Source organism: Entelurus aequoreus, linkage group LG12 (assembly GCF_033978785.1).
Source record: "Entelurus aequoreus isolate RoL-2023_Sb linkage group LG12, RoL_Eaeq_v1.1, whole genome shotgun sequence".
In the NCBI taxonomy this organism is placed as follows: Eukaryota; Metazoa; Chordata; class Actinopteri; order Syngnathiformes; family Syngnathidae; genus Entelurus; species Entelurus aequoreus.
In genome coordinates this window covers 28,937,347-29,006,591 of record NC_084742.1, presented here as the reverse complement: position 1 = coordinate 29,006,591, position 69,245 = coordinate 28,937,347, and the positions used below count along the sequence as shown (strand labels likewise).

Sequence of the window (69,245 nt, the reverse complement as noted above, 5' to 3'; positions counted from 1 at the left end):
GTTGTTTTTTTTTCAAACATAATCTGTTTATGCAATCAAAGTTGCTCAAATTTGATGATCTTGTTAAATATAATACATCATTAATCTTATATCAAGCATTTAACAAATTCTTGCCACCTAATCTACAATGTTTTTTTATAAGACGAGTGCAGGCTCATAACTTGAGAGGCTTTGGATATTTCTCATTGCCGAGAGCTCAAACCACGCATAAACATTAATTGATTAACGTGGAACCCGACTTAAACAAGTTGAAAAACGTATTCGGGTGTTACCATTTAGTGGTCAATTGTACGGAATATGTACTGTACTGTGCAATCTACTAATAAAAGTGTCATGTTTTTGTGTGTCTGTATGCGGAGTAAAACTATGGAACAAACTGGACTTACAACACAAGCAATGCCGAACTATTAATCGATTTAAACTATTATACAAACATTGGGTCTGGTTCAAATATAGAGGCCAGGGTCTTTAATTTGACCTGCTGTTGTACTCTGTTTGAAAATGTTAACATGTGCTCAATGTTTCCTTACCATTATTGCTATGTTGTCTATTACCATTGTTGGCATGTTCTCTATTACCATTGTTGGCATGCTGTCTATTACCATTGTTGGTATTTTGTCTATTACCATTGTTGGTATTTTGTCTATTACCATTGTTGGTATTTTGTCTATTACCATTGTTGGTATATTTCTTCTTCCTACATTGTTGATACAAATTATTGTTACAGTGTAATAATTATTGTTACCTGTGGTAATGCCACTATGATACGACATTTGTATAATCCTTAAAGTAACAGTGAAACTCAATGTATTAATCACTGAATTGAGAACTGGGGGTGGGATTAAATCAATTATCTTCTTCCCACTCCCTTTAAGGCAAAACTGGACCATCATGCTTCATGCTTACATACTGTACATTACCTTTTGCATTTTATTATTTTATATTATTACGTGTTGTCAACCTCGTACTTTTTTTTTTTTATGTCATTGCCTGAAATAAATGAGGAAATTAAATGAAAATTAATGAAATGAAGGGTGGTGGTATTAGTGTCATATGTGTGGCTTTTCGATTTGAGGAATAATTTGGTTACTTTTAGGAAAGAACAAATAGTGGTGATCCTTTCAACAATCTTGCTAGCAAAGCATTTATTGTAACATTTAGTGACATAGGTCGTATTTTTTTTTAGCTACAAAGGATAAATATTCACCGTGTCGTACATGTACTGTATCTTTATGTATCTGTAAATGGGTACCACTTTTGTTGCAGAAACTTGTGTGTAAATTTGTTGCTACTTCGAAGGTCATTCAGGAGATTTTGGACAAATAAGGTAAAAATCTCTTCAAGCGTGTACAGTTCATTGTAAATTGATATTCAAATGTATGCAACAAGGTACTAATAACATGTTCTTGTATGTAATAGGGCAAAAAAGCAACTGCAGTTATTTTATTTGATTGTGTCATACCAAAGTTAAATATAATTTACTTCTGATAGTTTAAGAACATAAGGTGTTTTGTTTAAAGGAAACATCTGCTTTGTAACTTGTGAGAATACCCAGACCTAAACCTTTTATTATTTCATTTATTTAGGATTCAACTACCAAAATTTACCTTTCAGAATAAATTCAATTCAATTCAATTCAAACAACTTTATTAATCCCTCAAGGGGCAATTCAATTTGAGCAGCAGGTTGTCGTGGTTCACAAAGCCTACATGGCTCACAATATATAAAAAGTCAAATACATAAACAATACAACACTCCGAAAAATTTAAAAGTTTAAGAGTCTGAGCGCAGAGGGGAATGATTTGGAAAAGCGATTTGTTTTACACAATGGAAGGGCATAACATCGCCCTGAAGGCAACAGAGAGAATTCCCCCGCAAGGACATGGCTCGGGGAGGCTAAAATGCTCTTTGCTTTTCGGTGGATTTGCTGGTTGCAGAAGAAGTTTAAGTCTCTTAGTTTTACTCCGCTAATCTTAGAGCAAGACTTAACGGTAGGTTGGAGTTCAAATCCCAAATGGGACCCATTACCTCCCTGCTTGGCACTCAGCATCAAGGGTTGGAGTTGGGGTTTAAATCACCAAAATGATTCCCGGGCGCGGCGCCGCTGCTGCCCACTGCTCCCCAAGGGGATGGGTCAAATGCAGAGGACAAATTTCACCACATCTAGTGTGTGTGTGACAATCATTGGTACTTTAATCTTTAATCTTAAAACAATACTAGTCAGGCTGTTTCGGTCTTTAACTGAAAGACAGTGAAACCAACAAGTAAAAGAATAACACATAAGACTCTCAATAAACGTTTGATAAAAACGACAGAGTATAACAGGCCTGACAGAGAAATAATTTTAATTTCCCGAGAAGATGAATTCTCTGTTGTGCTCGCTTCACTATAAAATCGGTGTTCACATCAAACTTGAGCTGGTTGTCAAATTAGGTCCCCAAATATTTATATGATGAAACGAGGTAAACTTTTTTGTTATGTATGATGCACTCCGTAGAATAAACCCACAAGTAGTTTTGTTTCCTGTGCTTGATAACAATTTGGCCGGGCAACATTATTTAAAATTATAATGTCATTATGTTTGAGTTTTTCTTTGCACTGGTCATTGTGTTGATTGTTGCGGCGTAATGTGTGTTGTTGTAGCATTTAGTGTGGTTCAGTGCGTCCCCGAGGTGAACATCCTTAGGATTAGAGGGTAGGTTTCTGAAGAACCCTCCAAAATATTGTAAGCGTAGATATTATTTATCATATCTATTTATAACTAATTTGATTGACAATTGTAAAAAGAAGCACTTTATAAAGTCCTTGTATACTGTTTGTGGTCCTCATGGACATTGAGGACCTCTGTTTCAGAGCTCCTTTTCAAGTTGTGCTAAATGAATGATTGCTTTTTTAAACTGAACAAAGAACTTAGAGAGGGCAGATGTCTGCCAGTCCCAAAATGTAGTCCTTTTTCCTATTTGCGATACTTTCTTAAAGGTATTAAAATCTGCCGATAACTTCTTGAGCTATTTATAGCAGAATGAAAGAAACGCAGTGAAGCTTCTTGTCAGTCATCCACTGTCTTTTTTTCTGTGGTAGGAGGCGGGGACACTCGCACACACACACAGAAGCTTATACTCATAGCACGAATGTAAGGAAACGTAGTAGAAATGATCCAGATCAGCCCCATTTTGGACATTCCTTAAAAGGTCGATAAAAATCAGAACGTAACTTATTTTCAAAAACGGAGTGAACTCTCTTGTCTTTACTTATTTGTTTATTTGTGTGCACACAAACGCATACTATACAATGTAAATTAAAACACATGTGTAGGAAAAGTTAAGATGACCCTAGGTCTTGTAAAGCCACCTCCACCAAAACATCACAATTTATCACAGCAACAAGAATAAAGTCAAATGCAATACATATGCAATACACATACTCATCATAGATCACTCAAGACCAACATAGCCTTCAATTGTTTGTTTTTTTCAATATTAAAACACAGTTGTGGATTGAAGAGCTGGTTTGCTTAGAATATATTCTACTTAAGTCACAACAGTGTCTTGTTGAGTAATTATGTATATCAGAAGAATTTTTAAGAAGTCTTTAAAAATATGGAAAATTGATTGACAAGTAGCACGCCAAAAACTATTAATACATTATGTGTATGTATTCAACTATAATGTAATGTCAACATACAAGAATGATTAATAAAATAACAACCTTTATTCAAAATACCTATAGAATAATAATTTCATCATCTTGCCTTATACAATTTCAGTATGTTGTTTCCAAGTTAATTTTCATCAGCAATAACCAGGCTAATTTTGATGCCATCAAACGAATAATTATATGTATTTTTTATTATATCTTTTGTTTTTCATACTAAAAATCATAGTTATTTTTGTAATATTAAGTGACATTTTATGAAATTTAAACCATTTAGAATGCAGCTGAGATAGACTCCAGCACCCACCGCGACCCTGAAAGGGACAAGCTGTAGAAATGGATGGATAGAAATAATAGAGTTCTTCATTTGCTTCTCTTTTCAAGCAAGCAAGACTGGAATGTGATATTAAAAGACAGGTATCGCCTGAAGGCAGGAGAGGCAGTACATTCTTACAAATCTATGAGCACAAACTGATGAGCGGCGAAATATCTTCCAAGACAAACCAAGCAGTCCATTTGCGACTGATTGAACACCCTGAGATGACAACGACCTGGATGAATGACAACCTTCATAGCTATATTCTATTGTATGGTTTTTCATACAATATTTCTCATCCAAAAGGTTGTTGTTCTTTTAAAAGACATGTTACATATTAAAATTGTGCTGTTTTGGAGGGTTAGCAATGATTACATTTTTTAAAATTCCTTTCAATGAGCCACGAGACGAATACAGAGTCACAGAATGAATGGAACTCGTATCCAGAGGTACCACTGTATTCCATTTCAGACAAGAGGAATAAACAGGAATTCACTGCCAAGCGAAGAAACCATGGAAACACACACAGCTTTGTTGGACGTCCTCTGATGTATTCTGTAACTAAATAATGTGACACACGCATACACACACACGCACACACACAACACACACACACGCAAGCGAAGTGTTGCTCTGAAGGTTTAGTGCACATTTGTCTCAGATGTGTAAATGCTTTGTACAATCAGCAAGCTGGAGAGTGGGCTTCAGAGCAGAGAGCCAATGACCACTTGACACACACACACAACCACACACAGTCACACGCACGCACACACACACACACACTTGCAGACTTAATAAAAAAGCTGCTTTGCATGTGCTTGTAGACAGTAACGTATAATTAAAAAGCTGCTTTGCATATGTGTTGCACACACACAAACACACACAAGCCTACTATACTAAAGGTTTGTGTCTGTAAAATGAGCTAAATAGAGAGTGCAATCCATTTAGTGTGTTTGTTATATGCTGAATATATGTTGATTATATACGGCGTGGCCATAGGTGGATTAATGACCGGGCCTACCGGGCCCAGGCCCAGGGGGCCAGAGGCCCCAAGGGGCCAGGCCAACTTGGCCCCGCGGCCGCGACCCAAGCAAAACTACTTTTGCAAAAATAATAATCTTAAGCCCCAAGGGGCCAGGCCAACTTGGCCCCGCGGCCATGATCCATAGAGGGTAAGAGGCCCCAAGGGGCCAGGTCAACTTGGCCCCGCGGCCGCGACCCACAGAGGGCCAGAGGCCCCAAGGGGCCAGGCCAACATGGCCCCGCGGCCATGATCCATAGACGGTCAGAGGCCCCAAGGGGCCAGGCCAACTTGGCCCCGCGGCCACGATCCATAGAGGGTCAGAGGCCCCAGGGGGCCAGGTCAACTTGGCCCCGCGGCCACGATCCATAGACGGTCAGAGGCCCCAAGGGGCCAGGCCAACTTGGCCCCGCGGCCACGACCCACAGAAGGCCAGAGGCCCCAAAGGGCCAGGCCAACTTGGCCCCGCGGCCGCGAGCCACAGAAGGCCAGAGGCCCCAAGGGGCCAGGTCAACTTGGCCCCGCGGCCACGATCCATAGAGGGTAAGAGGCCCCAAGGGGCCAGGTCAACTTGGCCCCGCGGCCGCGACCCACAGAGGGCCTGAGGTCCTAAGGGGTCAGGCCAACTTGGCCCCGCGGCCATGATCCATAGAGGGCCAGAGGCCCCGAGGGGTCAGGCCAACTTGGCCCCGATCCATAGAGGGTCAGAGGCCCCAAGGGGCCAGGCCAACTTGGCCCCGCGGCCACGACCCACAGAGGCCCCAAGGGGCCAGGCAAAATTGGCCCCGCGGCCATGATCCACAGAGGGCCAGAGGCTCTCAATCATTATTATCAAAGCTAATTCTCAAATTGGATGGATCACACAACCTCACTCACATATTCTTTATCAATTATTAAAGGTTGTTTCTGAATTTTGATCACAGAACTTAATGCAAATATTCTTGATTGATTGACAAAGCTCATTCTCAAATTTTGATTACACAACCTTACTCTGACAAATTATCATTATCAAAAAGCTCTATCTCGAATTTGGATCACAGAATCTCACTCAAGTATTCTTAGCTGTGCCCCTCCCCCATCAAGTCTTTCATAAACCGGTCTGTTCTTTTAGAATCTCCTCATTTGGTATTTTGAACTCGTGAGAGACTGCTCAAAATTTGGTTTCCTTTCCCTCAGTTCAGACTCAGAGATAATTTGAAATCATTCAACAAGAAGTTTAACGCGCGCACACACACACACACACACACTTGAGTTGAGCATTACTTGGAAATTCTTATATTTTCCATTTTGCTGTTATTATCAGCATCTTCCCATTTTGTCCTTTTCTTTCGAGAAAGTTTACAGTCTGACATTTGTCACTGCTGTCAGTTAATAACTTTTTGGTCTTTGACCCATTTTGTCATTTTCTCGATTCGATCGTCACTGACCACTCTCTCCTGTCTGGCAGACATCGTTGCTGCCATCATAGCTAGCAAGCTGCCTGCAGCGGGTCATCCCTATGTTCCCCGTCCCTATGTTACCCGGGTCCTATGTTCCCCTCTACCGGGGAACTAAGGACCCTTTTTAAAAAAAAGGGTTCTATGTTCCCCGCTGCGGGGAACGTACAACACTTTTTCCAGAAAAGGGTTCTATGTTCCCCGCTGCTTCCAATGCGCGACTAAGTAAGACGCACGCAGACACGCATGACAGAGACGCGTTTAAGTTGTCGAAGGAAGGAAGTTCGCGTTTGAGTTGCTCTATCTGCTGCCGCACGCCCTGTGACAGGTTAGGTTTAGGGATGGTTTTGGTCAGGGCACAATTTCGCCAAAAAAGTGCTCCACAACGCCCTGTGACAGGTTAGGTTTAGGGATAGTTTTGGTCAGGGCACAATTTCGCCAAAAAAAAGTGCTCCACAACGCCCTGTGACAGGTTAGGTTTAGGGATGGTTTTGGTCAGGGCACAATTTCGCAATTTCGCCAGATACAATGCAGGGAACATAGGACCCTTTTTTAGAAAAAGGGTCCTAAGTTCCCCGGTCGCATACAAAGACCCAGGAACAACCGGGGAACATAGGACCCGGGGAACATAGGACCCGGGGAACATAGGCACGCTCCCGCCTGCAGATAGCAACATTTTGGTGTCCTTTGGGAAAATATTTAGAAAGAAGACAAAAGTACACACAGTTGTACAACTATTATCTTTATGATCTTTTTTTTGTTAGTTTCTCTGTTACTGTGTGTGGCCAATTAAGCGACTTTTGGCCATACCTGGCTGGTGACATTTAGCGACTTTCTGGTTGATGTTAAGATTAATAATAGCAACAGTTCTCTTCATCTTAATGCAATTTATTGTGTCTGTCTCTCCACATTTTGCCATTAGGTACTTTGAGCTCTTGTTGGTCAGTCACTCTAAGGTACATTGTTGCTGCCATCATAGCTAGCAAGCTGCCTGCAGATAGCGACATTTTGGTGTCCTTTGAGAAATATTAAGAAAGAAGACAAAAGTACAAGACATTGTACGATTACTATCTTTTTAAAATTATTTGTTTCACTGTGTGATTGACCGACTTTGCCGCTAGATTTCGCGTCTTTTGGCCATACCTGGCTAGCGACTAAAAACATCATTTAGCGACTTTTTGGTTGTGAAGATAAGTGGTAAAAGCAGATCTTCCTGTTGGTCTTCCCACATTTTGCCATTTGGTACTTTGCACTCTTCTTGGTCACTCCAAGGCATTTGTCCCTGCCTTCAGCTAGTCACTTGGCTCTTTTGGAATATATTTCACTGTAATTGGCTCTCTCTCTCTCTTTCTCCTCAGTACAAATCAGCCTGTTCCCTTGCCATTCATCACTGACCACTCTGCTCTCCTGTCTGTCAGACATTATTGCTGCTTGCAGATAGCTTGGGGTCCTTAGAGAAAATATCAGAAGAGAAAAGTACACAATTATCTTAATTATCTTTTTTATTCAGTCAGTCCTTCAGTGAGTCCCAGTGTGTTGGCGATTAAGCAACGTTGGCATTCAATTAGCGACTTTTGGCCATACATGGCTGGCGACTCAAAAAACTAGAAAAAAAGTACAAAAAGTTGTACAATTAATATCTTTATTATCCTTAATTCCCCTGAATCCTAGAGTGTGTTGCAATTAAGCAACTTTGCTGCTAGGTTTAGCGACTCTTGTTTTGGGCATACCTGGCTAGCGACTACAAACATTATTCAGCAACTTTTTGGCTGTTAAGATTAACGTTAATAAATTAAATCCTAATACAATTTATTGTGTTGGGCTCGCCATCTTGCTATTAGGTACTTTGAATTCTTGTTGGTCTCTGCTAAGGTATCTGGCTGTTGTCTTTGCCTTCAGTTAGTCACTTGGCTCTGGAATATATTTAACTGTACTTGGCTCTCTCTTTCTCCTCAGTACAAATCAGTCTGTTCCCTTGCCATTTAGACATTTTCTTGATTGGATCATCACTGACCACTCTGCTCTCCTGCTGTCTATCAGACATTGTTGCTCCCATCATAGCTAGCAAGCTGCCTTGGTGTCCTTTGTGAAAATATTTAGATAGAAGACTAAAGTGCACAAAGGTGTACAATTATTATCTTTTCAAAATATTTGTTTCACTGTCAGTGTGATTGACCGACTTTGCCGCTAGATTTCGCGTCTTTTGGCCATACCTGGCTAGCGACTGAAAACATCATTTAGCAACTTTTTGGTTGTGAAGATAAGAGGTAAAAGCAGATCTGCCTGTTGGTCTTTCCACATTTTGCCATTTGGTACTTTGCACTCTTGTTGGTCACTCCAAGGCATTTGTCCCTGCCTTCAGCTAGTCACTTGGCTCTTTTGGAATATATTTCACTGTAATTGGCTCTCTCTCTCTTTCTCCTCAGTACAAATCAGTCTGTTCCCTTGCCATTTAGACATTTTCTTGATTCGATCATCACTGACCACTCTGCTCTCCTGCTGTCTATCAGACGAATCAGTTGATTCTCTGCTCTCAATTGTCTATGCTAGTAAGCTGTTATTCTCTGCTTTGGAGTGTTGATGCTGGGTTGCTAGTTTTCTAAATCACCTCACACACTTGAAGGAAGCAGCACCGATCATAAACACACAAACAAACTCACACACACACACACACACACACACACACACACACACACACACACACACACACACACACACACACACACATAGTTGGTTTATCTGTTGTGATAGGCAAAGAGCCAATGTGCAAAGAAAGAAGGGAAATATGGATCATAAACGTTTAAGTGGAGGAGCTAGAAAAAAAATTCAGCAAGAAAAGAAAAAAAAGGAATCAGTTTTACTTGAGAGTGTTCCAAATATCTCCAGCTTCTTCAGTACAAAGACATCTGCTGAAAGCAATTCTATAAATGCTACTGCAAATTCAGCTAAGGTTAGCAATGCACCTGAGCTAGCATGTAGCTCCCAAGATCCTGAGACCACTACAAGTGTAGACACTGAACCAAATGCTTCTGATGCTTATGATTCAACCAATTCAGCAGTAGCCAGTTGCTCGGATGAATGTGAGGTCACTGCACCTCTGGACAGCATAGAAAATGAGCTGAATCTTTCTTCAACACCATCTACAGTGACAACTCTACCTAGTGATCCCGCTAAATGGGCTGAGACCCTCACTGAGTCAATGAAGGAAGTTCTTATTCAAAGAGGTGCAAAATCATTTCACAACCGTCACAGCCATTATCCAGCTTCTGTGAGGAACAGTGGGCTAGGAGGCAAAACCCGATGCCTAAACAATGAACATTTTACTTCACACTTGCCCAATGGACAACGAGTACAAAGAGAGTGGCTGATGTACTCTCCCTCTACTGGTAATGTTTACTGCTTTGCATGCAAACTGTTTTCCCCAAAAACGCATTCTTTTGTGACAGGCTATTGTGATTGGAAACACTCAGAAAGATTTGGTGAACATGAGCGAAGTGCTGAGCACATAACCTGCATGCAAGCAGTCTTGAACCGCGCCAAAGGTGCCACAGTTGATGCAGACCTGTTCAAACAGTTTCAGGCAGAGAGCAGCTATTGGAGGCAGGTGTTACAAAGAGTTGTTGCAGTCATTAAATTCCTTGCAGAAAGGGGCCTTGCATTTAGGGGTAAAAATGAATCGTTAGGGTCTCCTCTCAATGGGAACTACCTTGGTATTCTGGAGGTCCTGGCTGAATTTGATCCCTTTCTAAAGGATCACATCAGAAAGTTTGGGCAGATGGGTCGAGGTAATACCTCATATCTGTCCTCCACCATTTGTGAGGAATTCATTGAATTGATGGGTGCAAAAACCAAACAGGCTATAGCAGATGAACTGCAAGCAAGCAAATACTACTCTATCATTGTGGATTCAACCCCAGATTTATCTCATGTGGACCAATTGACATTCATATTCCGTTTTGTTAGCAAAGAGGGCAGTGTTGTTGAACGCTTTGTGGGTTTTGAGCCCATTACTAGCCATACAGGTGAAAGTTTGGCTAACTGTGTCATGTCTGTGTTGGAAAATCTAGGGTTAGAGCTGTCAAATTGCAGGGGGCAGGCTTATGATAATGCCAGCAACATGTCAGGGAGGTATAATGGGTTGCAGGCTCACTTAAAGAAAAGCAACCCATTAATACACTATATTCCATGTGCAGCTCACTCTTTGAATTTGGTGGGAGTCAACAGCATTGACAGATGTGGAAATGAAGTCTCTAAGTATTTTGACTTGATTCAGTCTATTTACAACTTCACAACTGCATCCACACACCGATGGGACAGGGTATTTGGCAATTCCAACATAGATCTCACACTTAAAGCTTTATCCAACACGCGTTGGAGTTGCCGTGCAGAATCTACCAAAGCACTGTGGCAGAACTACAGTAAAATAAAAGCAGCACTACAGGTTATTTCCACTGATGACACAGAGAAACGAGACACACGAACTGAAGCTGACAGTCTAGTGCGGAAGCTGGATTCACTTGAGATGGCCTTCATGGCAGGCTTTTGGGACACTGTTCTGTCCAGATTTCAGGCCACAAGTCTGCAACTTCAAAAAGCAGACATGGACCTTGGTACAGCAGTTAGATTGCTGGAATCTCTGCGCACCTTTGTTCTCTCCCAAAGAGATCTATTTGATCATTTTGAGCAGAAAGCCTTAAACATGTTGGGTGGCACCCCATCTTACAGGGCTGAACGGACGAGGAAACGTAAAAAGTTTGCTGATGAATCAGCATCCCCAGATGTTGTGCTTGAGGGAAGGCAACTGTTTCAAATAGAGACATTTATTGCCTCTATTGATCAACTGAGTTCAAGCCTTAATCACCGTCTGGAGGCCTACAAACATCTGAACAATTTGTTCAGTGTCCTTTTCTCTTTGGATACAGAGTCCAATGCTTCAGTCCTTCACAAGGCCAAGATTCTCACTGAATCATACCCATCTGACCTCAATGAAAGTCTTGGACAGGAGCTTATACAGTTCAAATCTTTTATACAGCTCAACAACACTGATGAGGAGAGGACCCCTTCAGGACTGCTCAAAACAATAATACATTTTGGACTACAGCCTACGTTTCCTAATACATACATTGCGCTACAGATTTTTCTCACTCTACCGGTCAGTAACTGTGAGGGAGAACGCTCATTCTCTCTTTTGTCAAGAGTAAAAAATGAGCTGCGCACAAGAATGACTCAGAAAAGATTAAATGCGTTATCTCTAATGGCAATTGAGAGTGAGCTGACAAGAGAGTTGGACTTCAATGATGTGGTGGATGATTTTGCAAAATTGAAAGCACGAAAGAAACCCCTTGCTTAAAGGTGCACTGTGTAAGATTTTTAGGTTATTTCCAGAATTCACCCATTCACTAATGTTAGGCTACCTGTTTTCATGAATACTTACCACCACCATAAAATTCTAAGTATCCATTATGACTTGGAGAATTGCACTTTTGCCATTTCTGGGAAGTGTCACCTGGATTGTGAAGATAGGATTGACTTTAGGCAGAAGCTTGGTGCTTTCTCTGGCAAACTGAACCTCAAGCTTCATTCTCTGCAGCTTTGCATTCTTGTGCAGACTTTCATCCACAAGGAACTTTTCAACTTCCCCACTATCGTGAAGGGGCCATCAAAAGATTTCAGTGTGTCCAGCATGTCTAGTCTCTTACTCTCCTTTCTTTGAGCCATCTCTTGTTTCTCATCTGCCCTACTCTCGAATTTTGCCTTCATGAATTTACTCCAGTTGAGTTCAACCTCCCTTTTTGCTTGTGCTGCTGCCTTGAAACCTCTGAAGCTCCTGGCTCTTCTGTAAAATTATTGACCTATTGACTGCGTTCAGTGTGCCCAACTTCTTCAGTTTGTAGTCCACCTTGCCACATTGTCTCTCCATCCCAATGTTGTGCACAGGGGTGCCATCAATGTTACTAGCCTGTTCACTGACAGGGTCCATTGGGAAGGTCTCCTCATCCATCCTCTGCCTGGCCAGGACAGTCTTCAGATGGGGCAGCATGAGATCTGTCAGCTGCTTCACTTCATCCAAGTATTCGGCAGCCACGTCTGACACTGAGTTCAGGACATGTCCAGTGCCTGTCCAGCCACTATAGCATTCTTGGAAATGGGCTATCTTGACCTGCATGCAGCCCTTGTACCATGAACTGGCCTACACCTTTCTTTGTGGTGCTCTCCGATGCATGTTATCATTTTACCTTTCTCCTTCTCCTCAAGCTTAACCACAAATAGATACAGACTTTGAGCCTCAATTTGCTGCACAGCTGCCGTTATGCCAATGTGTTTTCCTAAGATATTATTTTATTTTTAATGATAGAAGGGAGGAAAAGGGGGCAAAAATCATGTCCGATTTAGTTTTTTGGGTGGGTTGGGGGGTTTATTTCATGATAGCTACCAACTTCCAATACATAATATCTCTCAAATGACCCAATGCACCATCACTGAAGTGGGCGTAATCATTTTCAAAAATGTTTATTTTTAGGCCATTTATCCCCTCCCCCTGTGTCTGTGTGAAACCTGTGCTTGTCAGTGTCTGTGTGGTATACCTAATAGTGTGTGTGCAGTATGTGCACTCTTCTGTACAGTACAGTGTGCATGTCTGTTCACAGTATACAGTATTTCTTGCATAGTGCGTGCGTGTGTGTGCGCCCACACGCGCGGGGGGTTGAGGGGCCAAGACCATGTCAGGCCCAGGGGGCCAAAATTTCTTAATCCGCCCCTGGGCGTGGCGAAGTTGGGAGAGTGGCCGTGCCAGCAATCTGAGGGTTACTGGTTCAATCCCCACCTTCTACCATCCTAGTCACGTCCGTTGTGTACTTGAGCAAGATACTTCACCCTTGCTCCTGATGGGCCTGGTTAGCGCCGTGCATGGCAGCTCCCGCCATCAGTGTGTGAATGTGTGTGTGTGAATGGGTGAATGTGGAAAATAGTGTCAAAGCGCTTTGAGTTCCTTAAAAAAGGTAGAAAAGCGCTATACAAGTACAACCCATTTACCATTTACCATTATCAGAACACCCACAATACTAGGAGGGGGAGATGCAAATATAATCATTTAGCACTCTCAATGTGATTTATCAGGACAAAAGCTGTTCTGCGGCCACTGTTTTGTGTCCATTTTTAGCACGTTTGAAATGTGCTCACAAACTCGCACACCTACGCACAAATGGATATGAGAAAGGAGGCTGCAAAGACAGACGGTGAACAGATAATCCTTAGTTTTATATGTGTGTCAACATATTTAATAGGGCTGTGAATCTTTGGGCACCACATGATTCGATTTGATTCGAATCTCGGGGGTAATGATTTGATTCAGAATCGATTCTTGATTCAAAACAATTCTCAATTCAAAATCTATACTTTTTTAATTGCATTGGATGCCAGTTTTATGATTACCTGCACAAATAAGAATCAATCACAATTCTGAAAATCAACTTTTTTTTTGACACCCCTTTTAGAAATAAAATATATTAGACACATTGTCTATTCAGCAATATCTTTTTATAATTTTAGAGTTGTTGGATGACTTAAGCGGATGATCAAATCATATTCAATTGATTCGTTTTGGTGTTTGCTGGCATTTACATTTTTTTATGGCGTTAATTTATTTTCAAATTGGAGTTATGTTATCAATATATTTCCTACATGAAGAAACTTTTTGCAATATGCATTTTCATGGATTCTTGCATAATTTTCTGGGCCATTCCAGGCGTATAATCACAACAGAGAGCGCAAATTTGGCGTGCTAAAATTAGGATCCGTTGTGTTTAGATTACACTTCCACAGAATTTTGCCCAGAAAAGGCAGTGTGTGCTGCATATTCCACAACATAAAACAACACAGGTTGGACCATTGGAGCCTATGACGTTATTAATGTGGAGGGAAATGAGTGTCTCTATGGTGACTGCTGCTCGCACACGCAAAATCCACATTTAAATAGGGCGGTCTGCACTACTTTTGCACTTGTTATCAATTGTACATGTAGTGTTAGTAGATCACCTGCAACACGCCCACTAATAGTACACACAATTTTATAGTTTGCACACGTTATTTAGCATGTTGTATTTGTATCTTAGTAAATGAGACCCACCGTGTTTAACTTGAAGGAAATAAAAATAATGTTCATTATTACAACACTAGGAAGTACAATAAGTGACAGTATTATGATGATTATTGTTATTATCAGCATTACAAAACTCTCAGTAGAAACAAAAATGGACATAATGATGATCAGGACCGTCTGTCAGCCATCTTGTTGCCCTCAAATCATGGTCAATGTTACAGTTTGAGGGCGCTTATGCATGTGTAAGCCTGTCCTAATGCTCACTGCTAACAGCTAGGTGGCGGTGGTTTAAAGGTCGCGGTTGAGCGAGCCTGGCAGCGACAAGGCTAGCTCTTTGGATGTCTCCAAGGTGACGCTTTTAGCGGGCTTGATGTCAGACGTCTTCCCGTCCAGCCAGTAGGTCACCATGTCACCTTTCCCCTGCCGAGGAGACGCTCAGCATTAGAAGACCTCCACCCCCGAGTAGCTAAGAAGACCAGACGTACCTTGACCTGCAGCGTTCCTCTGCATGTCAACACGTAGCCGCCGATCTCCTCCAGCAGGTAAAAGACGCTCACACTGCACTGGACCTTCAGTGCTGCGTAACAAAGACACGCTGGCTCACATACAACGAGGCTGGACCCCCAGAGGTCATGTGACCATGGATACCTTACCCAGGCTGGTGGACTCCATTCGGGACGCCGTGTTGACGGTGTCTCCAAACAGACAGTAGCGAGGCATCTTGGTGCCCACCACCCCCGCCACCACAGGACCTGAGTACACACACACACACACACACTTGTCAAAGCACACACTCTTGTCAGTGCGTGTGCACGTGCCAGCGTACCTGCGTGTATGCCGGCTCGGATCTGGAGTTGTGTGTTGGGCTTGTGAGGAATGTTGAAGGTGCCACACACGCCCACCAGATCCAATGCCATGCTGGCGATCTCGGCGGCGTGAAGGATGCCGTTCTCGCTTGGAACGCCCGACACCACCATGTCTATAATAACAATTTTGTTAATGGATTAAATTTATATAGCACTTTTCTAGACGCGGTCATTGTGGAAACACACTTTTTCTAGGTCCCTCTGACCACCACCAAACCTTCATTCACTTTCATACACCTGTGTGAGTGGCCCTGGGAGCAGGGGTGAAGTGTCTTGCCCAAGGACACAACTGCCGTGACTTGGATGGCAGAAGCTGGAATCAAACCTGGAACCCTCAAGTTGCTGGCACAGCCACTCTACCCCTCCACGTCATGCAACAAATATTTTAGTAATCGAGTAATCTATTGATTTTTTTTTTGTTTAATCGAGTAGTAACTATTTTCCCTTTTCAGGGAAAATACTTTTGACAAACAACAATTTTTCCACTTGCCATAACCTTCATTCTTTTTTCATAAAATGTACATCATCAACGTTGAAATGCCTTTTCAACATGTGTGCGGCACTAGAAATCTATTTTTAAATAAACATTTCTACTGTTCAGATTATGGCACTCTCACATCACCGCTCTCATGTGCACGCTATACTGCAGCGGTTGTGCCGAAACTATTTCTGCATATTTAATGTTCCGGGCACTCCATGCGGTCCAGATTTTATACATTTTTATTACTTACACTCAATAAATGATTAATGGAACAACAGAATAAAAATCGAATCTGTTTTCCTACATCTAATTAATCAATTTAATCGTTACAGTCCATAAGTGTATGTCACTCACAAGCGTCTCCGATGGTTTCCACCTTGTAGACGTCGTAGTTGTCGATGATGTCATCGAAGGTGGTGTAGAGCTTGTTGAGGAAGTCCACCACCTGGTAAGGAGTACTGCTGCTGGACAGCTGTGTAAAGCCCACAATGTCACTGCGCACACACACACACATACACACCCAGTCAACCCACTTCCAGCACACTCACGTGCTGTCCGTCCTACCTGAAGAAGACGGTGGCGCTGACATAGCTCTGAGCCTGCGATTGCTTTCCTTGTCGGAGGTCGTCAGCCACCTGGCGAGGGAGCATACCTGCACTCGCACATTACACATAGCCGATAACCACGGGCGTGTGCTGGTGTGTGCGTGTGTGTGTTTGTGTCTGCTTCGTACTGTAAAGAAGTCTGTCGGTCTTCTGCTTCTCGTGCATCAGATCTTGTGTTCGTTCGGCCACCAGCACCTCCAGATGTTTGCTGTACTTCTCCATCTGAAACACAGAGCATGTGCACTTAAGGCCGCTGCGGGGTCAGGGGTCAGCAAGGGGTGGGCGGGGAATTACCAGGTTCATCATCATGTCCACTGGGCTGACTTTGTTGGGGTTTATGCGATAGACAAACTTCCTGATTTGTTCAAAGGTGGGTCGCTGGGCGGGATTGTGAGCGCCACATCGCCGGATGAGCTGTGTGAACTACACGCGTTAGCGGGCTTATGCTAAAAGCTTGCGCAGAGCCGGCCTCTCACCTCCACATAGTCGGCAGGACACGGACAGGTGTTGTCGGCTTTGCAGGAGATGAGCTCGGGCAGAGGTGGACACCATGAACCCTCCAGACAGGAATCGTCCACCTGGGGGAAAGCACGGGAGCGTGGGCATGGAACACCCTTTTGTGACGCTGCACTACAGGCTGTAATCACATGCACACTTACAGGCACGGGGTCGCTGCGTGTGGCGATCTCTAGCAGGATAATGGAGTAACTGCACACACACACATTTTTTAAATGTGTGGTTGTGTGTGTGTGTGTGTGTGTGTGTGTGTGTGCATGAGCGATTACCTGAACACATCTCCAGCCAAGGTGGGCTCCACGTTGGCATTGGGAAACTCAGGAGGCATGTACACTTCCTGCAGTCTCTGGCGATAGGCGGTGAGAAGCTCCGCCCCATCCTCCCTGCGATACACCCTCAGCCCGTAATCTGGTGACAGTGGCCATGAGCGGGTCAGAGGTCAGCTCTGCGGGGCGAGGTTGAAGGCGGGTGCTGGCGCTCACCGGTGATCTTGCACACCCAGCGGTCGTCCAGGACACAGTTGACAGACCTAAGGCGGCCATGACAGATGCGATGCTGGTGAAGGTATGTCATTCCTTTGGCGATGTCTGTGGCGAAGGAGAACCTGAAACGATGCCATGGCCGTGTGGTGACTTCCTGTGCAGGCGTCAGAGGACGGAGAGAGGTTACCTAAAGCCCCAGTTGAGTGGGATCTCCTCGTTAAGAAGGACGTCGTTAAGGCTTCCTTTGGGGCAGTATTCAGTCACGATGGCGACGTTTGGCACTTCCACGCAGCCGCCGATGAACTTACACAAGTTTGGGTGGTCCAACTCCCTGGACACACACAGTCAACAACCTGGATGGCCATCTTGGCACGCCAACACTTACCTGACTTGTTTGACTTCCTGTCTAATAGTTTTGGACAGAGAGAAGGACTTGCTGTCAATCTTCTTGATGGCCACCATCCTGCCGTCACTGCAACACACCCGTGTTGTTTGTGTGTTTGTTTACAAAGAGAATCTTATTAGGTCAAAGGTGAGCATACTAGATGCCTGTGCAGGTGAAGGTTGTCTTCCTGCTTCCTGCTTGGCCTGCACAGGAAGTGAGGGTCGTCAGACAGCTGGCGTTGCTGTCGCTGTGCGCCACCGCCACGCTCATCATGCTGCCCATGGTCATACGCGCGTCCTGATCTGTGGCGTAAAAAATACGTCGACGGGCATCATGGCGACGTACTTCCTGCTTAGCCCCCGTACCTTGTTTGATGAGGTCAAAGTCGATAATCCAGCTTTCGTCCCACAGCAGCCGACGTTTCTGGTACCTGAGCCACTGAACACACAGCAGACACGCTGAGACGTGCACGTTGGGTCCACACACGCCACAGCCACACGTCTCTCACCATGACGGTCAGGGCGAAGCAGAGGCTCAGCAGACTCAGTGGCAGCCCGATGGCCAGTTTGGTGGACGGCGTCATGGGACATTGGCCGCAATCGGCAGGACAGGTGGAGCAGAGCTCTTCTTCCTGACAGTCTCCATCGCCACAGACTGGAACCAGTGTTAATTTTGTTGACTAATAATTTTCATTTCAGACATTGTCAACAACCTATTTTCCCTTGACTAAAATAAGATGACAACTAATCAAAACAACAGTGCGATGGCAAAATGAACTGACATTTTAGAGAACAAATAAAAATGAGACAAAAATGTTGACAACAACGAAATACAAATATATTCAATTTAGTCTTGTAGATGGGTTCTCAGTTTGGACAGCTTTGCTGGTTTTGCTTTTTAAGTTATTAAAATCACATGATATGTTTTATGAAACTTGGTAGTTTCTCTGACATAGTATATATGTCACGGTTACAGAGGAGCGCAGATGACAAGTGTAGACCACATAGTACAAAGAACAGTAAACAATGCCAATAAATTATATTTTCAATTATTTTGTATGACAACTCAATGCGACTGAACAGCAAATCACTACAACATGGTTACTACAACCTCTGGGGGACATGAAGGAATCAGCAGACTTGGAGTATGTTCATTTACAGACGTGACACACAACTATAGTTGTCAGCCAACTTTTTGGCTTAAATCTTATATCCAACTTTCATATCTTATTCTTAAGAATAAGATATGGAATATTGAAAATCAAACAAACAAAAAAACAATCACAACACATCACTAGTACTTTCTTGCACCACCTCTGTCTTTTATAACAGCTTGCAGTTTCTAAGGCATGGATTAAACGAGTGACAAACATTACTCTTCATCAACCTTGCTTGAACTTTCTCTGATTTTTTCAGATCAGCTTTGTGGGTAAGAATCTTGTCTTCCACCACAGATTTTCTATTTTATTGAGGTTTGGACATGGGACAGGAAATGACATGACATGGATATTATAAATGGTAATATTGGAGACAAAGTGTAGCAAGTGTTGGCACCAGGGCGGGCGACATGTGTCATTACTGTACATACCTGCAGAAGGCAACACCGTGCTCTTGGCCTCCAACGCCACCTGCATGCGACCTACTCGGATGTGAGCGATGAGTGAAGTCAGGCCCGCGTGGAGCAGAACCACCTGACGGACGGCGACACGCCTTCACTACATCGCCTTCGCTCGGCAAGCAGGGCTGCCGCAACGCTCGGCTTACCTTGGCGCTCCAGTTGGTCTGCGTCATCTTGCCCGATGTGGAGATGGTGTGTGTGAAGATCTTCCCGTCGTCAGGAATCCACGGACCGCAGATGCTCTCTGACGTCTAAACGCAATCATTAGAATGTTCCGTGTATTTGACGTGTTTGTGTGCCTACCATGTGTCCCAGCGGGCAGGAGTGGATGTTGGCGTGATGAATGCAGCAGTTTTCACCGTCGGCATCTTTCCAGTTCGCGGGACACTCGTGATATTCACAGAACCACCGAGCGTCGTCGGCGTTGCTGATGGAGCTGAGCACGCGTGCACATGTGCGGTTGGCGGTGATGGACGCAGTGAGCAAGGGGCGTGGTCTTACCTGTGAGGGAAAATGCGGTTGTCGGCGGCCCAGTTGTAGAAGGAGTCGTGGGCGGAGACTGAGTAGATGACGTTGAACACCTGGCCGCTCTTCACCGCCTCCGGAGGCCGCAGCACCCACGCCATTTCCAGACCTGCACGTGGACATGCCATATAGCGGCAGAACAGATGGTGTCATTAAGACACTCACCTCCGCAGCTGATCATGTTGGACTCATTGGGTTGGTCCAGAGGCCAACAGTCGTATTCGCTGTTGTCGAGGTCGTGCCAGCAGGAGGCTGGTGTGACGCAACACACACATGCCTGCATACACACACACACACACACACTGAATAATACCAACTACTTCTACTTATGGTTAAATAACAGACTCTTCTTAATTTATCACTGATTATTAATTAGAGGATGGAAGTTCTTTTTGAAAACATGGAGGTCTCACCCAGATCACCAAGCACACTTTGCTCTTCATGACGGACAAGATGGGACTCGGGACAGAGGACGTCTGCAGCTGCTGAAGGTTTGAGTCCAGACTGATTGAGGAGCAGCAGACTCTCACTTTTACCTCGTTTGAGCGCTAAACTGTTGGACCAACACCGCCTCCTGCTGGAGGACGCTGCTCATATGCCTTTATGTCAGCCACTTTATTAGGTACACATGAACAATCTCATCCACCATCCTGAAAGGTGAACACATCAGTGGCGGGCCGTGCGTTTCCCACCTAGGCCTTCAGTGATGTCTGACTTCAATGATTACCTCTCAAAATACCATAATTGATGTCACCACATGACCATTGCTGGAGAAATACTATACAGGAACACATTTACACCCTGCTGGGCATTGAATCACATCAACCGTATAGAAAACGGGTAATTTTCTGGCGTATTTAAAAATAAGTTAAAATGCATCAGCAATTAAAAAATATACTGTTCATTTATCTGCTTGGCTTATGCAACTTCCAGTCAATAAAGTTTGATTCAGAGTACACACTTCTCAAAGATATATCACCTGCCCTGACCACATGATGGCGACAAATACACACGTAACAATGTTAATTAAATGACAAGCGTGACACACTTTAACAACAAGAGTTTACAACTTTTAGTTGTAATAGAACAGCTGCTGTCAACAACTTGTGATCTGATTGGCTATCGCAAGTGTCTCTCAACTCTATGTGTTCTCAAATTCATCCTCTAACGCAGTGGTCCCCAACCTTTTAGTAACTGCGGACGCTAGGAAATTTGTCCCACGGACCGGGGAGGGGGGGGTGTATGGTTTTTTGTTTTTGTCATAAAAAAATACAATCATGTGTGCTTACGGACTGTATCCCTGCAGACTGTATTGATCTTTATTGATATATAATGTAGGAACCAGAAATATTAATAACAGAAAGAAACAACCCTTTTGTGCGAATGAGTGTGATTAAGTGTAAATGGGGAAGGGAGGTTTTTTGGGTTGGTGCACTAATTGTAAGTGTATCTTGTTTTTTATGATGATTTAATAAAAAAAACATATATATTTCATTTTATTTTATTGTATTTTTTTAATTTCTTGTGCGGCCCACTACCAATCTATCCATGGACCGGTACCGGGCCGCGGCCCGGTGGTTGGGGACCACTGCTCTAACTGTCCCGATGAGTATCCAATCACAGGACACGTAAATGTCACGTTCTACGTGAGGCCATCTCGAAGGCCTTACAGACAACAACTTATGATCTGATTGGCTGTCGCAACTGTCTATTAACTGTATGTCCCCATTCGCTGACAGTGCACGGACGCCCGCATTATTGATTCTGAAGGCGTCTGGCAGATTTAGTACAGCATGGCAACATAAGATAGCTGAATTCTGATTGGATACAAACTAAAACTAAAAACAGCACTGGAACGAGCATAATATGACACGAAGAGAATATGAATAATTTTAGATATTTAGGGAAAGTAAGTAAAAAAATAATTTTATCTTTAATTATGATGATTTCTGGTTATGTTAGGCCAGCAGAGAAGGCCTTGACGCACACCACTGTAACAAATGATGGGTTCATTGCATGAGCAGCCAACAAGGAGACTGACAGCACCATGGGTAACTATAACAAATCAGCACCACTATAAAATATACTGCAAACATTTACTAGGATTTCACAGCATCTAACAGTATGTTTTCAGAGTAAAATGCTGTAACCAAAATTTTATGTGACATTACAACAAATGACTGCAAAAATTATGTTACCCAAAGTACTGTAATTTTTAGCCAGCAAGTTGCTGTAAATTTACAATGAAAATGTTTACAGTGTTATAAAATAGAATAGGATAGACTTTATTACAACGGGGAAATTGTAAGTACAAGAGAGAAACATCAAAGAATACCATTTCCATAAAATACATTAAAAGAGCACAAAGCTGATGCAACCAGCTACCACTTTAACTGTGTCATTTCTACATACAGCTACAAAAGTAAAAAAACAACGAAAAAACAAAAAATGAGTGCTAGATATGTCTATGAATGTTATCATTCATCCAGGTCATTGTCATTTCAGGTCATTCAATCAATCACAACTGGACTGTTTGGTTTGTCTTAGAATATGTTTTGCTGCTCATCCGAGTAGGCTTCATCAGTCTGTGCTCATAGACTTAGATTGGTCAGATCTAGTCTAGCGGTTGGTGCCAAAACCCCTAATATTTATATTCCAAAAGCGGCGAAGCACCTTCGAAGACAAACCAAACAGTTCGAGATCGATTGAATGCCCTCAGTGCTAAATAATACATATTGCACACATATGATTGCACCATGCATGTACAAACAACAAAAATAATACATATTGCACATATACAGGTATGATTGCACCACGCGTACACAAACACCAAAACAGGAACACAATTTAACATCCACATACACCACAGTGGCCTCTGCGGTGCTCTACGCCATTTTATGCCGAAGTCGGGGCAGCACGGCCAAAAACAGGAACAGACCCAAAAAAGCAACCAATAGAGCCAACTCCGTTCCAGGCCTCCCACAAGCTCTCTGCCAATGTACAGCCTGCGCGGATGAGCGGGAATCCGGCCAGGGAGACTGATTTGTTCAATACATATTCATTCAGCCAGGACTCCGTGAAGCTCATCCATCCCGATGCTCACCCCTTTGCTCCGCAGCCCCGCTAAATTTTAAAGAAGGAAACCATGAGGTAACATGTCAGGCACAACATTCTGCACATGCACTTTGTGGACTGTGACTTATGTGAATGTAGTAACATTAGAACTTCCATCCATCCATTTTCTCCTGCCTATCCCTTTTGGGGTCACGGGGGGTGCTGGAGCCTATCTCAGCTGCAATCGGGCGGAAGGTGGCGTACACCCTGGACAAGTCGTCACCTCATCACAGGGCCAACACAGATAGACAGACAACATTCACACACTAGGGCCAATTTAGTCTTGCCAATCAACCTATCCCCAGGTGCATGTTTTTGGCGGTGGGAGGAAGCCGGAGTGCCCAGACGGAACCCACGCAGTCACGGGGAGAACATGCAAACTCCACACAGAAAGATCCCGAGCCCGGAAGGTGTGAATGAATGACGGGGTTTTAAACATGTAAAGCGACTTTGGGTACTTAGAAAAAGCGCTATATAAATCCCAGGTATTATTATTATTATTTTTGAACCCTGGACTACTCAGGACCTTCGTATTGTGAGGATGCACACTTGAGTCAGTAAAAGGAACTCAAGTTTTCCATTGCAGTGATTTTTAATTATTTTCTGTTACGAACCCCCGAGGAAGAAGAAAATATTTTGTGGTCCCCCCACTCCCCGTTGCGACTACAATATAATTTGTCTATAAAATTGTACACTTCAAGTATCCTTGTTAACATTAAAGAAAACAACACACTATTTCTTTCCTTGTCTCCCACTGTAGTCACAGTGAAACCAAGCGCAACATTTTCATATTCGAGTACTGAAAAAAAAAAAAAAAGCATGTTCCCCCAGGCCACACGCGCCACCCATGGCATCGCACCCGCCCCCCAGGGGGTCCTGCACCACTGTTTGAGAAGGACTGCTATACTGGAAGTTTAGCTGGCGCAGCATAGTTTACAACATCAACGCACTTCTGCGAGGGTGAGTGTGTGTTCAGGGAACTTTTATTGTCATATCAGCACACATGGGACACATGTGATGGCAGTTTAGTGTGTGCGTGTACGTGCACATGGGTGAGTGTGCGTGCGTGCGTGCGTGCGTGCGTGCATGTGTGTTATTATAATGCTCAGTCCTGGGCATGACGTTAAAGTGCATCCGGCGGTGGAGGCTCGATCCTCTATGGCATGGGTGTCAAACTCTGGCCCGCGGGCCAAATTTGACCCGCCGTGTAATTTCACTTGGCCCTTGAGGCGATATCAAATTAACACTACAGCTGGCCTGCCACCGCATTCACCACTAATTCTAATACTTGCCAACCCTCCCGGGAGTCTTCCAAACTCCAGCCAGCCAGCCAGTCAGCCAGTCAGCCAGCCAGTGCAGCTTCAGCATGCACACAAAATTGAATGCAACATATAATTCATCAACAGCGATACAGGTTACACTGAGGGTAGCCGAATAAAAAACTTTAACACTGTTAGAAATATACGCCACACTGTGAATCCAAACCAAACAAGAATGACAAACACATTTCGGGAGAACATCCGCACCGTAACACAACATAAACACAACAGAACAAATACCCAGAACCCTTTGCAGCACTAACTCTTCCGGTACGCTACAAGGTGTGTGTGTGTGGGGGGAGGTTTGGTGGTAGCGGGGGTGTATTTTCATTATTGTTATTTTATTTTCAAATTTATTATTAGCCTGTGGAAAAAGATTATTTTGATATTTACCTCAGAAGGCTGCACATAGAAAAGAGGCATTCAATTTTTATTTACATTTTATTTGATATGCCATTGATATTATTTTATTATTATTTGAAACTCGATTTTGCATGTCACTATAAAGTTATATAAGCCTTGCTTGTTCAATATTCAATGCAAAACTTGTTTTGGTCCCTATTAAAAAGGTTAATTTGTTCAACCTTGGCCCACGGCTTGGTTCAGTTTTAAATTTTGGCCCACTCTGTATTTGAGTTTGACACCCCTGCTCTATGGGGTCTTGGGGCACTAGGAGGTTAACCCCTTTACTACTGTTACCCCAGGTGGCCCTTGGCAAAGGCCTAGTACCTGACTGCCCCCTAGCTAGGGATACGGTGAAGACCTCAACGGCGGAGCAGGCGGAAGACGGTAGATTTAAGAACTACCACAACGGCTGCGATGGCGGAAGAAGGCTGCAGCTGAAAAGGGTCCCCAGTCGTCTTGGACTCCATGCCACTGGACCCTGACCCGATTCTGTCAAGGATCATGTGGTGACTGTCTATGCACCAGTCTCCCCACGTTAAACTAAGTCACGTACAGGCATCCTCCATAAAGGGATACACCCCTACCAGGAGGATCGTCATACTCGTTTGAGGGACCGCCGATGAATATTATAATGCTAACCATGCAGACGCGTGCATGTGGTGTTTACGTCATGTTGACTCTTCTTTGAACAGAGAGACATAGTGGACCCTTCTTCCTCCCTCGCTCCCTCCCCGGATGTCAGTCCCATAACACGAGCTAAGAAAATGATTTCCCCCTTGTTGCTAGGAGGAGAATACCCCTGCGCATCCGTTAGCCTATCAGAGGGCAGTGCGCCCTCCGTGAAGCCAACAATCTATGAGTTGCATCTCTACAGATTATTTTTATACTAATAACTGAAGGGACACATAAATACCACCGTTCGATTATTAGTTCACTTCCTGCACGAGTTTATAGTCAAGTTTAAATCAAAGTAAAATGTACTGCTTTTCAAAATAACTCAATTTAAACATTGCTGCGTGGGAACATGACTGGAGATGAGCAATTGGCTCATTTGTCTCATAAGGCAAAATGTTTCAAAGATCATTAAATTCCAGTAGTCTCAGTATCTCAAATCGTATGTTTTTATTCTGAAAGTGCACCGGAAAACAAGGTGGATGCAGCGGCTAGATACGACTGGCTTGACGCGCTACGGCCGCTGATGGCGGCGGGGCTGGCGGAGGGTTTTACCGAGGAGGCGGGGAAGGTCCAAGCTACAGCGAGGAGGCCCCGGTGGTAACCGACGCACCGAATCAGAACCAAAAGTCGACATCGAGGATGGACGGGTGGCGCGGTAACACCTTTTGTTCCCCTTTTATGTGTGTTTGTGTGGGTGATGCGTTCACGGACCACACGCCGTCATGTCATCGTAGTCTGTTTTCCTGCTGCAGCATCGTCACTGTAAAGTGAGCAGAGTGGAACATTTCTTTGAATATATTTGATGCTAACCTGTTAGCTTTCTCTTGTCATGACATGTTTTAGCTGAGGAGGTGATAGTGAGTCAGTTAGGCCTCAGCTGTACAAGCGTAAGCATACAGCCGCCCCTCGCCAGATCGCGCTTTGAATATTGCGCCTCCATTACATCGTAGAATTAAAAAACAAAACATATTAGGTGTTACTTATTTATTGTATGTATTGCAGTGCAGTATATGTCTTATTTTCTATTGTTATGGCATTCGATATAGCTATTTGCCAGGCAGGGTTTGGGTTAAGAATGACAAAATTAATATTGGCGCTATCGTCACCATGACGATCAAGTTGGACAACTTTTGCCTGGACAACTTTTTGGTGCCCTTCATTTTCACCTACTGCACCATCAGTCAGTACGTGTCCATGCACTAAATTAGTCAGATTTCTCCAATAGTTAGGCTCTAAATAAGCATCCTTCAGCCCACGGAAACACCTTATCCGATCGTGTTCGTATTTGAAAAATCAGACGAACACACCTGGATTATGCGATTGAAAACCAGATCACTTGAGTTTGTGTGTGCGACCAAAGGGCACCCTTCATACCGCGCAATCTCAAGGTGCGAGATATAACCCGGATGCAAATACCATAAAAAAAAAACCAAACATAAGCAACAATTGTAATGAAGATGAGACTGTTTATTTGCTTCACAAATTAAAGAACAGAACATTTTGAAGTGCACCGATGGTAGAAAAAAAAAAAACAGATGTATTTTTGAAGGTAGCTAAGGAATTGTAGAATGCCGTCTTAATTCGGACTACCGAACAAACTACCAGGGGCGCCGCTATATAGGGATTTTGGGCCCCATGAAAAGAATCTTTACAGGGCCCCCTGTATTATAATTTCATCATCATTAGGGGCCTCTCTGGGCCCCCCTCCATCATGGGCCCCTAGAATCCGTCTCCTTTACCCCCCCCTTTTCGGCGCCCCTGCAGACTACGAATGTGATGAAAGAGAATGAAGCAAGTATATTAAAGGCAATTATAAAGTTTACACTAACCTCTTCACGCTGCATTTGTGCACTCCAAACTGATTAGCAATAACTAAATTCCTTGCAATAGCTGGTTGAGAAAGGTTTTTCTTAAACTGTTCAACAATTTGCTCACGCATTTGTTGACAAAGTGGTGACCCTCGCCCCATCCTTGTTTGTGAATGACTGAGCATTTCATGGAATCTACTTTTATACCCAATCATGGCACCAACCTTTTCCCACTTTGCCTGTTCACCTGTGGGATGTTCCAAATAAGTGTTTGATGAGCATTCCTCAACTTTATCAGTATTTATTGCCTCCTTTCCCAACTTCTTTGTCATGTGTTGCTGGCATCAAATTAAAAGTGAATGATTATTTGCAAAACAAAGTTTATCAGTTTGAACATCAAATTTGTTTTGTCTTTATAGCATATTCAACTGAATATGGGTTGAAAATGATTTGCAAATCATTGTATTCCGTTTATATTTACATCTAACACAATTTCCCAACTTATATGGAAACGGGGTTTGTAAGATCATTTCTTGAGGCTGTCTGCTATTTAGCATCAGCGTAGCCATAAGAGACGTAACATTTATAATCTGTGCCAGTATTACAGCACATCAGGTACAACAGAGCTAGGCTGTTGACATGTAAGGAGTTGCCGATGCCTTATGTAATGTCATAGGTCAACCGGAAAAGCAATACATTTATCCGGGCTAAAAGGAAATAAGCGTCCCCCAGTGTACGGAAGGCACACAGCGTATGACCAATAGTCGCCATAGAGAAAGTGCATGGACACTGGGACTTCACATGTAGGTGTGAAAATACAAAACAATTATTTGAGAAATCAGTCTAATTTAGTGCATGAGAACATAGTCAATAACACATCTTATTGGTGAGCCTTTGTCATTGTCAATAGGCGAGACGCGAGGCGTTGCGAGACTCGATGGTGGAACTCAGTGCACCACTTAATGCTAACAAGACTGCTATTAGCTCTCAGCAGCTGTTCGGGCAATGCGAACTGGAAATTAACTCTGTTGATGCACTTAATCTTCAACGTCAAAAACACAGATCCACGTGAGATTTTTTAAGCCTTTGGCGTGAGCTACGTGGAATAACAAAGCGGCAACGCTAACAAGATGGCTAATGTTTGCAGATCCTAGATGGGACTGTCAAGTTTGCAGAAGTTATGTGCTGCAATAATTGATGGAGTGCTATTGTGAAATTGTTATTGCATTTGACAATGCAAACATTTCACCATGTTCTGTGTCTTTTCCAGTTTAAAATGATCGCAAAACCTCTGACAGCTTCTGGAGGTTTTTTTGGGTCCTTTGCTGTCTTTTCCTCCTCGTTTTTTGTTTGTCTTTGAGCCATCTCTCAGTCTTTTTGCCGCCACACATTCATTGTGTGAAACGAGTGTAACGTTGACTGGCGTTATTTCATGTTCAGAAGGCTCTGATTATGTTAATAAATGTATTTCAAATGTCATAAACAGTTTTTTATGCTCTAACTATGAAAATATAAATTTTTATCAATAATAATCCTACTTCGGGGGAATTTGTTTACCACGGTCAGGCCTGCAATTAGCAGTAAAAAAAAAGGAGAAACGACTGTACAATGGGTTGGCCCATAGCTGCGATAGTCAGTGTGTCCGCCATATTGGAGGTGGCAGATCTGCCTCATAAACTAATGTAAGGAAATGGATCAAACTTCATAAAGGGCTTTTCTTTGTTGTTTGGAGGCTGGTTGGACTGCGGGAATCCACAGTATTATAAACATGACTTCCTAGTACACACAAACTTCTCCCGCTCATGTCTGCCTCCTCTAGTCAGCTTTACATTCGCCAACGACAAGGTAAAATGGATTTTACTATTTTTAATTTCTATTATTGTACCAATATTGTTGTTAAACTTAAGGATTTTGGTGGTATCAGCTCGTTTGTGAGGCCACCAAAGGTACTCCTTTGTGTATGCCCGTGATGGCAGAGCAGGGCATACAGGATAGTTGAGCTTGTTGTTGTTGTTTTTGGCTTGTTAAGAGATATCATCATCAATCAGAGTTTGTTCCGGACACAAACATGGCCCATAAACCATAATACACTATTACAATAAAGACAGCGGCATGAAAAAAATAACGCACACGAAAAAGACAGTTGATCTATCACCACCTCGTTATCTTTGTTTGATATACAGTACTGCTAGCACTTTAGCACTTTGATTGTTACAATGTTGATTTTATCCTTTGTTGTTTTATCATTATCATTTTAATGATTTTATCTGTATATTGTAAAGTGTCCTTGGGTTTTTCGAAAGGCTCTTATAAATTAAATGTAATATTATTATTGTTATTATTATTACTTTATACTGTGTTCAAAGTGTACAAATCTTCACTAAAATATGGACTTTTGTCGAAGGCTGGAACCCATTATTTATATTTACATAGTTTCTTATGGAGAAATTTGCTTCACCATACAAACTTTTCTATTTGCCAACCCTGGTCAAGAACCAAGGTTCCATAGTATTAGCCAAAAGTCAGAACATTTTGTTTGTAAAATGATGTTACAATGACCAAAAAGAATCAAAAGTATTTTTGTAAAAGATAATCCTCTGAGATCTGGTTTGGACTGTAAATTGGTTGGTGCGATATCATGTAGCACATGACTGAGGCATCTTCTCCGTTCGTGCTTGGCACATTCAATATGGCGGCAATGTCGACTTACGATTTAGCGCTCAAATTTGGCAAAGGACTTCAATGGAGGTTCTGATCCCTTTAAAGTCCAGTGTTGTCATCGAGCTAGATACGTAATTGATTAGTTGCTCTTGTGGCCTTAAGTGAGCTAAGCTAGTGACAACTCTCTGTATGCCTGTATTTTTGCCATCTATTGAATAATTCTTATCTTGTCTCTCTGCAGGTGGGATTGCCTCTCAGGCCTCTATCTTGTCTCCTCTAGCACCAGCAGGACTTAGCCTGTTAGCTCGGTAGGGGAGGTGCCGAACTGAATTTTGGCCCCTGGCGCAGAGTATAAGGTCAGTTGTGTAAAAACATCATCATGTTCTGCCTTGAGGCTACTAGCAGTTAGCAACTAAAAGCTAACTTAGCATTGTGTCTCTGGGAGCAGAATTCTTGTGTCAATCCTAAAACCTAAGAAATGTAGCAACACAGTTTAGCCTGCATGATCAGTGGCTAGCGTGGGCGGGGCAGGGGTGCGATGGAGTACCACTCTGGTGGCAGCCCGCCCCTGCTGGGGAGACCACGCTACTGCCCCGGGTCCAACGCTAACGGAGGTTACCTGTGTGAGACGGGCCACTGCTGCGGCGAGACGGGCTGCTGCACATACTACTACCAGCTGTGGTGTAAGTGGTCCCGCCTACATTTTCACTCTTGTGTTGCTGCCGTGTAACGGTTGAGGTTATGTGACGTGCGTAGGGTTCTGGTTGCTGTGGACCGCCCTCATTGTGTTCAGCTGCTGCTGCACCTACCGCCATCGGCGTGCCAAACAGCAAGTGCTGCAACAGCGACGTCAACAAGAGATCAGTCTTCTGGCCTATCGGGGTGCCGCCTCTTACCCTTCTTCTGTGCTGGACCTCAGTAAGGCCCCTTCCCTTCTCGTGGCGTGCATTAAGGCGTGCACTTACATGTGACTTTGCACACAGGTTTCCTAGCATCTCTGAAGCTGCCGTCATACGAGGAAGTGGCAGCTCAACCCTGCACCCCCCCTCCCCCCTACAGCTCTGTCTTCACGGCGCCACGTTACCCGCAGCCCCGCCGCATAGCCGACCCCCACCTGCTTATGCAGCACCGCCCCCTTAGCGACGGCCCCTCCTCCCTCAGCTCAGACGACAGGTGAGGCGGCATGGTGGTATCGACGGCGCATCACTGTGATGATGTTTCTTTTTCTTTCCTGTAGCTCCAGCTGCTCCTGTGACTCCTGCTGCCCCTCTTCCCCGTGTAGCTCCTCCCTCTCCGCCCCTGTGACCTATGAGACTGACACCAGTCACGCCTCCACGCCTAGTGAGCAAGCGGGCCTCTCTCTTAGCATCGTAGTGCAGGAAGCCTGTGCCTCCTCGCAGGCTCCTTCCTCTCCTGGCCTCGATGCTACATCTCCCATGATGCAACACGCCCTCCCCGCCTTCATTCTCGGTGCCACTTTGCCAGTAACTGAATCTCCCCCAGCAACAGTCCTTGAAATTCTGGAGCCGGCCGGCAGTCCCACAAGCACGCCTCTTGAAGACCCAGATGCGAGAGATGCAGCTTGCCCCGCCCCTTCCGTCTTACCCCCTGACATTACCATCGAACCCGTGGCGGCTGTCCCCCTCTCTCAGCCAGACCCGCCCACACGCGCCTCAGCTTCCTGGTTGTTCCCGCCAAAACAAACGCTCTTCTCGCCATGCGTGGACGTCTTTGAGGCCGAAGAGGAGGCGGAGCATGAGGACGAAGACGACGTGGATGCAGACGAGAGCCAGTACCGACATCGGCGGCTGACCGGCGACTCGGGGATCGAAGTGTGCCGCTGCCAGGTAGAAGACGACCAGGGCCGGGAGGAAGAGGCGGAGCCAGAGAAGAAATCTGGCCTGCATGACAGCGCCGACTGCCCCGCCAGAGGTGTGGCCACACGTAGCGATCCCCCCGAGGACGTCAGCGAGGTGGTTGTTGTCATGGAGACGGCATAATGAGATGATTGACTGGTAACTGAGATGTCCTCAATGAACGCTAGCCTACTTCTCATGGCAGGCCCCGCCCCTGCAGCAATGTCCCACCTTTCTTCTTTAGCTGGTTGGGGTTACTACTTTAGTGTGTAGCCTAAAATCTCTCATTTTTTAAATTTTTACAATTCACAAAAAACACTTTAGTCCGTCAGAACTCAAAAAAAACCGTCAAGCTAATGCTAATCCAACCGCTTGCTAGCCCACTGCTGTCTAACCACAGCATAAGGAATGTTTCTGCTGGACATTATCGTGCCGTTATTAACCGATGAACCTTTGAAGTAAATCTTTGTTTTCAATTTTTGGCTCTTTAGTCAGATGCTGTTGAGTGCTTGTGTTTGATTAGCGCTTCAGTTTATGAAAGCTGATAACCCTTTATTGTGTCAAAATAAGGCAGGGAAGACCTTACGAAGCCGATTGATGTCTACCTGTGCTCAAAATGAAGTTCTACTCAATAAAGTGATCACATGTAAAACACTGTGTTTATTGATAGATGTCAAAACAGTCAACAGTCATTAGCTTGCAGTTGAGCTTTGTTTATATTTAGGTCAATCAATCAAAGATTATTTATATAGCCCTAAATCACGAGTGGTTAGGTAACAATCTTCTCTGGCTAGTTAGCATGACCACAAACTTCCCAGCCCCCCCTGGGTTTGACAGCAACCTTATAAGGTAGTGGCTGCAAAACTACGCCCAGACGTCCCTGCAGGTTCGGAGAGGACACCCCGTCCGGAAGCGTAAAGCTCATTCGCTGGAGCATCGAGGACAGGAAGAGGAAAAGCTCCAGCCTGGCCAGTGATTCGCCCACACAGGTACGCGGTCCCGCCCCAAATGGCAGGAAGCAGGGGGGCGAGACCCGCCGGCCTTGGTTGTCAAGGAAACGATCTGGAGAGCACCGGGTGTCTTTTAGCTTGCTGTTATCGCTACTCTGAGTCACATGAGCGTTACCTGGATCAAACAGGTCTGGTCGGTGCCAGCAGTGGGGGTCGTGATGAATGGACCACATGTTGACCAACACGCGAGTGCCAGGGCGGATGGCGTGACCTCCGATGCTGTGGACAGAATAAAATGTTTGGTGCGGGCGCGCAAAACATACCTTAACCATTAGGAATGTACAGAAACAACTTTATTCAATATCAAGATTCGATAAAGATATTGCAGTTTTGAGTATCGACCATATTTATATAATAATCCGATATCAGCACAAATCACAAGACATACTTGAATTATTTTGTAGTGTGATATGTAAGAAAAGGCTTGATCAAGTGAAATTACTTAAACAAAGAACAATGGTATGAAAAACAACACAAAATACAGGCGGAAGAAACAATAATAGCCATATTATTGTATTATTTAACCTTATCTATGTGTTAACTGGAATGAACTTATGCTGTCTTCAAATTGAAGTGGAGTAATACTTTGTTTTTGGCGACACCTACTGGTCACAGTAATTCATTGCGTCAAACTTATGATTGATGCGGACACATTTGTTACTCGATACTTTCTAATATGCTTCTGCTTTAGAGACTTTTTATCTGTAAGTATTTTTGTAAAATGCAACTAATTATTTGATACTCGTTTATATTGACAAATGTCATATTTTAGACCACAATATTGTTCAATTAAGGACTTAACACTTACTGCATATATCTAGCTTGTGTGCTAGTGTGTGCTTAGCTGTTGTGTAGCTGCTAGCTCATGACCTATAGCCTACCGTGTTTACCTTTTGTAAACGACTTGACTAAACTACAAGAAACAACCAACTGTGTGTGTGATTAGTGGAGGACATTCAGTTGTTAGCTTTGCACAAGTAAACAATTTGTAGGACTGCTTGTACAGCGACTCCGAATTGGCCTGTTGCTTAAAAGTAAAATGCTTGGTTTAGTATTTGTCTGACCCGCTTCCCGTTTCGCCAGTAAGCACACACAGAGTTCCGGGATGCAATGTCGTGAATGATTTAATGAAGTCGCAGAATGTACAAAAGGAAACTTGCTTAGTTTGTCTGTAGCCAGCGTGTAGTGGAAGTGTCCAATGCTTTCAATAAAGCGTCCGTGTAATAGCGGTCAACAAAATTGATGGTCATTCAGCTCTACTTTCTCTTCTCGCCACACCAAATGCAGGTAACAATGCCTCTTTTATAGTGCCCGCCTCTAGCGTCATGTGACACCTACTGTAGCTGCTGACAGAAGCAACATGTATATTTGTTATATAATTTCATAGTTGGTGAGAATAAATAAATACAGTGTATACATATAAGTTCATATTGTACACATAATGTGATTAAAAAGGTATTTCCTTGGGTTAATTCATGCAAGTTTATGTTAACTTTATTTTTGTTACAAACCCATGTAAATTGAGAGGGGAATATATTTTTTGTTCCGGTTTGGTCACATTGTTGGGGGGACAATTAATATGTGACGGAGTTAAGGAAGCAGCATGAGACAACAAGTGTTTGATGTAGAAGACGTTAATGGAGTCTCGGATTGAAAATAAGCGTTATTCCCTTGGAGTTTATGAGGCATGATTCTTTCTGATATGTATGTGAAATCAATGTGTTTTATGTTATTGGATGTCAGACTGATTGTAAGTTCTGTTTGCTCATTTTATTAGTTCTGACGGCATTATATTTGGCATCGTTGGTAACGTGAAGGAGACGTGGCTAAAATAAATGTCTGTGAGCAAAACGAACGACTTGAGCCTTGATTAAGACCTTGGAGGGAGTAACACCTACTTCCGTTCTGTGAATACACACTGATTAACACGCCACGTGACCTCATCTACACATTTCTGACTCCTACAGTTTGGATCAGAGATTTTAGAAGCAAGCAGATATAATCCGATGCTTGCTCTTTTGGTGATATCGGACCAATATCCGATATTAATATCGGATTGATACATCCCTAGTAACAATGTCGTAGGCCTACCTGCTTTCCGTCATGGCGCTGTGTGGGATCAACACAGGGCTGACGGGCCTGATCCGCATTCCCTCGTTAATGACGCTGTCCAGGTAAGGCAGCCGGCCACGATCTGCCGCACACACCGGTCGCTCGCCACCCACTTGCTCGTCCAGCTCCTTCTGCACACGCTCCTGTACCTGTAGGTGACATAAAATGCGGACCCCGCACTCGTAGGTGAGCGCCAAATGTGAGGTGTACCAGCACCTGCAGTACCTCAGGGTGGTGCAGTAAGTAGGCTATGATCCACAACAGGGTGGTGGATGTGGTCTCCACACCAGCACCGAAGGCCTCTGCCGCTGTCATCAACACATGGTCATCAGTAATGGCCTCCCCCTCAGGTCCAGGTGAGTTTTGACCCTTCAGCAAAGCATCCAGGAGGTCTCGAGGCTCGCCATCAGTCAGCGCCGCCTGTTGATGACTCTGTTTAAGAACTTTGTACTGATGAATACCATTGGCGGCTGTCACCTTGTGTTCCTGAAGTTTACGCGCCAGAAGACGGTCTCGCATGGCGATGCATGCCCGCAGCTCCCTTAGCGATGAGTTGGGAAACACCTTGCCAAGGATGTGGAGGAGAGCAGAAAATCAAGTCATAACCAAGAAGTTAAAACAGTGTTTATTAATATTGAAGCCAGGCTGAACAAACAGTACAAATAGTCAAAACGAAAGTCAAAGCACATTAAGGAAGTGTGGATGGCTACTGCAACACTTTGTGATGATATACACTATATTGCCAAAAGTATTTGGTCACCCATCCAAATGATGACAATCAGGTGTCCTAATCACTTGGCACAAGTGTATAAAATCAAGCACTTAGGCATGGAGACTGTTTCTACAAACATATGTGAAAGAATGGGTCGCTCTCAGTGATTTCCAGCATGGAACTGTTATAGGATGCCACCTGTGCAACAAATCCAGTCGTGAAATTTCCTCGCTCCTAAATATTCCAAAGTCAAGAAAATGGAAGAATTTGGGAACAACAGCAACTCAGCCACAAAGTGGTAGGAGTGTGAAATTTGGTGGAGGAGGAATTATGGTGTGGGGTTGTTTTTCAGGAGTTGGCCTTGGCCCCTTAGTTCCAGTGAAAGGAACTTTGAATGCTCCAAGATACCAAAACATTTTGGACAATTCCATGCACCCAACCTTGTGGGAACAGTTTGGAGTGGGCCCCTTCCTCTTCCAACACCAGTGCACAAAGCAAGGTTCATAAAGACATAGATGACCGAGTCTGTTGTGGATGAACTTGACTGGCCTGCATAGAGTCCTGACTTGAACCCGATAAAACACATTTGGGATGAATTAGAACGGAGACTGAGAGCCAGGCCTTCTCCACCAACATCAGTGTGTGACCTCACCAATGCGCTTTTGGAAGAATGGTGGAAAATTCCTATAAACACACTCCGCAACCTTGTGGACAGCCTTCCCAGAAGAGTTGAAGCTGTATTAGCTGCAAAAGGTGGACCGACATCATATTGAACCCTATGGGTTAGGAATGGGATGTCACTTCAAGTTCATATGTCAGTCGAGGCAGGTGGCCAAATACTTTTGGGAATATAGTGTATATGCTTCATAAACAAATGGATGGACTGGAAGGAAAAGTGCTTGGACTCGAGGAGAATGTGAAGGTTTTAAAGAAGCAAAGGGATGGAAAGTATCACATTATATCTCAAATGAATTGTCAGATACTGGAATTGCAAGAGCGTGTTCACATGAACAAAGTGATTATGACTGGCCGTCAGATAACACAGACGCCTAATGGCGGAGCAGTTGATAACAGAGGAGCAGGACAAGATGCTTTCTGCACTAAATGGGGGTGGATGTTGGTGTCAACACATTGACTCTTGCATTCCGATGTCTAGCAGGAATACCAACACACATGTCATCATCATGAAGTTCACCAACAAAAAGAGCAAGATGGCTTTGCTGAAGCAGAGAGTCAAACTGAAGGGAACAAACGTTTATATCAATGAGCATCTGACAAAACGCTGACATCCCCAAGAAGGCAGGCTCGTAGAGGTGGCAACTTAAATTAAATAGAGGCTAAAGAAGCCTAGTGGTTAGAGTGTCCGCCCTGAGATCGGTAGGTTGGAGTTCAAATCCCAGCCGAGTCATACCAAAGACTATAAAAATGGGACCCGTTTCCTCCCTGCTTGGCACTCAGCATCAAGGGTTGGAGTTGGGGGTTAAATCACCAAAATGATTCCCGGGCGCGGCGCCGCTGCTGCCCACTGCTCCCCAAGGGGATGGGTCAAATGCAGAGGACAAATTTCACCACATCTAGTGTGTGTGTGACAATCATTGGTACTTTAATCTTAATCTTAAAGTACATGCTGTCAAAGTCATCAATGAACTGGATAAATACTGAAGATGACATAATCTCCAATATAAGGAAATAAAAGACACAACTCACAAAGGCTTGATGTAGTCGAAGTCATTAATAACAATTCTACAATAGAAACATAGATTTTGACAGATTGTACATCCATCCATCCATTTTCTACCGCTTGTCCCTCTTGGAATATTAAGTAAAACATAACATTGGCCCCTAGAGTCTGAATGTTAGTGTGAATGCTTATCTGTCTATCTGTGTTGACCTCGCGATGAGGTGACAACTTGTCCAGGGTATACTCTGCCTTCCGCCAGTGAGCAGCTGGGATAGGCTCCAGCCCACCCTCGGCCACAAGAGAGACAAGTGGTAGAAGATGGATGGATAACATTCCTTGACTATCACCAGTAAGTTACTTTATATATTTAGGAAGTGTACAATCAGGTCAACATTTTCAGACCTGTACGTACATTTAATCTAAATGTGTATGTGTGTTTTTTTTGTTTTTATTATTCACATTTCCTTTTTAAAAATGTTTTCCAACACCTTCTGTCTTCTGTGCAGGAAGTGAACTTAAACATTTAAAACTTATGGTGTGAATGAATTATCAGTAAAAGACACAGAGAAGGGGTAAAATTAAATATAAGCTTAGCTTCTTCTTACTCCTTTTCAGATACGGTATTACCCTAGCTTACAAGCTTAATTGGTTCTGTGACGGAACCTTTAACTCAAAACACTTCATCGTCACCCTCTGAAATGAATTAATGTCATCTTAAGCTGTGCTTGGCCTCACAAAGCAGCACTTTTTAAATGGAGCATGCCTTTTAAAAAGAAAAACAAAAAGTTTAAATAAGAGATATTGTAGAAAAACATTACAAAGAAATGTACTACTAACAACTACAGTAATTTATGAAGTATTGCCATAATAGTGTACAGCGTTTACCTTAAAGATGGACGTCCACCGTAGCTCCTTCCAGCTTCTCCATAGTTTCATGGATACATTTCTGCCATTTTTTAGTATTTTAACATCCTTGGCTGGTATCAGACTCATTTTGCTTCAGTATGGTGCAGGCTAGCAGTGATACGTTTCAATTGCTTTGCCAAGTCTGCTGCACGGTCTGTCATGTTTTTGATTATTTATTTCTTTAATTCAATGACTGCTTGTTTTTATTTTGTTGACCACTGACCGAATAAATAATAAACTAAAGTAAACTATCATCCACTTCTTCTTCTTCTCAGCACACTTTCTTCCTTTCCATGGTTGGAAAAACAAATTTATGTCGATCTCCATCTATAATTTAATTCTAGCCAGTAAGACCAGAGGTTTTCAGCGGATTTTACGGTGTTCACTGTGGCATTTACTAATGAAACTAATGGCGGGGATCCTTGCAACTCAAATTTTTCCTTGGCACTAAAAGCATAACAATCAGCCAATAAACAGCTCTTATCTCAAAACACCCTTAAGTTGGGACACAGTATGTTAAATTGTGCAAATGTAACCACGATTTGTTCCTTGATGTCTGAAACAAATACATCCATAACCAGCTGAGTGCCACAAAGCATCCATGAAGGTGAGAGAACGGTTCTGGTTCTGGTACCTTCATCCAGGGAAAGATGTCCACCAGTCCTCCTCTGGCAATGGTGCGCACGATGCCGTCGTTGTATTGCATCACCTCCTGCAGCTCACTGTCGCCGTGGCAATAGGTAGCGCTAAACACCAGTGTGCACACCACATTGGTGATGGCTGTGGTCACTGCAAGCAATGGGTCGAAGCCACGCCCCCCATAGGACAACAACTCCGTGCACAGACTTTCCACCTCAGACATAACTGTCAGGAACTAATGTGATAGAGTGTCACATAGCAAAAAAAGTGTGAGGGGTCGAGTTCCTACCAATCTCCTGCAGGCGACCGTTTCCTTCACCAAACAAAGCCAAGGAATTGTGGACCAGACGTCGGTGCAGTTTCCACAGTGGCGTGTAGTCAGCGAAGGCGATGTCTTTCCCACCTCTGGTCAGCAGGTCAGTGGTCACCTGCCGAGCCACGTCCCCAAACTTAGTGTGAGTGGCGCGTGCGTTGACGTGAGTGTGGTGCTGCAAACAGGAAGTGACATCACCATGCTGGGACGGCCTGCAAAGTCTCGTCCTCGCTGTAGCAGAACTTCTCTGGCGTGGACGTGCGAATTGACAACTATGGTACGGTGCGACCCAAGGTAGAGCTCCAACAACGGCCCGTACCTGACACACACACACACACACACACACACACACACACACACACACACACACACACACACACACACACACACACACGCACACACACACACACACACACAATTAGGCTTACTCCAGCGAGGTCTTCTTTCAAGGGATCAAAGTTCTCACTTGTGTCCCAGCTTCGTAAAGAGCAGGTGCGGGGGGGTGACGCCTCCTAACCAGGGTAGGCTACCCAGGACAGGGAGGCACGGCAGTCCAGGAATGGTGGCCCTGGGTCTACTTGGCACCAGTAGAACCAAGATGGCAAGGGCGGCAAGGACGAGCAGCACTAGCATGAGCGACGAGACGCTCCCGACTAAGATGGTAGCCAACATGATGATGGAATGACAGCGGAGCGGCTCGGCTTTTAAAATCTAATGCTTGCATTGACCTTGTCAGAGATCACGTTTGTGTTGTTGTTGCTGGTGTGTGCATGTTTATCTGCGTCAGCCGACCTTGCTGTTATCAGGTTGTCAAGGCAATCACAAGGAAGGCCCAGATCATGGCAATGATGTGACAAGCTGTAGAGTTGCCATGGAAACACGGGCTGTTAAAAATGTTGGACATGTTGGATATGCTCGTCTGTCTCCATGGAAACAACATCTTTACTGCAGCACTGCATCGCAGGCAGTGGTGTCGTTTGCGTGTTCACATGTTCATCTAACAGGCGTCGGCATGGCAACGGCTTACAAACACACACACACACACATCATGCATGTATCCGCAGTGGGGGTCACATGCGCTGCCGCAGTGAGGAAAGCCCACAAACCCTTTTATGGCACGGGGATGCCCGCTGTCACCACAGGAAGTCGGCCATGTTTGGGCATCCTCGACGCACTCGGTGGGGGGAATCCCTTGCGCCGCTCTCCACCAATGAGACGGTGCTGGCGTTACCAAGGAGACAGAGTATAAAACGGCCAGCGAGGGAAGGAGCTCGGCATCCTTGGCACCAGCGAGCAGACTGATGGAACCCGGCAGCAGAATTCTACCTGAAGACCATTTAGAGGGAATTCCCGCCATGCTTCCCAAGCGCACTCACAGCTTCCTGTCCGACTTGGACGACACATGCAGCACCTGGGCAAACAGCGTGGAGTCGGACCTGGCAGGTGAGTGCTGTTGCAGCATCTTCGTCGTCCACGTCATCGTTCTGTTACATAAAACTAACACACTCTCCCCCGCCAGTGGTTTCCCCGGGAACTGACGCCTCCGACTCAGATTTCTTCTCCGATTTGAGCGACTCGGATTCACTCTCCCCAGCTCTTCACTGCGATGGAAGCTTCCTGTTGGAGCCGGCAGAAGACCTGAGCTGCACGGCGGATGCCATTCTCAACATGATCACAGAGATCGTGGGAATCTGCAGCGAGATGGAGGAGCAGGGGGACGCCACCTACCAACCTGTGGCCACACCCCCTCCTGTGGCAGTTAAGAGCGAGCCGGCGAGCGCCAACTGCGGCGCCAACAGCGGCGCCAAAAGCGTTGCGACCTCAGTTAGCAGCACCGACTCCCTACTGACACCGGCCGCTCCGGACTTTATTGAAGCACTGCTGAGCCAAGAAGGTGGCCGAGGTGAGGTCAAGCAGGAGGAGGACTGGATAAAGGACTGGTGCGTCAGTACCGAAGGACAGCATGCCAACTTATCCCCTCCCTCCACCCTGGATGCCCACCTCCTGTCCTCCCTCCTGCAGGGCGTCTTCCCCACCGTCAACCTGGGCAGCCTGCATGTGCCAGGACGCACACGAGTGTCTCGGAGAGCTCCCGCCAAAAGTGGCCTGAAGGCCAAGGCGTTCCCGTGCTCCGTGGAGGGCTGCGAGCGCCGCTTCTCACGCTCGGATGAGCTCAACAGGCATGTGCGCGTCCACACAGGACATAAGCCCTTCCAGTGCAGCGTGTGTGCGCGTAGCTTCAGCCGCAGCGATCACCTGACTACGCACATGCGCACGCATACAGGCGAGAAGCCCTTCTCCTGCGACGTGTGTGGTAAGTGTTTCGCACGCAGCGACGAGCGGAAGCGACACGGCCGCGTGCATGTCAAGCAGCAGCTCCGTGCACAGATGATGGCTGCCTACTCGCTGGCTGTGAGCGCCGCAATTTGATGCCGCGGCAGGAAAGTGTTTTTGGCCTCCTGGTGAGGTGGAGGACTTCCTGCATGATGTGAAAATGTTCATGTTTGTACCATAGTTCTATTTTTCTAAATGTTTCTACCTGCTGTCATACTGTCATGTGACTTTTCTAACTTGCACTAATGCACTGTGGGATATGTGTGTAATGTCCCGCCCCCTGTTTGAGGATGCTTCAATAAAAAAAATAAAAACATTGCAAGATGTATCCAGTGTGCTTCATCATCATCGCCATCACATCAGCAGCAGGATGCGGTTGCTTGGCAACGCAGCGTCACTTCTAATGGTTGCAATGAAGTTTTGAGTTGCATCGTTCAGGGTGAGCTGACTTGATGACGTTAAAAAGGAAATAATGTGACTTGACCCCAAAGGTCACAATAGCTGCTAACGTTCAAACAAAATACAAGTTGTTTACATCAATGACGTCATAAAGACATTGACCTTTGACCCACCTGCCCAACAGTGTGGGGAACAGCACGGGTAGTGCCCCCACGTGTTTGAAAGTCGTTACTGCAGGTCAGTCCAACTCAAACTTTTTATTGCGAAAAGAAAATTAAAGATTTGATGGGCGATATCAATCACCCTTCATACTGCAATCATCTTCGCACACTGCGCATTGCATCCTGGGATATATATTTTATGCGTGTGTATTGTGGCTCTCTCGCTCTTTTGTTAGGTGTTATTGATGCGGTTAGTATGTCATATTTATTTTGTAACCACCCCTTGTAAAACGTCAAACTCATTATAATATAAAAACAAGTAAAACCCACAATTAAAATAAAGACATCCGGGAGTTCTGAGTACTCGGTCCGCCAATGATGACGTCACAACAGTGCACGGGAACAGCCTCAGATGTTCGTTTCGGCGACAGCAATCCTCAAAAGTCACACATTTTTATGAACAATTTTATTGGGAATTTCTCTCTAAAATTACTGCAAGCCAAGGAGCAGTAAACAGGAAGTTCGTCTCTCGAAAGAGGAATGAAAATCCAATGAAAAGGTGGTGCCGGTTAGAGTCGTGAGTGTGCTTGTGGTGAGGTACGGAAGCTAACCATGTTAGCATGCTAACACATCATCAAACAAACTAAAATATCCTTAAAAAAACACAAAAATAAGAAAACTGTATCTGTCCTTATCAACTGCACGACTGGGGCACAGCTAACGTCCTGTTAGCATAACATGCTAATAGCAGCTAGCTCACGATGCGTCTTTGTTGTCCGTTTTATTTGATTGTCTTGTGATATTTTGTAGAATACTTTCAAATGGTTTGTGAGCTATTTGTATTTTGTCCATTACTATGAAGGTATGTGTGTAACATTTGAAAAAATAATTCCTTTACATGAAACCAGTTTTATCATACAGGTTTTCTTAAGACGATTTCAGTGATAAAACGTATCGTTTTCCTGTGATAAATATTGAGTAAGTTATGATTTTTTTTGTTTCTAAATGTCATAACTTTCTAATATTTACCTCATCTTTAAAGGCTTGGTATTTTTGGAGTGTTGGTTTAACAAAGAAACATAAATAATAGGTTTAATCTGAACAATCTGAGTAAACATGATTGGTCCGACTCGACTTGTGACGTGAGCGCCCAAGAAGAGAAAGTCGGCTAGTCTAAAGAACCAGTGTGAGAATCCATCAATTTAAAATATATTTGGCAGACTCACAGATACATGTATAACTTACACTTTAAAATGAATTCCAATGAAGTTTTCACTCATTGTAGGTTATTTGGGGAGTTTGCATTATCAACGTTTATGAGCTTTGTGGCACAAGTACTTGTCTTACCTAAAAATTTAGATGTTCTGAATAAACAAGGATATGTGTTCTACGTCATGAAAATAGGTCTATAGTGGTGACAAAAATGACGCGATCGCAGTTGAACTCTGAAAACAGCGTGCCGGTTGCTACTCACGATGCCGCATTCAGGTGTGAAACGCTCTGAGTGACCACTGCAGAGAGCCAGCCAGCGGTGAATACACACATACCTATGCCTACTTTTCTTTTACTGTTCCATGTTCAATAACCTAAACTAAAGTTGTTCCTTGTCTGTGCCAAACAGTTAAATGAAAAATGAGAGACCAATGACACACAATGCCCACAAACACACGTACACAATCTTGCCTAATGCTGGAAGAAATGTGTTGATCGTGATGCGTCTTGTCTTTGGTCAGGTTATGTCCCCCACGTCAATGAAGCTGCGTGTTCGCCGTTCTGACACCAAAAATGGTGGCGGAGGAGGGCAGCAGCTGGAAGAGGTAAGGAGTCGAGCAAGCGGCAGTGGAACTCGCAGGGCGAAGAAGACAAAAAACGCCAGGAGCGGGCAGACCACCACGTCTTCTCCTCCCGCCGCCTCCTCCTCTTCAGTATCGGCCCGAGCCGCTCTGGCCTCAGAGGATGCTTCGCCTGACTCCAAGTGTCCCATCTGTCTGGACCGCTTCAACAACATGGCTTACTTGGACCGCTGCCTCCACCGCTTTTGCTTCCCATGTATCCAGGAGTGGTCGCACAACAAGGCAGAGTGTCCGCTTTGCAAGCAGCCCTTCAAGTCCATCTTGCACTCTGTGCGTGCACATGACGACTTCAAGGAGTACACTTTGCGGGCTGCCCCCCCGAGCAGTAGTGTCGCGGCCACAGTGGCTATGGTAGCGGCTATGGCATCTGCGGCAAGAAACGACCAGCAGATGAGGCTCCTGCTAAGGAGGCACAGAGTCGCTGATGGCACGGAAACCACTGCCAGGAGGCGTAGAAGGGAGGAGGAACGTGGCGTTTGGGAGTGGTATCTGGATGTCCCACCTCTTTCTGTCCCTCCTCATGATGAATACGCCGATGACGAGCAACACCTTAGGGGTGCGGCCAACCTGGCGGAGCACGGCATCATATTTGAAGGCCTGGGGGGCCCCGGAGCTAGCGCGGCCCCAAACGACAGCGCATCACGGCGGCTCATGACCCGATTGTCGGCAAGGCTACGTCTTCAGCAAGAAGGTGGGGTTCTGCGACGTCTTAGAGAACGGGAGGCAGTGGCCTTTCGCCGTGCCCTCTACCGCTGCAGTGTCCGTGTACATGGCGTAGCTGGTGTGAGTGAGACCGAAGCGCAGCGTGATATCACGGTCGATGGCTTCCGACGGGACCCCACCCAACTGAACAGACTCCGTCCATGGCTGCGCCGAGAGCTCACAGTGCTGTACGGTGCGCAGGGCTCACTCTTAAACATCGTACAGAGCTTCATCATAGCAAGACTGGCTCGACACGGCCTGGAAGACACGCCCACTATCGAGGAAGATTTGCGGCCATTCCTGTTGGCTCGAACAGAGCACTTTCTCCACGAGTTGGTCAGTTTTGCCCGTTCGCAACTCACAATGGACAACTACGACCTGCAGGCTGTGTACGAGCCGCTGCCCAATGCCATGGAGCTGGACGCCTCGAACGGTGACTCCGCCAACAGCTCCGTCATTGCTATCTCCGAAGGGGAGGAAGCAGAAGAGGAGGAGCATCGCAATAATGTCATGCCAGATGGAAGTTCACTCAGCCTCTCAGCCTGGGATGACGAGACGCCGGGCCCCTCTTACTCTACTTCAGAGGCCTTAAGCCCCGTCCCACCGGAAACAGTCAATGAGGAGGGCGAGTGCATGATCGTAGGATACAAAAAGCCAATGGCCGAGCGCACACCTGAACTCGTACAGCTGTCATCTGACTCAGAAGGGGAGGAGCTCCAAAAGACAGCGCCCCTCTCCACATTACCTCCAATCCCTACCTCCATCTCGACCCCTATAAAGGCAAAAGACACAGAGGGCGGCAGGGCTTGTTTCTCTGGCTCAGGCAGCTCGCTATGCACGATCAGTCCGCCTCTTCCCGAAGCCAACAGCACCAGGAGGAGGAGAAAAAGGAAAGGGCGGGGTCTAAGCGGTATCTCGGCCAATCCCAATCGCTGCATTTATCCTGCAATGATGTGCTCACCTATGCGCTCAAGCATTGAGTCCATCTCACCGCTCCTTGTCAGCCCGGCAGACTCCGCCTCCGAATACTGCTCTTCTCAGGACTCCCGTCTCACCACTTCTTCCTCCTCCCCCTCGTCCTCCTCGTCCTCGCTCTGCTCCTCCCCACCACCGTCATTGCCTCACACGACGGCATGCACACGCGAAGAGAAGCCTGGCGGGAAGAGAAAGTACAAGAGCCGACACCTTGACCGCCACACAGACCCCAGCTGGAGGCCACGAGGGAGGAAGAGCAAAAGGAGGATGCGTGGCAGATCAGATATGAGGTAAGAACTTCCGATTTCTCTGTCCAGTCCGACACTTCAGTGACCCTACCTCTCTGATCTCATAGCAGCAGACGCAGTCCCAGCGTGGAGATTGTCTACGAAGGCGCTGCCTCCTCAGTTGCCGCCCGTAAACGCCACCACAAGACGCAGCAGCACAGCAGGTACATTTTCTTTCTCTTGACACATTTACACGATAATCATAACATAGTGTTTGTTTTAACAGTAGCAACAAAAATGCAGTTAACTAATTAGCAATTCCATCCATCCATTCATTTTCTGCCGCTTGTCCCTTTCGGGGTCGCGGAGGGTGCTGGAGCCTATCTCAGCTGCATTCGGGTCGAAGGCGGGCTACACCCTGGACAAGTCGCCATCTCATCGCAGGGCCAACACAGATAGACAGACACCATTCACACTCCCGTTCACACACTAGGGCCAATTTAGTGTTGCCAGTCAACCTCTAATTAGCAATTATAACATGTTTTATTTCTTAACATTTGTGCTTTGATTTATTCAGAACAAAAAGAAAACATTTGATTAAATATCGCATGCACCATTTCCCCTAGGCTTATGTAATATAATTGGGACAGACGTTAATGTTACTTAGCTTATCTAGGAAGTGAGCAATATCATTGGTCCTTGAGTTTATCAAAGTGCGGTTATCAATCAAGGTTTTATATAATTTTTATCTAAAACCGTAACACTAACCATCGGGAGTTTTACCTCAATTTATTATTTATATAGGTAATCGTTACATCCCTAGTACATAGTTAGTAAATTATAACTGCCTCACCTGGCTTTGAGAGTAAGTAATTATAACTATTCACTACATTTAACTATGTTGGCTGCTAAATCTGTTCATGAGTTTTTTTCACCTTAAAAAATTAGGGATTTTTACGTGAAAACAAAATAAAGTAATATTTTGCGTGCATGCATAACTTCCGCTGATTGCACTGGTATCGTCGCAGGTTCAAGCCTCCTAGACTCTGCGTTGTGTTTGTGAAATAATGATGGACAGGAGACTTGAATGACGTTTTGGACGCCGTTTACTTCCTGATGTGGAATGGAATGTGCACCGCACTGGTCAATACAGTGAGGCTGGCAGTTGTAATGCTAGCCCATGTCTGAGAGGGGGCGCTATTGAGCACTCACATAAATCCTTGTTGGAACAAGTGGATTCAAATACCTACAGTAACTTGTTACCTATATATATTTTATTATTTGCGCACTATTGACTAGTGATGCACTGGAAATTTGATCAACGGAACAGCGCTGCCTAAACCGAATGTTGTGATGACGTAAGCAATACGCACGGGCTTGTCTGGAGCAGAGTCAGCATGTCCGCAATGTGGACGTATTTCAATGTATCCGAGATATACCCACAGACAGCGATCTTCAAAATTTAAAATGACACTGGTGGCTCTTAAGGAGAGAAAGGCTCCCAGCAGCGCAAAGCAAGTTTTCATGTCATGCTCTCTGCGGCTTGCTTTTTGTCGCGGACATGAAGTGACAGAAGTAAAGAGTCTCTAAACACGAGTACAGTCGACAATAACAACAGAATAGATGCTAGCTTTGTTGCGAGTCATTAAAGAAAGAGTGACTAAACGGATTGGAGAAATCTAAAGAAAATAAATATTCTGAACAAAGTACATTGTACAACAAGCAGCAACAATTGAAAAAATGAGAAACGATAGTATGTAAGAAAAAAATACATGTTAATACTATCATTCATTATAACAGATTAGTTTTAAATGTGTATGTATACATTTTTATTGCCTTTTTAAAGAAAATATATGCATCATAGCAAATGTGATGATGTCATATTGACCACACCCCTAGTCACGCCCCCAACGCCACAGATATCTTGGCTATCTGGGGGAAAACCCTGAACTTGTGGCAAGTGCAGGAAACACAAGATATCTGTTTCTCTAAGGTCTTTATTTAAGACTGCCAAAATGAGAAGTAAAAAATACACACCTCAATGCGCCTTAACAGTGCGCTCAAGTTTACCCGAAACCTTTGCCAGATACCAGCTGGGTGTGAGCATGGTCCTAGTGCCCATCACACAGCTCCCCCTCAAACAACCAGAAGTTATGGGGAAAACAAAAACCTCTCAGGGGGCCTCACCAGCCTCATCCGGGGGCCAAGGCGGTGAAGGACATTCGTCTCTTGACAGCTTTCGCTAGGCAACCTTGGCAGGGAACTTGGCCCGACAGCAGTTCTTCAGTATCTCACTGTATAATATTCACAGACACTGCCAATATTTTTTTACAAATCTCATTTTGCTCACAACTCTTTAGGTCTCTATGTGTGTTATTACTATTGAAAAAAATGATAGTAGGTAAGTTACAGGCCCATGGTTGGAAAACGGAAGTGTCAATCACATAGAATCTCATCAACGTACATGTCTTTGAAGTGTGTGTGCACATACTCATACGCGGTTCTGATTATGCAAACAACAATTTGCATAGTACAATTTGCAACATTATCTCATGTTTTAAACTTTATTTTACGACAAAACATGAAGTAATTTAGCTTTGCGCCGATTTTAAATACCTTGTACATATCATTGTACACGTAATAATATATCAGTATATTGATGCACAAATGATATATTTCGGACAAAAGACTTTCAGAACTGATGCTATTTTGTCCAAAGCTTGTGTTACATAAAGAAGCGCGTTCCGCAAAAAAAAGAACAATCCAGAGCAGAACAATCTTCTTCAAACCATGAACTCACTTCTAATATGTCTTTAAGTTTGTACAAACAGAAACAAATTGTCCAACAAATTACACTATTTGTTGGATAAAATATGTTCTCTAGCTGCTATGTTCTAAAATCTGTTCTCTCCCCACTATTCAATGCTGCTAACATCACACACTTTACTCAGCCAAGTCTCAGAGTGAGACCTCTTTTCGCCTTGGCCGAAAAGGTCTTTGTTGTGCTGATGTTGCTGCAGTTATCTATACAAACGTTAGAATGTGGACAAAATAAACTATCGAGATTGTCTGTTATTACTATGGAGGAAAAGTTATTTCGCAATGTATTTCCATATTTTTTTATGGCCGGAGACTGAAACGTGGCTGAACTTTCTTGACACCATTTTTCTCGCAGGCCACCGCCCATCATCACGCTGGACAGCGATAGCAGTCCGCCAAGCAGCCAACATGCCGACGACTTGGGTCCTCTTCCACCTCTCTCATTGGTGCGCATGGCCAGTGAGGGCGTGGCCGCAGCTGTTGACATTGGGGAACTTCCTGTAGATATCCTAGATGGGGGATCAGACCGGTCTGAGGCGGAGCCAGCTTTTCACAAAGGTAACGGCGGTGAGCGCCATTCGCTCAGTAACAATGGGCGTAGCGAAGAAGGACAACCCATTGCTGACACACAAGGACTAATCAGGGAGCTTGTTTCAAAACAAACAGAAACGGCCTTTTGCAACATCACAGATGACCTCTCCATGACCTCATCTGATGCCTTCAGGGGTCACAACAAGGAGAGGCCACCGTCGCTTAATTTCCCAGACCCCACCTCCTTTTCCTCACCACCCCCTCTGAGACGCGCCCCTCCCAGCAAGGATGCAGCGCCCCACCTTCTCGAGACAGAGGACGATGTGTCCGTCCACTTCTCTACTGACCTTTCAGTCCCTACCGTAAGTATGACAGACGTATTCTCACATCTTGACTACCTGCATGAAGGTCGCGGGGTTCCCCATGGCGGTGACCTTGAGTCCTCCAGTGCAGTTCCGGTTGACAGCACAGCTGCTGGAAGTGACCACAGCGTCTCACCTGCTCCCCCCTCCCTCTTCGACTCCCGCTGCTTCTCATCACCCAGCTCCTCCATGACCCCGCCCACCTCGTCAGCTGCCTGTCATGTCAGTACAACATGTGACCTCTGACCCTGTTGTCATCACGTCATTTAGACAGGTCGTGGAGCCCCGTCTCTGTTGCCCGCTGACTGTTCGTTGACCAGCAACTGGGTGCCCCACCTCCCTGACTTACTTATGTCTTTCATAAGTCAGTGTTTCCCCTAGGCCAGTGGGGGTCAAAAATGGTAAATGGGTTGTACTTGTATAGCGCTTTTCTACCTTTTTAAGGAACTCAAAACGCTTTGACACTATTTCCACATTTACTCATTCACACACACACATTCACACACTGATGGCGGGAGCTGCCATGCACGGCGCTAACCAGGCCCATCAGGAGCAAGGGTGAAGTGTCTTGCTCAAAGACACAACGGACGTGACTAGGATGGTAGAAGGTGGGGATTGAACCAGTAACCCTCAAATTGCTGGCACAGCCACTCTCCCAACTTCCCCACGCCGTCCCCCAAAATGCAGCCTTGGGAGCATTTGTGACCTTGGATTATTTTTTAATGGTTCTCAAATCATTGTGAAAATATAATTAAACAAAAAAAAACAGCAAAACTTTTAAAAATGCAGGACAAAACTGAAATGTTGATATTAACTAATAATAACACAAATGTGTGTCTTAAAATATATATGACATTTCCTTTTTACCAAATAAAAATCAAATTGGCCCCCTGTATTCTTAGATTTTTTTATGCGACCCTCAGTGAGAAAAGGTTTGGACACCTTATTCCTAGACCAGGGATCATCAATGCAGCCAGTTGGCAACATCTGGCCCGCCAGAACTTTCCATTCAGGCCTCCCGACCAAAATTCCTGAATTCGGAATAAGCTATCAGGTTACAAATTTAACAATGTTTGTTTTTTTAATCATACAAAGACTGTAAAGGCTATTTAGAACTATACTTTTGGCATGTGCGGCACTAAATCTATTGCAGATTGGTCACTTTATAGCGAAAATCCGAGACCGCCCCACATTAGTGCTTCAAACAGCAGTGGAATAGTTACGGTGCTTATTAAGAAAAGTAATGTGTGTCATGTATTTCATTCTGAAAAAATATATAGATGCAAAAGTTTTTGCTTTTTCAAGAGCTGAATTTAAATATCTACAACTTGCTATGTACACAAAATAATTGTCTCAAATATTGTTGACATCTTTCTAAAACAGGGTGAGTGAGCACTTTTTCTTAGCTAAAATAATCAATCCAGCTCAGAGTTGTCAGATGCTGACGTGACGTGTGCTTAAGTTTGCGCTGATGAAAGGCCATCCCCACCCCAAAATGTGCAGTATTGTCACACAGCATGATGCCACCAATGTGGCAAGTGTTGAGGAGGCGTGTAATAGGCATGCTGATTGAGCTGTTGCTCTTCAGAGGATTTTCAGAGAATTGGGCTGTTCATCCAATATATAACCATACAAGCGCAGCACCTCCACATCCAGCATCTTCACCGCCAATAATTGGTTTGCATATGTGTACAGCTCTGGTAATGGGTACATTCGCACCCACCTGCACAAATGTACTTCAAAATGTAACAATCAAAATAAATATGACTTTTTTTGTTTTGTTTACTAGGGCATGCATGTATAATATGCATTAGTTTGACCATTTAAAATCAACGATAATAAAAAGAAGATGCTTGGAAATAGCATAAAAATGCCCCAAAAACTTGGAAAAACGCGATTCATAGCGTTACTTTTTGGTGTAACCATCGTGAGCGTTCTGTTCAGGTATATTTCTTTTATATTTTGATAAATCATCATATTTATGTATTACTAAATTTAAATAGGTATTAATCAATCTTTAAGCTGTGTGTATTTGATTTCAGTTGGCTTTTGACATCTTATTTAGAATTGTAGTTGAAACTTTTACAACCTTGTGTTGCGCTCATGATGGCGTAACCAAACTAGATTTCATTTAATGATCTTATTTTGAATATTTACTCCCTTTTTTATATTTAGTATATTTAAATATTCGTTTATAAACATTGAATACATTTCAAATAACAATAAAATGCAATTGCATTCATCTTATATGGTAATGTTTAGTTACACCAAGTCATGAGCGTAACACTAAGCTTCATCACTTTGACTTGTAATATCTCTAATTCTGGTGGTGTTTTATGCTTTTTTCTTTTTGGAACATGTACTATACATACAATACAATAAAGTCCCAAATAAAATTATGTTTCTAGCAATACTTTAATTTTACCTTTGAAAGTAACACTCCAATGTCCATTAGTGGAGCTGTATTGAAAGTAACACTCTAATGTCCATTAGTGGAGCTGTACACATAACCAAAGAATTGCTGCATAAACTGCCAGAAAGCATCTCAGGGAAGCTTATGTTTTTTGCCGGCGCAACAAGTGGTGGCTCTTTCGTGACTTCTGCGCTGCTTTTTGGTGCTTTTTTGTGAACTATTGGATCAGCCTCCGGGGAGCCTTTTGGCCATGGCCATGTTTGCACTGTAGACCAGCTGTTGGCTCTCTGCCACACCGGAGTCCGTGTGGAGAGACCGGAGGAAGAGACAGAAATGCAGAGTTAGCGTAGAGCGCCGGGATGAACAAGCCTCACACAGCTGAACGAGCTTGCATTGGACACTTTGGTCTCTCGGAGTCAACTCCCTTGGTTGCTTTGTTGGGTCTGTTCCTGTCTCTGGCCGTGCGGACCCCCCTCCCCAGCAGAGGATGGCATGGAACACCGCAGAGGCCACATGGTGCAATCTTATGTGCACAATATGTATTATTTATTGCAATTTCTTTTGGTTTTTCATTGTTTTACTTTTGTAGCTGTATGTAGAGCTGGTACTGCTGAAGTGGCAGCTGGTTGCATCAGCTCTGTGTTCTTTTAATGTTTCCGTCTAGTTTTTATGTGTTTTACATTGTTTGTGTATATGCACAGCAACCACATCATTTCCCCACTGCGGGATAAATAAAGTATATCTTATCCTATCTGGCACTTTAGAGAAAAGGTTTTCCTGGTTTTCACTGTTCAGGGCATTGTGTGGGGCACAGAAGCGCTATGCTGATGTCAACGTGGATCGAGAGGGCTGTGGTGGCAGTGGGGTTACGGTTATGGACAACGAAAACGAGTGAATTTTATGGATGGCATTTTGAATGCACAGATATACTATATTGCCAAAAAATGTTGGCGACCCATCCAAATGATGAGAATCAGGTGTCTTAATCACTTGGCCCGGCCACAGGTGTATAAAATCAAGCACTTAGGCATGGAGACTGTTTCTACAAACATTTGTGAAAGAATGGGCCGCTCTCAGGAGCTCAGTGATTTCCAACGTAGAACTGTCATAGAATGCCACCACATTTCGGACTGCATTGTGCCAAGTGCGAAATTTGGTGGAGGAGGAATTATGGTGTGGGGTTGTTTTTCAGGAGTTGGCCTTGGCCCCTTAGTTCCAGTGAAAGGAACTTTGAATGCTCCAGGATACCAAAAAATTTTGGACAATTCCATGTTCCCAACATTGTGGGAACAGTTTGGAGCGGGCCCCTTCCTCTTCCAACATAATTGTGCACCAGTGTACAAAGCAAGGTCCATAAAGACATGGATGACAGAGTCTGGTGTGGATGAACTTGACTGGCCTGCACAGAGTCCTGACCTGAAACCGATAGAACACCTTTGGAATGGATTAGAACGGAGACTGAGAGCCAGGCCTTTTCGACCAACATCAGTGTGTGACCTCACCAATGCGCTTTTGGAAGAATGGTGGAAAATTCCTATAAACACACTCCGCAACCTTGTGGACAGCCTTCCCAAAAGAGTTGAAGCTGTAATAGCTGCAAAAGGTGGACCGACATCATATTTAACCCTATGGGTTAGGAATGGGATGACACTTCAAGTTCATATGTGAGTCAAGGCAGGTGGCCAAATACTTTTGGCAATATAGTGTGTATCGTGACGTGATCCCAAAGCCTGTTGCTGTACCATTCACCCATGACCATCACCTCATGTTGCAGCATGATCATGTTCAAACTTATGCTAATATCCAACAACATTCTATAGGGTACAATAAACATTGTCAACTTTAGGCGCAGTAGATTGTTTTTTTCTCTCATTTGGCCAACCTACGGCACACCTGGGCAATGATCATGCAGTCAAACGACCATCGTGATATGCCACACTTGTGAAGCAGATGGATTATTTTGGCAAAGGAGAAGTGCTCACTAACAGATTCAAACTTACATTTGAGAGAAATATGCCTTTTGTGTACATAAAAAATATTTAAAGATTTGAGTACAGCTCAGGTAAATTAGAGCGCAAAAAGAAAAGCATTGTGTTTATATGTTTGTTCATTGAATAAGAGCACTGTAGCAAATTATTAGTCACACAATTTAATTAATCACGCTTGCCGTTGAGCCTACCGTTCTCTCTTCTGTTTCTATTGTAATTTTTTTTCATAACATTGGTGTAAAAAGTGATATACACTACTTTCTGGCTCCATTCTCTGGGTACACAACCTCTACAAATGTAATCCCTGATCATACACTTGTGGTTCTCGATTTAGAAAATTAGATCCGTGCTAGACTTTAGTGGCTTGCTGCAGTTACCTTTGCTGTTAACGCAGGCGAAGGCTAACATTTTTGATATCATCTGGCTCTCAGTGTATGCAAGGAACATCAGGCCTTTGGACAAATGTAATTGATGACCACTGGCCTAGGCTGACAACCTTAAGGGCACATGCATGCACGTGTGCAGGGTATTCGATGATGGCCCTCTTTACTATAGGCACACCAAATCTGATTTTTATTTCCCTCAAGTGACATTGGTCATATATTTTTTGCCAGTCCAAGTGCTCCAAAGTCTTTCAAATCTGATCTTGGGCCATATCTGGTCGTCCAAATCTGATTGGAATCTGATCTTTTCAAATATGACTACAGTAAAATGCAACCTGATTGCAAATTTTACCTCATCATTCGTGTGTGCTGCACGATCACTTTCCTTTTTGCAATTCTCTTCTTCCTTCTTCTGCAGTTATTTTCCATAATTTGCCTACTTCCCATACACAACAGCTATAGCACAAACCCACTAACACGCTGATCTGTTGTGTGGATGTTTTCTTGTGCTCAGTGGCCTTGTGGTTAGAGTGCCCGGCCTGAGACTGGAAGGTTGTAAGTTCAAACCCTGGCGGAGTCATACCAAAAACTATAAAAATGGGACCCATTGCCTCCCTGCTTGGCACTCAGCATCGAGGGTTGGAATTTGAAATGATTCCTGAGCGTGGCCACCGCTGTTGCTCACCTCACTGCCCAGTGGGTAAAAATGGGGATGGGTCAAATGCAGAGGATAATTTCACCACACCCAGTATGTGTGTGACTATCTTTGGGACTTTAACTTTAGTAGCGACTTCTTTGTTCACCTACGGAATCCAGTGTTCTGGCGAAATGAGCTGATTTGTCTAAAAAAAGTTACCAGCGGTGTATCGAATTATGCTGCTTCTGCATTAAAAAATTATACCTTAAGTTTCGAAATCCCAATTTAGATATAAAATAAAATATATGATAAAATAATCACTTACTTGTAGTGTCAGTGACAAGTCATCTCTTCACCCCCAAGAGATAGCTCATTTCGATGGTTTAACTTTGGATCTACAACTCTTGTTTTCACTTATCGAACTGCGCGTGCAAGTGACGTCGCGGCCACATTGGGTCCTGTGTGTGTTTATACTGGAGTCCGATAAAGATGACACTTTACTTGCAGTGTAAACAGTCAGCTGGAAAAAAATCAGTTTTCGAAAAAGTCCGATCTTGGCCACTTCGGCCTGCAGTGTAGACTAGTCTATATGGCACTCCTCCACAGTAACATTTCCCAAACTTTCATAATAGGAACCAATACAAAGATCTTGTGGTGCAGGGGGATGCATATAGACCTGAGTTTTATTGAAATGTTGGCAAAAACGTGTTGGAAATTAGTTGTTTTTTCAATGTGCCACTGCTTGGCATCTTGTTTCCATAGTGACACCTTCCTACTGGATCTTGTCCTCCTTTCAGCTGCAATGTCTGTTGCCTGCCACTAGATGGCACGTTAAAGCAGTTCTTGTGGCTTCAAAATGAAGGTCAACTTTTTTTCAACCTCGAGTGCTTTTGAATGTGAAGCTTGAAAAAAAAAAAAACTCTGGAAGTGTTAATCTAGCGCACTCACACCCTCTCTGACAAACCTTGTCAGGGATCATTGTGTGCAAGCATTTCCCTTCCACCCTCTCAGGCCACGCCCACATTGTGGAACATTAGCAGGTCCATTGTTAGCAGTTGCTTAGCAACACGGTGCTCGTCGTCAAGGACAACCAGCGTTCTGCCTCGCACCACTGTTGTTCACATGAGCACTCAATGTGAAGCAATCAGCTGACGTGTGTGTGTGTGTGTGTGTGTGTGTGTGTGTGTGTGTGTGTGTGTGTGTGTGTGTGTGTGTGTGTGTGTGTGTGTGTGTGTGTGTGTGTGTGTGTGTGTGTGTGTGTGTGTGTGTGTGTGTGTGTGTGTGTGTGTGTCTTCATGGTAGGGCTCTTGAAAGAGGGTGTTGACATTTTCTTCCTTGTTTAAAGCTGCCTGCATGGTTCTTGTCCAAGTCTGCCGGATCTCGACTTCGTCATAAAACTACAACACTGTCAGAGTCGTGTCCGAGACAGGAAATCCATTGGAGGCTTCTTGAAGAGGAGCATTTGTAGAGGTCACGTGGTACTTGTAGTCCTCCATGTTGTAGTCCTTTGTGTGGTGGAACTCCTGCTCAGCTCACACGCTTCACCTCTTGAGGCCGAGCGTTTCAGGTGGAGTCCGGACAAGAACGGCCACGCTGTGTGTCAGACGTTAGCATGAATCCCCGCCCACCTGTATGATTGACAGGTGTTAGGAGTTGAAAAAAGAGAAACCAAGGTTAGGAAAATTTATTCAATTACACTTAGAGCCCTCTGCTCACACGTGGGGAGGGCGGAGGTAATGACATACACAGCAAGCAGCCACCAGGAAGCAGCTGTCAACAGTCCCTCTCACACACGCACACACGTTAGTCCAGTGTGATGACCACTTCCTGTTTGGCCTCCAGGGCTGACTAGAAGAACCAACGGAAGGCCTCACCGGTCGGGACAGATGGCGGTCTCTGTGGAGCAGAGCGAGAGAAAAAAAGCTCTTTAAGGACAGAGGAAACTGCACACACACACACACACACACACACACACACACACACACCCCATCATCACTCACACTCGCCACAGGTCCAATTAGTGGGTAATGGACTCATTTGCTAACGTGCATGTTCTGCTGGAGCGTGTGTGTGTGTGTGTGTGTTAATTAGCCATGGTTTGTGGTGACTCCTTGGGGAGGTGGTGAAGACAAATCTATAATAAATTGTGACAAACACAATGTGGGTCTCACCTCCAGTGCCCCTCCCCCGCCTCCCCCCGGCTTCTTCTTGAGTTCTTCGCACTTCCGGAACTTGCAGATCTGGTGACCTGTCTTCCTGTTGCGACATGACGAACACACGCCACAGTTGATGAGGCGCCTGCACGGCCCGCAGACGCCACACCGTTTCCTCTTTCTCTTGGCTGCCGCCCCTGACGACGATGACAAGACCACACCCCCCGCAGTCACACCTGAGGGCGAGGTAGAGGCGGGACAGGGGGAAGTGTTGGCGTGCTGCTGGCAGTCCACCGGCACTCGCTGGCTGCCCGTCATCTGGAAAGCGCTGCTGGCGTCTGAAATCCCACCCCCGGCTGACCCCATCGCCATGACAATGACACCCGGGGGTAAGCCCAGGCCCCCTAAGAAGCTGCTTCCGAGAACCCCTCCCCCATTGCAGCTCCCTCCCTCTGACAGGCCCATCACATCTTGGTGGGCATGTCCTTGCTTGTTGATGCCACAGTCAGCCCCTCCTCCATAGCCCGGCGGGAAGTTCCCATTGCTCGGCGCCATAGGGTGGTGGTGGGGTGTTTGAGCAACAGGAAGTGAATGTTTTTCTGTCCGTCCACCCTCGTCGGGCCGTCCACCGCCCACCGCACCTGGTGCACCGCTGCCCTGGTGCATGACACTGCTATGGGGGTGTGAAGGGGTCATGTGACCTGAAGGTGTGGTTGGAGTTGGGTGGTGGTGGTGGTGATGCGTGGCGGCGGGCTTAGGCCGGCCCCAGAAGACTGCCGCCGGATGGTTCATGTTGTCGTGGCAACCCCAGGGCGCTGCCGCCATGGCGCCCAGTCTGGTGGCTGCAGGGGGGAAGATGGGGGCAGCCGCTGCCAATCGGGCCGCCAGCTTGGCGGACGGCGGGAAGCTGGTGACATCCATGTTAACGTTGGTCTTGTAGAAGCTGGCGATGGACGAGCGGTAGCGGTCCATCTCGCTGCTGTAGTCCAACACCGGCGCCAGCGTGGACACCTGTGACACGCAGCGCATGTCAGTGGTGGCGGTGGGCGTGGGTGGCGGCAAGTCAAACTCACCTGGCCCTGTGCACCGTAGCCATGGTGATTTGGATGATGGTGCGAGGAGGCGGAGCTTCTCTGGAGGACCGAGGACAGATCGCTCTCCACGCACACGCCGCTCGTCATCCCCGACATGTTTGTTTACTTCCCTGCGGCTCCAAGCACAAACACACACGCTGTGATGTCACACTTCCTGTCCACATGACCTCTGACCTTACTGCAAATCGCTGTTCCTTGTGTGTGCGTGCGTGTGTGTGTGTGTGCATGCGTGTGTGTGTGTGTGTGCGTGTGTGTGCGTGTGCGTGTGTGTGTGTGTGTGTGTGTGTGTGTGTGCATGTGTGTGTGTGTGCGTGTGTGTGTGTGTGTGTGTGTGCGTGTGTGTGTGTGTGTGGCAGGAAATAAAATGTGCACCCTCCCTGGAGGCGTGACTAATTAACGTGTCTGGTCAGCGTGTGCGAAGGTCACGGCGGCCAGCAACACTCCCAGGCGGCACATTAACGCCCCCCCTCCCATCCCCCCGCCTCCTCCCGCAGGCGCAGCAGGAGGAGAAAGGAGGCTAAAAAGCGTGAAGGCGGCATGCGGCGGAGGAGAAAAAAGATGCTCTGACTTACCAGGCCCGCCAGGAGGAGGAGGAGGAGGAGGAGGAGAGGAGGAAGAAGGAAAAGAGGAAGAGGAGGACCGTCTGGGAATTAGCCTGCCACGGATCATGGCTGGCGGGGAAGGAGATGGGGGGGCGGGGGCGGGGGGTAGCACCAGGAGGGATTTGTCGGTCTGTCAGTAGCAGGAGAGAGGGAAGGGGTGGTGGTGGGGGGAGGTAACGGATAATGGGGGGTGTGGGGGGGTGGATAATCACCTGGGCTTGGCACGAGCGAGCGCGAGGCAGGAAGGAGGAGAGGCAGGTGGCGAGGAAGCGGCAAGACCCTGCAGGGGGGGAGGGGGCGATGAATAATGGCGGAGGTTATGAACGGATACGTGTGTCGTCCTCACGACGCGGGGGGTGGAGGTGGGGGGTGCGGGGTGGTGCTTGTTGGCAGGCTGATGTTCGGTGACAGGAGAGGGAGGGGGAGTGTGTCGGCTCGTGCCCTCCGCTGCGTCTGGCGCCACCCGTGGCCGCGCGCCGCGTGGCGTCTGATTGGCGCCCCGGGAGAAAGAGGAGGCGGCGGCGGCGATGTGTGAAGAAGGCTGGCGGCTTTCCAACACGCACCACGTGGCCCCTCTGCTGCATTCTTATTGGTCTGCCTGTAAACAGCCGCCTTGTCGTCGTCATGTCCAAAATCATGACTTAAAATGTTTGTACAGGTCTCAAATTGTATCATATTCACATTGGCGTTGTTAGGCCTATTTTAGGGGGGCTAAAGCCACCCCTAAAATATTCTTAAGCCCCCCCTAAATAATTTGGTGTTTTATATATATACACTACCGTTCAAAAGTTTGGGGTCACATTGAAATGTCTTTAATTTTGAAGGAAAAGCACTGTACTTTTCAATGAAGATAACTTTAAACTAGTCTTAACTTTAAAGAAATACACTCTATACATTGCTAATGTGGTAAATGACTATTCTAGCTGCAAATGTCTGGTTTTTGGTGCAATATCTACATAGGTGTATAGAGGCCCATTTCCAGCAACTATCACTCCAGTGTTCTAATGGTACAATGTGTTTGCTCATTGGCTCAGAAGGCTAATTGATGATTAGAAAACCCTTGTGCAATCATGTTCACACATCTGAAAACAGTTTAGCTCGTTACAGAAGCTACAAAACTGACCTTCCTTTGAGCAGATTGAGTTTCTGGAGCATCACATTTGTGGGGTCAATTAAACGCTCAAAATGGCCAGAAAAAGAGAACTTTCATCTGAAACTCGACAGTCTATTCTTGTTCTTAGAAATGAAGGCTATTCCACAAAATTGTTTGGGTGACCCCAAACTTTTGAACGGTAGTGTATATATTTTTATTTTTTAATTTTTTTAAAAATACATGCCGATATATTCATTATAAAGTGGCCCGAATATGAGTTTAAATAAATAATCATATAACCTGTCATTATTCACTCAGTTTCCCCTCACTTCATAGCGTAAGGTAGAGCGCCCCTTTAGTCCGTCGGTATCCAATCCATTCCACTTGTTCATATAGAAAATGCCCACATCTCTCAAAATCCACTCTGCATTTTCTCTGCGACCTTGCTTGCGGTCCTGCAGGTGTATGCAGCACATTAGCACACAGCACTGCAGAACAAGAACGTGAACGGATGAATGGTGAAACTTTTTCAAGAAAGTAAGTATTCATCACTGCTTGTAGTAAAATATATATGCTCCACTTTACACCAGGTCTGTGTTTGACAAAAAGTTACATTCCCGCTCTAAAACAATGCTGCTACTTAGTTAGCTAGTTAGCCTGATATGCATCATGAAAGTCCTGGTTATTTATAAAGTTAAATGTGCACTCTTTTTTACCATTTGCTATCTTCGGGGTTACTTCCTTCTGAAGCATGAGCTGTGTTTCTCACTTTACACATGGAGGAGAACAGGAGCTGATCTCATTCACGTATGACTATCATCAGTAGATAATAATAATAATCACTCCACAACCCCTATTGACCTGTAGGAGTCAGGGCAGAGGAGCACAGAAAGTGAGAGGGGAGAGGCCTCTACTGAAAAGGTGAGTAGGAGAATAATGATACATATAAATAAATATTTTTAAAAAATGTTTTTTAAAATGGCTTATCGATAAGCCATTTCTTTTATTTATTTGGCCCTCCTAATTGTCAATCATTCTGGTGATGTTACGTAAGGACACACACACACACATATATATATATATATATATATATATATATATATATATATATATATATATATATATATATATATATATATATATATATATATATATATATATATATATATATATATATATATATATATATATATATTAGGGGTGTGGGGAAAATCGATTTGAATTCGAATCGCGATTCTCACGTTGTGCGATTCAGAATCGATTCTCATTTTTAAAAAATCGATTTTTATTTTTATTTTTATTTTTTTAATTTTTTTTTTATTTTTTATTTTTTATTAATCAATCCAACAAAACAATACACAGCAATACCATAACAATGCAATCCAATTCCAAAACCAAACCCGACCCAGCAACACTCAGAACTGCAATAAACAGAGCAATTGAGAGGAGACACAAACACGACACAGAACAAACCAAAAGTAGTGAAACAAAAATGAATAGTATCAACAACAGTATCAATATTAGTTACAATTTCAACATAGCAGTGATTAAAAATCCCTCATTGACATTATCATTAGACATTTATAAAAAAATATTTAAAAAAGAACAATAGTGTCACAGTGGCTTACACTTGCATCGCATCTCATAAGCTTGACAACACACTGTGTCCAATATTTTCACAAAGATAAAATAAGTCATATTTTTGGTTCATTTAATAGTTAAAACAAATGTACATTATTGCAATCAGTTGATAAAACATTGTCCTTTACAATTATAAAAGCTTTTTACAAAAATCTACTACTCTGCTTGCATGTCAGTAGACTGGGGTAGATCCTGCTGAAATCTATGTATTGAATGAATAGAGAATCCTTTTGAATCTTGGCAAAAATCTTAGCCACACGATTATCAAATGTAATAGGAAACTTAATTCATACTGACCAAACTGGCTTCATGGAAGGTCGACAATCTTCAGACAATACAAGGAAATTGTTTAATGTTATTTACTATGCTAGAAGTCTCCCTTATCCCACAGCAGTATGTACTGTTGATGCGGAGAAGGCATTCGACCGCATAAACTGGTCATTTATGTTTTGCACATTACGTAAATTTGGATTTGGAGATAATTTTATACAATGGATTAAGATGCTTTATACAAGGCCCATGGCATCAGTCAAAACCAATAATCATATTTCAGAACCTTTTTCGTTAAAAAGAGGAGTAAAACAGGGATGTCCTGCACTGGATTATTATTTAATTTGGTTATTGAACCCTTAGCTGCAAAAATGAGAAGTGAAAATAATATTCATGTTATAAAAATTGGCTCTCAGTATAATAAGCTACCGATGTATTGTGACGACATAATTCTCTACCTTTCACATGTTAACTCCTCTCTACACTATATCAATAATGTCATCACTGAATATGGCTGTTTATCAGGGTATAAAGTCAATTGGGACAAATGTGAAATATTACCACTTAACACTGCAAGAAATCACAAGTTCAGAACTCCAAAATTGGGTTTGGTTTTGAAATTGTGTTGCATTATTATGGTATTGTTGTGTATAGTTTTCATTTAGAAAAAAAAAATTGTTTTTGAATCGAGAATCGTGTTGAATTGAAAAAAAATCGATTTTGAATAGAATCGTGACCCCAAGAATCGATTCTTAATCGAATCGTGGGACACCCAAAGATTCCCAGCCCTAATATATATATATATATATATATATATATATATATATATATATATATATATATATATATATATATATATAATTTATTTATATAATAGATTGTATTTGTAATCTACTTTACATTTGATTACAAATCTCAAAGTGCTACAGAATTACAACTATTGGCGTTGTTAGGCCTATTTTGGCATTGTCATAAATAAATAAATAAAAAAAGGCTTATCGATAAGCCATTTGTTTTATTTTATATATATATATATATATATATATATATATATATATATATATATATATATATATATATATATATATATATATATATATATATATGTCCTTACGTAACATCACCAGAATGATTGACAATTAGGAGGACCAATAGTCAACATGATCCACAACATCCTCTAGTATACCTTTAAGTCTTATATTTATATATATATATATATATATATATATATATATATATATATATATATATATATATATATATATATATATATATATATATATATATATATATATATATATGTATATATTATATATATATATATATATATATATATATATATATATATATATATATATATATATATATATATATATATATATATATATATATATATATATATATATATATATATATATATATATATATATATATATATGTATGTATGTATGTATGTATGTATGTATGTATATATACACTACCGTTCAAAAGTTTGGGGTCACCCAAACAATTTTGTGGAATAGCCTTCATTTCTAAGAACAAGAATAGACTGTCGAGTTTCAGATGAAAGTTCTCTTTTTCTGGCCATTTTGAGCGTTTAATTGACCCCACAAATGTGATGCTCCAGAAACTCAATCTGCTCAAAGGAAGGTCAGTTTTGTAGCTTCTGTTACGAGCTAAACTGTTTTCATGTGTGAACATGATTGCACAAGGGTTTTCTAATCATCAATTAGCCTTCTGAGCCAATGAGCAAACACATTGTACCATTAGAACACTGGAGTGATAGTTGCTGGAAATGGGCCTCTATACACCTATGTAGATATTGCACCAAAAACCAGACATTTGCAGCTAGAATAGTCATTTACCACATTAGCAATGTATAGAGTGTATTTCTTTAAAGTTAAGACTAGTTTAAAGTTATCTTCATTGAAAAGTACAGTGTTTTTCTTTCAAAAATAAGGACATTTCAATGTGACCCCAAACTTTTGAACGGTAGTGTATACTGTATGTATATATATATATATATATATATATATATATATATATATATATATATGTATGAAAGACTTAATATGTATATATATATATATATATATATATATATATATATATATATATATATATATATATATATATATATATATATATATATATATATATATATATGTATGAAAGACTTAATATGTATATATATATATATATATATATATATATATATATATATATATATATATATATATATATATATATATATATATATATATATATATATATATATATACATATATATATATATATATATATAAGGAAAACCCAGTGAAGTTTTGTGCTTGTGTGCTATGTTCGCTCGCATCCTGTGCATCTCCTGGGGGCTAAGCCCCCCCTGTCCTTAAAAGCGGACGAATGAATATGATATTCATTCATAGTTTAGTCATTAATTATTAACCCATGTAAGCGTTCCCTTTAGCACCTCCCCAATGACATTTTCACCAAAAGTTGAAAGGTCAAATGTGGTGTCATCGCAAAATGTAGTGTACAGCAAGTACGCTTTTAAGTAGGGGTGTCCCGGTCCGATATTAGCTAAAAAAACATGCATTTTAAAATATTCGATATAAGCCTCGATACAAGCAGTCCTACAACTTGTTTACATGTGCAAATCTGCACAGTAGGAGTGTGGGGAAAAATTGATTCGAATTCGAATCGCGATTCTCACGTTGTGCGATTCAGAATCGATTCTCATTTTAAAAAAATCTATTTTTTTATTTCATTTTTATTTTTATTATTTAATTTTTTTTTATTTTATTTATTTTATTTGTTTTTTTAAATTAATCAATCCAACAAAACAATACACAGCAATACCATAATAATGCAATCCAATTCCAAAACCAAACCCGACCCAGCAACACTCAGAACTGCAATATACAGAGCAATTGAGGAGACACAGAACAAACCAAAAGTAGTGAAACAAAAATGAATATTATCAACAACAGTATCAATATTAGTTACAATTTCAACATAGCAGTGATTAAAAATCCCTCATTGACATTATCATTCGACATTTATAATAATTAAAAAAAAAAAAGAACAATAGTGTCACAGTGGCTTACACTTGCATCACATCTCATAAGCTTGACAACACACTGTGTCCAATATTTTCACAAAGATAAAATAAGTCATATTTTTGGTTCATTTAATAGTTGAAACAAATTTACATTTGCAATCAGTTGATAAAACATTGTCCTTTACAATTATAAAAGCTTTTTACAAAAATCTACTACTCTGCTTGCATGTCAGCAGACTGGGGTAGATCCTGCTGAAATCCTATGTATTGAATGAATAGAGAATCGTTTTGAATCGGGAACATATCGTTTTTTAATCGAGAATCGCGTTGAATCGGAAAAAAATCGATTTTGAATCGAATAGTGATTACAAGAATTGATATTGAATCGAATCGTGGGACACCCAAAGATCGCAGCCCTACTGCACAGCCATTTAACATCTAAATGTCCTCCAATAAGCACACAAGGTTGGTGTTTTTATGTATTGTAGTCAAGAAATTTTAAAAAAGTAAATGTTGTAGGCTAAAGGCTACTAGGAGCTAGCAGCTACACAACAGCTAAGCACACAATAGCATACAAGCCAGACATACATAATAAGCGTCCTTAATTGAACATGATCTAAAACAGCACATTTGTCAATATAAGCAGGTATCAAATATACATATCAAATATTCTAAGGCAGAAGTGTATTAGAAAGTATCCTATTTAAGTGAGTTATTGTGACCACTTGGTGTCACCAAAAAGCTAATTAGCATCTCCACTTTAACTTAAAATACAGTATATGTCTGTTATAAGGTTAGTGTTTTTATACATATACCATCGTTTTATGTTTAGGTAATTTCACTTGATCAAACTTTCTGTAATATTCCACACAACAAATTGATAAAAGTGTGTCGTTTGATTTGTGCTGATATCATATTGGTTTAATATTGGTAACAGCCAATACGCAAGGCTCCAATATTGGAAATGAAAAAGTTGTACCAGGACACCTACTGTCAGTGGCCTAGTGGTTAGAGTGTCCGCTCTGAGATCGGTAGGTCATGAGTTCGAACCCCGGCCGAGTCATACGAAAGACTATAAAAATGGGACCCATTACCTCCCAGTTTGGCACTCAGCATCAAGGGTTGGAATTGGGGATTAAACCACACCTCACCAAAATGATTCCCAAACGCGGCCACCGCCGCTGCTCACTGCTCCCCTCACCTCCCAGGGGGTGGAACAAGCGGATGGGTGAAATGCAGAGAGTAATTTCACCACACCTAGTGTGTGTGTGACTATCAGTGGTACTTTATTAAGTAGGATTCTCAGTAGATTTTTAAAAAGCATACAAAAACCATGTGTGGTAGTTTTTTTAGCCTGCAGCCCGTCAGCTTCATATCCAGTAACAGCCCTGATAGAGGATAGCTGTTAGCCTAGCTGCCTTTCAAGCAGTTGACCCAGGTTTGTTCCTGGCCTACTTCCTATTCTTTGTGGACTTGTTGTCAATACATCGTGTAAAGTTGTGATGTGAATAAAGAGGACTGACTCACGTCACACATGGATGGTTTTGATCCTCATTCTGGTCTGAGGTTTATTGCTACCAGAAATACTTCAAATTATTGTTTACTTTCACTTGTAAATCATTTATATGACCTTGGACACTCAGCGCCACCTGCTGGTTGCTTCATATTGTAGCTGACCAACACACGCACACACACACACACACACACACACACACACACACACACACACACACACACACACACACGTACTGGTTATCATTTCTAATGGGGACCAAGTTTTTGACCATCACTTGTGGGGACCACCCTTTCTACAGGTTGTGGAGGCATAAAAAAAAAAAAAGGTAAAATGGCCACTGCCCAGTTAGCTCATACACGTCTTTAAATCTCTGGATTGATGAAGTAATGTGCTGATCATTCTTACTGGGGACCCTGGGGAAAAAGAGTTAATATGGTTCATCGGGACCAAATTTAAATAATTTTGCATAATTCACACAAATTTGTACGTGACTACTGAGGACCATTTTAAAAAAAGCAGCGAGTGCAGTACCAGCTACAGCCTGATGAGGGGGCTGCTGTGCAAATGTCTCACACTCAAACTAACCAGTAAACATGTTTTATGGGCCAAAGCTTAAAAATCACTTAGGCATCTTCAGCATGGATCTGACTATCATTTAAAAAGGTTTCCCTTTAGGGGACTTGTTCTTTTGTCCCCATACCGTCAGAGGTCCCCTAAAGGTGACTGTGTAAACAGAGCGATGTCCCCATTAGGTAAACATTGCCAGAACACACACACACACACACACACACACTCACACACACACAAACACACACACACAAAGTGTTAATCCTATCAAAGCTGCCTGTTCCCGTGCATCTGTGCTGACTCAGCTAAATGAGCGCTGTTGATGCTAAATGCTCCACCCTTCACTTTTTTAACTTTTTTTTGTTCTTGTTTGTTCAGGTGATCTTTCTCTAGATAAGTGGACATTTGAAAAGTAAAAAATGTTCATCAAAAGTTTAGTTTTGCTCAAGGACAGGGAAGTAAGTGTGTATGTGAGGCGTGGGTTATTATCCCTCCTCTAATCTCTTTATCTTGGCCTGGCCGATTGCCTGAACGCTTCTGCTGCGTTCTGAAAAAACTTTGCACGTTTCTTTGTGTGTATTTAAAAGTTGTTTTGAGTGTTAAAGACAGGGGGTAGGGTTCACCTCTGTTTCATGGGCGATGGATTCACTGGGCAGACTGCGGCTGTAGAAGACCTCATTGGGCACGTTATCATCTGACAGGTCGGTGACGGAAATAGCAAACTATGACTTGCGTCTTCAAAATGACCTTTCATGCCAGCAGAGAAGCACCTGATGGCCAGGGTGGCGCCGCTAGACCCGCCCAACCTGGGTCTTGAGGATATGGAAGGCGAGTCGGACTTGGCTGTGGCGGACAGGTAGGAGTCGTTGTCATGGAAACGAGAGATGAAAATAGAGCATATGAATATGTGAGTTGTGTTGTGTTTCAGGCGTGTCAAACTTTTGTTTAACATCAACAACAGCAACAACAAGTAACAACCACACACACACGCACACACACACACACACAACATGTGTGGCGTACGTATGCTTTATGCTCTTCTTGTTCTTCAAGGAAGGAAAAGAAGAAGAAAAAGAAAGAGAAGAAAAAGTAAGTTGGGTTTGCTGTCTGGTTCTTTGCTATCTCTGGTTGTTGTTTGGTTCCTCCACAGCAAGGAGAAGAAGAAAGAGGAGAAGGAAGAGAAGGAGACGAAGGAGGCAGTGTAGGTTTAATGTGATGAAGATTTACCATGTGTGTTTATAATACTAACGTGTGTTAGTGTGCAAGAGATCACTGTCGTGGACCCGGCAGGAAACACGTATTATCACTGGCTGTTCATCATCACGGTTCCTGTTATGTACAACTGGACCATCATCATCGCCAGGTAACATCCTTGTCCACACGTCCCAGCACACCTGTCCTCATCATACGTGTATGTGCCAGGGCTTGCTTTGAGGAACTGCAGACGGACTATGTGCTGTACTGGTTCCTTTTGGATTTTTGCTGCGATTTGCTGTACCTCGCCGACATGGTCTTCAGAACTAGGACGGGTCTGTATGCATGCGGTGGTTTGCTTTAATGAGGCGCCCGTGTGACCACGCGTGTATGTGCAGGCTACCTGGAGCAGGGTCTTCTCGTGAAGGACCAGCAGAAGCTGCGTGAGCGCTACTCGAAGAGCTTCCAGTTCAAATTGGACCTGCTCTCTATGATCCCTACTGATGTTCTGTATGTTATTCTTGGCCTCAACTACCCTGAGATCCGCCTCAACAAGCTGCTGAGGTTCAACAGGTGGATACCACAGTGCTTGGATGACATCAGCAGTGCCTGGCAATCGTCTTGACATGTCTCCATGGCAGGATGCTGGAGTTCTTCCAAAGGACTGAGACCAGAACTAGCTACCCTAATGCGCTGCGAATCTCCAACCTGGTCATGTATATCGTCATCATCATCCACTGGAATGCCTGCCTCTATTACTCCTTTTCCAAGGCCATTGGTGAGCGTTCTGAGATCTGAGTTGGGCCTCAGCCGAGTCCACTAACGCCTTTTTCCCACGTGCCTTCAGGTTTTGGTTCGGACAGGTTTGTTTATCCTAACCCGGCAGATCCAGAGTTTGGACGCCTGGTAAGAAAGTACGCCTACAGCATGTACTGGTCCACGCTGACGCTCACCACAATCGGCGAAACTCCACCCCCTGTCGAGAACTCTGAGTACTTCTTTGTGGTCACCGACTTTTTGGTGGGTTCTTGGCTGCCAGCTCAATTGTGTTAGCAT

General features: G+C 43.8%; 7 protein-coding genes across 14 annotated transcripts in view; 4 read left to right on the top strand and 3 right to left on the bottom strand.

The window, feature by feature from the left end:
* Positions 1–13,193: 13,193 nt before the first annotated feature.
* Positions 13,194–20,491, bottom strand: LOC133662778 (atrial natriuretic peptide receptor 1-like). The gene is made up of 23 exons (XM_062066917.1): positions 20,416–20,491; positions 20,168–20,279; positions 19,979–20,111; positions 19,781–19,913; positions 19,624–19,728; positions 19,448–19,550; positions 18,369–18,514; positions 18,226–18,298; positions 18,018–18,162; positions 17,861–17,947; positions 17,663–17,806; positions 17,476–17,597; positions 17,263–17,401; positions 17,137–17,185; positions 16,954–17,055; positions 16,772–16,891; positions 16,606–16,699; positions 16,437–16,524; positions 16,227–16,366; positions 15,352–15,504; positions 15,179–15,277; positions 15,011–15,102; positions 13,194–14,945 (listed from the first exon to the last, which is right to left on the bottom strand). Exons 1-23 carry the CDS (start codon positions 20,443–20,445, stop codon positions 14,814–14,816), a joined length of 2,541 nt encoding a protein of 846 aa, XP_061922901.1. The 5' UTR covers positions 20,446–20,491; the 3' UTR covers positions 13,194–14,813.
* Positions 20,492–26,002: 5,511 nt separating this feature from the next.
* Positions 26,003–32,486, top strand: si:ch73-290k24.6 (actin-binding protein WASF1). Of its 2 annotated transcripts, XM_062065477.1 has the most exons (6): positions 26,003–26,170; positions 30,226–30,340; positions 30,469–30,667; positions 30,741–30,902; positions 30,968–31,157; positions 31,222–32,486. In XM_062065477.1, the coding sequence occupies exons 3-6, from the start codon at positions 30,523–30,525 to the stop codon at positions 31,982–31,984; spliced, it is 1,260 nt and encodes a 419-aa protein (XP_061921461.1). In that variant the 5' UTR covers positions 26,003–26,170; positions 30,226–30,340; positions 30,469–30,522; the 3' UTR covers positions 31,985–32,486. The 2 variants fall into 2 exon arrangements, with proteins under 2 accessions (XP_061921461.1, XP_061921460.1); XM_062065476.1 differs by having other exon boundaries at positions 26,004–26,170; positions 30,226–30,667.
* On the bottom strand, positions 32,483–40,264 carry LOC133661911 (steroid 17-alpha-hydroxylase/17,20 lyase). The gene is made up of 9 exons (XM_062065475.1): positions 39,680–40,264; positions 39,412–39,532; positions 39,190–39,328; positions 38,896–39,125; positions 35,440–35,526; positions 35,188–35,382; positions 34,942–35,111; positions 32,966–33,069; positions 32,483–32,902 (listed from the first exon to the last, which is right to left on the bottom strand). Exons 1-9 carry the CDS (start codon positions 39,883–39,885, stop codon positions 32,631–32,633), a joined length of 1,524 nt encoding a protein of 507 aa, XP_061921459.1. The 5' UTR covers positions 39,886–40,264; the 3' UTR covers positions 32,483–32,630.
* A 214-nt stretch (positions 40,265–40,478) lies between these two features.
* Positions 40,479–41,850, top strand: LOC133661914 (early growth response protein 2-like). Its single transcript, XM_062065478.1, has 2 exons — positions 40,479–40,656; positions 40,733–41,850. Exons 1-2 carry the CDS (start codon positions 40,515–40,517, stop codon positions 41,641–41,643), a joined length of 1,053 nt encoding a protein of 350 aa, XP_061921462.1. The 5' UTR covers positions 40,479–40,514; the 3' UTR covers positions 41,644–41,850.
* A 639-nt stretch (positions 41,851–42,489) lies between these two features.
* Positions 42,490–50,461, top strand: LOC133661910 (E3 ubiquitin-protein ligase Topors-like). Of its 3 annotated transcripts, XM_062065474.1 has the most exons (5): positions 42,490–42,704; positions 43,841–45,927; positions 45,993–46,088; positions 49,040–49,242; positions 49,351–50,461. In XM_062065474.1, exons 2-5 carry the CDS (start codon positions 43,844–43,846, stop codon positions 49,821–49,823), a joined length of 2,856 nt encoding a protein of 951 aa, XP_061921458.1. In that variant the 5' UTR covers positions 42,490–42,704; positions 43,841–43,843; the 3' UTR covers positions 49,824–50,461. The 3 variants fall into 3 exon arrangements, with proteins under 3 accessions (XP_061921458.1, XP_061921456.1, XP_061921457.1); XM_062065472.1 differs by having other exon boundaries at positions 49,040–50,461; XM_062065473.1 differs by lacking the exon at positions 42,490–42,704 and adding an exon at positions 43,496–43,638 and having other exon boundaries at positions 49,040–50,461.
* A 5,109-nt stretch (positions 50,462–55,570) lies between these two features.
* On the bottom strand, positions 55,571–59,340 carry LOC133661909 (uncharacterized). Of its 5 annotated transcripts, none has more exons than XR_009828037.1 (5): positions 59,060–59,340; positions 58,225–58,361; positions 57,170–58,162; positions 56,695–56,894; positions 55,571–56,626 (listed from the first exon to the last, which is right to left on the bottom strand). XR_009828037.1 is itself a non-coding variant. In XM_062065471.1 (4 exons), the coding sequence occupies exons 2-4, from the start codon at positions 58,339–58,341 to the stop codon at positions 56,847–56,849; spliced, it is 1,158 nt and encodes a 385-aa protein (XP_061921455.1). In that variant the 5' UTR covers positions 58,342–58,361; positions 58,818–59,037; the 3' UTR covers positions 56,687–56,846. The 5 variants fall into 5 exon arrangements, 1 of the variants encoding a protein (XP_061921455.1); XR_009828036.1 differs by lacking the exon at positions 59,060–59,340 and adding an exon at positions 58,818–59,037; XR_009828039.1 differs by lacking the exon at positions 59,060–59,340 and adding an exon at positions 58,818–59,037 and having other exon boundaries at positions 56,744–56,894.
* Positions 59,341–67,416: 8,076 nt separating this feature from the next.
* Positions 67,417–69,245, top strand: part of cnga1b (cyclic nucleotide gated channel subunit alpha 1b) — a 6,432-nt gene continuing 4,603 nt past the window's right edge. Inside the window, exons 1-10 of the mRNA XM_062065470.1 lie at positions 67,417–67,696; positions 67,755–67,851; positions 67,924–67,965; positions 68,049–68,084; positions 68,146–68,196; positions 68,254–68,358; positions 68,418–68,524; positions 68,588–68,762; positions 68,831–68,967; positions 69,037–69,209. Of these exons, the coding sequence (XP_061921454.1) occupies positions 67,769–67,851; positions 67,924–67,965; positions 68,049–68,084; positions 68,146–68,196; positions 68,254–68,358; positions 68,418–68,524; positions 68,588–68,762; positions 68,831–68,967; positions 69,037–69,209 (909 nt within the window). The 5' untranslated portion in view covers positions 67,417–67,696; positions 67,755–67,768. The remainder of the gene's footprint in view (positions 67,697–67,754; positions 67,852–67,923; positions 67,966–68,048; positions 68,085–68,145; positions 68,197–68,253; positions 68,359–68,417; positions 68,525–68,587; positions 68,763–68,830; positions 68,968–69,036; positions 69,210–69,245) is intronic.

What these genes read in the sequence shown, in the direction of transcription:
- LOC133662778 (XM_062066917.1), bottom strand. Translation starts at nt 20,445, where the DNA reads ATGAAGAGCAAAGTGTGCTTGGTGATCTGG. An exon ending in AACCGCATTTTCCCTCACAG is followed by an intron (nt 19,914 to 19,978) that starts GTAAGACCACGC and finishes ACGCGTGCTCAG; the next exon opens with CTCCATCAGCAACGCCGACG. An exon ending in TTCACCTGCACAGGCATCTA is followed by an intron (nt 17,948 to 18,017) that starts GTATGCTCACCT and finishes GGTGTGTTGCAG; the next exon opens with TGACGGCAGGATGGTGGCCA.
- si:ch73-290k24.6 (XM_062065477.1), top strand. Translation starts at nt 30,523, where the DNA reads ATGGAGTACCACTCTGGTGGCAGCCCGCCCCTGCTGGGGAGACCACGC. An exon ending in ATACTACTACCAGCTGTGGT is followed by an intron (nt 30,668 to 30,740) that starts GTAAGTGGTCCC and finishes TGACGTGCGTAG; the next exon opens with GGTTCTGGTTGCTGTGGACC. An exon ending in TCCCTCAGCTCAGACGACAG is followed by an intron (nt 31,158 to 31,221) that starts GTGAGGCGGCAT and finishes TCTTTCCTGTAG; the next exon opens with CTCCAGCTGCTCCTGTGACT.
- LOC133661911 (XM_062065475.1), bottom strand. Translation starts at nt 39,885, where the DNA reads ATGTTGGCTACCATCTTAGTCGGGAGCGTCTCGTCGCTCATGCTAGTG. An exon ending in CGGTCGCCTGCAGGAGATTG is followed by an intron (nt 39,126 to 39,189) that starts GTAGGAACTCGA and finishes AGTTCCTGACAG; the next exon opens with TTATGTCTGAGGTGGAAAGT. An exon ending in AGCGCCATGACGGAAAGCAG is followed by an intron (nt 33,070 to 34,941) that starts GTAGGCCTACGA and finishes TTCTGTCCACAG; the next exon opens with CATCGGAGGTCACGCCATCC.
- LOC133661914 (XM_062065478.1), top strand. Translation starts at nt 40,515, where the DNA reads ATGGAACCCGGCAGCAGAATTCTACCTGAAGACCATTTAGAGGGAATT. An exon ending in CGTGGAGTCGGACCTGGCAG is followed by an intron (nt 40,657 to 40,732) that starts GTGAGTGCTGTT and finishes CTCCCCCGCCAG; the next exon opens with TGGTTTCCCCGGGAACTGAC.
- LOC133661910 (XM_062065472.1), top strand. Translation starts at nt 43,844, where the DNA reads ATGTCCCCCACGTCAATGAAGCTGCGTGTTCGCCGTTCTGACACCAAA. An exon ending in CGTGGCAGATCAGATATGAG is followed by an intron (nt 45,928 to 45,992) that starts GTAAGAACTTCC and finishes CTGATCTCATAG; the next exon opens with CAGCAGACGCAGTCCCAGCG. An exon ending in AAGACGCAGCAGCACAGCAG is followed by an intron (nt 46,089 to 49,039) that starts GTACATTTTCTT and finishes TTTTTCTCGCAG; the next exon opens with GCCACCGCCCATCATCACGC.
- LOC133661909 (XM_062065471.1), bottom strand. Translation starts at nt 58,341, where the DNA reads ATGTCGGGGATGACGAGCGGCGTGTGCGTGGAGAGCGATCTGTCCTCG. An exon ending in GCTACGGTGCACAGGGCCAG is followed by an intron (nt 58,163 to 58,224) that starts GTGAGTTTGACT and finishes TGCGTGTCACAG; the next exon opens with GTGTCCACGCTGGCGCCGGT. An exon ending in GCGGGGGAGGGGCACTGGAG is followed by an intron (nt 56,895 to 57,169) that starts GTGAGACCCACA and finishes TCTGCTCCACAG; the next exon opens with AGACCGCCATCTGTCCCGAC.